The sequence below is a fragment of the Anser anser genome (genome assembly GCF_964211835.1).
Source record: "Anser anser genome assembly, chromosome: Z".
NCBI classification, from domain to species: Eukaryota; Metazoa; Chordata; class Aves; order Anseriformes; family Anatidae; genus Anser; species Anser anser.
The window spans coordinates 63,699,869-63,771,957 of NC_139723.1; the positions used below are offsets into that span (position 1 = coordinate 63,699,869).

Here is a 72,089-nt window from a genome sequence, read left to right on the forward strand (position 1 = left end):
CTGGTGTCAGTGGGTTGGTCAGGAGAACAGATTGCTTTTATACACACATACTGTTTAGGAAGTATTTTACATCAGGTGAATTTGACAGTAAAGTTTTAATTTAGCACTGCAGAGAGAGCTTGTACTTAGAAATACCTGCTTGGGTGTTTCTGTATTTATAGCACTAGGAAGAGTTCGCTGATTGCTTGACAATTGTCTTTTAAAACTAAAATTACTGAGATTAGAGTTGTGCTGGGTATACAAACATTGTATATACCTGAAATAATTTGGAAGTTCTTCATTTAGAATCTGAGCATAGATGCTTTCCTCTCCCTCTTTCATTTCATTTTGTTTTGTTTTGTTTATTTTATTTTTATTATTTTTTTTTTAAAGACTTTTTTTGGCTAGTGATTTGGAAATACTTCCATTTTGTTTGTGAAAAGCACTGCTTTCTGAGTGAAAATGCAGAATATTAAAGGACAAATGTGGCTTGACGTTAACTCTTCATGGTAATACAATTTGGTTTTGCTTTAAATTAATATTGGTTCTAGTCCACCGAAAAAAGATACTTGAGATGTCCTGGGATTTAATACATCAGTGGATTTCAGGGTTCAAACATATGCCCTACATGTCGTTAAAAACCAACAGTGTACCTGATACCTCTCAGAGCACAGCATTAGTTACTAAAGGTGCACTTCCAAGTCTCACCCCCTGGGTAATCTCCTGTGACCTCTCTAGCTCCAGGAGGTCTTGCCTTGAGCCACCACATGTCCCCAGCTGGGCTCCGTGCTGGAAATAGCATTTGGGCATGCTAAAAGCAGCTTTTCTGCAGGGGCACGAGAAAATACTCGCTCTGTTTGTGCCTCCCCCCCCCGCCCCCAGCTCTTTAATAAGACCCGCTTGGAGCAGCTTGGCTGGGGCTTGGGCCCCGTTCCCCAGCCCATGGCCTTTGCCTTTGGGGCAGCGTGCGGCAGCCGGCCGGCTGTCAGCCTCCGCCACGTGCCCTGGCACCCGGTTGGTGCTAGGACCCGGGGTGGGACCGGCAGCCAGTCGGTGCTGCAACTTCACTGCCTCTATTTAAAGACTGCCCTGAGTCAGGAGAAGTGAGAGCTGCTGGGGATGACAGTTGCTTCAGGCAACCCTGGGGAGGACAGGGTCGGGGGTAAAAATCACCGTCGAGGGCCTGAGCTAGAAAGGGAATGGAGGGGTACCGCGGCGCTGAGTGTGACCGGGCATCCGAGACCTCCTCCTTCATAGAGGATGAAGAAGAAGAGGAAGAGGAGGAGGAGGAGGAGGAAGAAGAGGAGGAGGAGGAGGAAGAGGCTGTGGACCCAGAGGAAGCAGAGGAGCTGACTAACAGGTACTGCCTCCCCCATGGCTGCGCAGCCTCGGGGCTGCTGGCGGCCTCGCCTGACAGCACTGCCCTGTGGGGGCGAAGGCTTGGGTGTAGGCCCGGTTCAGTCCCTCTTCCCCCTTCCAAGTTCTGCAGGGTCTTTTTGATTGCTGCAGATATGAGGTGGGGGGTGTTTTGGGTGGGGATGGCCGTAATTAGGTTTTGTGCAGCAAGTGCCGGCTCTGAGTTCCCTGAAAGCTTTTCTATTTAAAGAGCCTCTGGCATGCCAGCTCAAGTGGCATCTCCCTCTGCTCCTCCCTTTCTGGCTGACTCTTTGTCACATTTCGATCTGAGACGTGTTGGAGATTTGCCTGTCGGAGGAAAAATGGTCAAATATTATAATGGTGCGTTTAAATTTGTTCCTTTTTTCTGCCTTCACTCCCGTCCCTCCCTCATCAGTCCTTTCTTTTTTCAAAAAAGTAAAAACTTGTTCTACACACTCTCCACTAACAATCAGGATTTGTGAGGCTGATTTTTGGGTGGAATGAGGTGTCACTTTGACTTATTTATTTTTTTTATTTTTTAACTCTTGCACGGAAGCTATTTTTGTCCTAACACTGCATTTCTACCATGAGGAAAACAAGGCGAGGGAACTTGGCCCAGCACACAGTGCTTGGTGTTGGTCCCACAGTGGATGCGGGGGCGTCTGCAACTCGACTCACCCTAACATCTTCTTTGGCCATGCAAACACAGTTACTTTCATAAAGAGACAGAGAGGCCACCTCTTTGTACCAGGCTGCAAGGTTTCTTGAGCAAAGCCAACCAGTTTGGGGTGAATACTTTAGGAGGAACCGATAACATTATTGTTGACAGTTTAAGATATTTTCAGAAAGAACTTTTGTAAGAAATTTTGGTCATACAGGTCCTAAAACTGAAGTGCTGTGGAGCCATCCTGCATTTAGAAACTGCTCTGAGTATAACAGTGCAAAGCATTTCTCATTTTCACTGAGCTTCACTGGGACAGAAAGAGATGGACGAAGAGAGGTGGTGGGACAGCATCTGTGCAGCCTAAACCACCCTGAGTCCTGCAGAAGTGAAATTTAAACAGGGAAATGTAGCTCAGGAGAGTTGGAAAAGCTCTGTGCTCTGAGAATGAAGAGCTAGTTTTCCAAAAAGGGGGGGATGCCTCCTGTAGGTGACGTTGCTTTTCTCCCAGGGGAGACATTAACTCGGGTCCGCACTGGCAGTGAGAGGGGTTACATGACTATAAATGGTATTTACACCTGCGCGTAGCTGTAACCTGACAAGAAAACCAGCTGAAGCTGGAGCTACTCACTCCAGACAGCTAAAACACAACAGCCTGGATTCTTTTTTAATGCTATCTGCAATCAAATGGCTAATAATAAAACTCAAATTGTAGAACACAACATGAGTAGGAATGGCTAACTTTTCCATTAAAGGAATGGAAATACATGTCTGTATGTAGCACTGCAGTTATTTACTGCTCATGACGGGAGGACGACTTCTCCTCAGGTGCCTGTTTGCAGCTCCCCACAGCTGCGACTTGCTTCTGGCTAGCAGCCTCTGCAACCAAAGCTCAGGCGTTGCATTGCAAAGCTTAATTAAATCACAGAAATCATTCCCTTTAGCAGTCAGTTATATTACAAATTCCAGAGTTCATACCTACCTTTAACCATCTACTAATAAGAGAGAACAGAGTCTACCAGCGAGTTCTTTAACAGCTGTGCCCAGTGGTAACTGAGTATATAACTCCATTTGATTAGTTTAATTAGGCTAATTGAGATGCAAAATTTTGGTTTTGGCACAGATACAGTAACTGCACTGAGCACTCAGAAATAGCTTATTAAAGTTAAATAAAACGAATTCTTTAACAGCTTAAAATTTGATATTGCAAACGTCAGTGTGCTAGTAGAGTTTAAAGCCTTCTGCTATGCTTACTGCCCGGGCAAAATTCATGGGAAGTACTGGCTAAGCAAGAACAGCAGGGAGAAACCCCTTCCGTGTACTCACCAAGTCTGTACGATAGTTATTGGTTGACAAACATTTTTTGAAGCCCCGGATGCAGAACATAATTTTCTGGTGTTTTGAAAACGTAGCTGAGAGGATATGTAACCAATATGCAAACTTGGCCGAAGACAGCCTGTCCTGGCCCCTGTCGTCACTGATTTATTTTTAACAGCCCCAAGCTCTCTGCCGTTTTTGTGTTCCTCCTTTACATGCAGTTGAATGGCACCTGATTGTGCAACATCGCAGTCAGCAGGAAGTTCCCCATTGGCTCCTTCTATTTCCATCTTCCGAGCATGCATATTCTCATTCCTATTTTATAAAAGAATTATGCAACACAACAGCAGGCCCAAGGTCGGGAAGTGCTTCAGGGAGTGAAGCAGAAGAGTCTCAGTGTTCCCCTGCTCCCTTCACGTCACTGTACGAGCCCTGGCTGACCTGCACCACCTCCACATGTGTTCCTTTGCAGCAGTTATGGAGCCGGGCACATTTTTTGCTGCAGCTTTCTTCATGCGTGCCCCTTCCAGCAGAGAAGCCTGTCTTCTGCGTCTTGTTAATCTCCACCGGCTGCCTGAGCAATGAGCAGGTGCCTGTGTACAGCGCTCTGATGGCAGGTCAGGGTAAAGGTTTGGTTTTGTTTTCCCTTCCATAGCACAGGTAGAACGCCAGCCAGCTGTCAGACCCCTATGGGTTACTGAGAGCACTTCTGAGGATTAAGAAAATTATACTTCTCTGATAGAAAGTGCTTTCCTGTTGGAAATGCACCACTTAATTCATAAGTCTCTTTAGAGTGTTCAAAAAATGCATAAAGCTGCAGCAGAGCTTATGGCTTGCCCAAGAATTATGATGCCTGCACATAAAGCAGAAAAGTTCAGGTTTTACTATGCTTTTTAATGTAATCTGTAAACAATTTGGTTTCCTATCACAGTTTGTTATGCAAGTAGTGCGACTAACACATGACATCAGAACCCATATAAAGCTGGAGTAAGGCATCGCATCCTGGTCAGTATAAATAACCCATTGATCTTCAAAAGGTTCATGCGATATTTTCTTGCCTTTGGGCATTTTGCTGTCTGAGACTGATGGCTCTTGACAGATGTCTTTTTTTTTCTAGTTCCATGTACAATAGATCATTTAAATAGCAAAATATTTTCAAAGCACTTGTTTTATATTTTAAGGCAAACAGCAAACATGAGTAGATTTTAATTTTTGTGTTGATGACTGTGAGATTACAGTCTAGTTGTGGGAAGATAGCACCCAAGTGGTTTGTGTACCTGCTGGAATACCTGAGCCTCTAACTGTTACGTGACATTTGAGCAGCTGTGTCACAGTTCTGCCTCTCATAACTTTCCCAACTGATTTACTTTTGCAGCGGCAAAGTCTCAGCATGTGTCTGTAGACAAGGCTTACGTTATATGGACTCTGCAGTCAATTTATATGTGTTTCCAGGTAGCTGGAATGGGTGTGGGACTCTCTTTCTATTTAATGATGACCTAAAAAGGCCAGTTAATGAGGTAAAAGTCATGGAGTTCTGGAAATTCCTTCTTTTTTTTTCCCTTTTTTCCCTCCCCCCCCCTTCATTTTTAAACGAAGTAGTCATTCCACAGGAAGATATGAAGTTAACAGTAGGCTAATAAATGAAAGGCTGGGTTTAAAATAATGAATTTCTGTAGTGCCTAATTCTCTTACCCTGCAGAAGGAAATGGATGAGCTATAGCCCTAGGAAATGCAGAGCAATAGGGAGACACAGCTGAGCATACAGATTGCTGTAGGGTGAAAGGGGCAGCATAGTAAAAGCAGAGACCGCAGGAATGTGCAGAACAAAATCACAGAAAAAGAACATGTTTCTTTCAGCTAGGATGGGAAGTTGGCCCATGCAATTTTTTTCTCCCTGCACTATGCTGCAGGGTTGTGGTAGGAGCCTTTAGGAAATGAGAGACCTTGTCTGTGCAGGCCACTGCCACAGCCTGACGTCTCAGTCGTGTCATCCCAGTTGCTTTCGCTTTGCGAGGTGTCGTGCAGCACAACAACAAATAGTGAAGGTACCAGGAGTGACGAGGTCTGATGCGAAGAGGAGGATTGTAGAAAGCTGATGGACTGGCAGTGCTTCTCTGTAGTGTCAGTGGTGTAACAGAGATGGGCAGACTTCCCTGGGTCTGAACCCGACTGCTCTGGCATCCAGGGAGGTGAAAAGTCTTCCCCAGCATGATATGCAAGGGAGCACGTGCCCAGCCTGCCACACTGGGCTAGAAATCTGAAATCCTAGCAGGCACAGCATGGAAGTTGAGGTGAGAGGCAGGAGACTGCGAGAAGCAGAAGGAGAAGAGAAGAAATCTCTGGGGTTTGGGCTATTACAACAGGAAGCACGAAACAGATTGTCAGTGTCTTCAAGAACTATAGAAGGTTTGAGCCAATGGCCTAGCGTGGAAATAACAGACTGACTGATCTGCCAACAAGATTGGGTGTGAAATGTCTGTGTGGAAAAAAGCAGCATTGTCTTCTGTCCCTGGATGTCAGCACTTCCACATCTCTATTTATGCACTTGGAATATTGGGAATGTCGTTTTGCAATGGCAGACACTTCCAGTGACTAGAAGCCTACTGCTGTACAGCATACAAATTCTACAAAAAACTAGAGGAGCATTTGGAAGTACATTGGATGAAAATGCTTGAGCTGTATGTCTTTCATTCTGGCTTAAATATACAAATTGTGCTGTAGAGGAAGAGGGACTGCGACTGCAACTTTGGAAAAGAGAGGATGACTTGAATAATTGAAGCTCTTCGCATAGGCAGAGCCAGGGCAGCCTGTTCATAATGACTAATACCAGAAGAAGTGGGAGAGCTGCTCTATTCTGTGTGGGATTTTATTTAATAACACCAGTGCAGAAGAGAAGGGTAAAAAATATATGAGGGCTATTCAGAAGTTGAAAAATCTATAAAAAGATTAGGCTTCTGTTATTGTGGATTCAAGTAGGACCTGAATTACTTCCTTAGTACTAATGCTATGGATTTTATTTATTTATTTATTTGCTTATGCTATGCCCAAGTCAACCCAATGCCAAATCATGAAACTGGCAAAGGAAGTGGTACCAGCAAAATTGATGTAGATTTTGTCTGCTTTGTCTGTTCTTCCACACTATAAATCTTACCTTATGAAGCTAGCCTTGCTAGGGAGTACCACACCTAGCCAGGTAATCTGCTGTACATGCGGCATTTTTGTTTTGGTTTTGCTTTGGTTTGTGGGCTGGGCATTGCATTATGTTTTGGTTTGGTTTGGTTTTTTGTTTGTTTGTTTGTTTATGGCTAAGGTGATTATTTGTTATTGTACTGTCAGACTTGAACTTTGGGCATTACTCCAAGCTGTCCTGCTAAGCACAGCCTTCAGGCCAGCCCAGTCACCACAACTGGATTTAAGTCCTGTCACTGGATTTCAGCACTGTGTTGTCCCACCGCTGTCTGGTCAGGCTGTGTCCCGTGGGTGACTTCAGTCTTTGGGCAGCACCAAGCACATCAGAGATGGGATATAATCTGCGCGAACCTCAGTGTGGGCCAGCCCAGGACAGCTCCTGTGCTATGGTCTTAGGAGAAAATTCCCCCCGTTAGGGAAAGGTAACACTAGCAGTGCTAGAAGTATTAGCAGTATTAGAATTCTTTTTTTTCTTTTTTTTTTTTCCTTCTGGTAGGTAGTGGGCAGTTTTGCTGAGTGATCTTTACGAATTCTTTATGGTTTGCAAAGTTTGCTTGATGGAGAGATGATGTCTCTGCAGAATTTCCTTTTCTCCTCCCTCAGAGACCTTCGCCTCCTGGCATTTGCTCAGCACCATGCAGAGCAGCGCTGAGAGCTCCACGCCTGTGTTACCCTTGCCTTGGGCACCCTCATGGTCATAGCTGGGTCATCACTTGGGTCATCACTTCCAGCAGTCGGTGAGCCAGGTGCTGCAGCTCAGAGCCCATGTTCAGGAGCCAGACTTCTTCACGTTTGTTAAGCACTCTATCCTAATCACATACAAAGTGCCCCCATCCTCTGTTTAGTGGAAGCAGGGCTTTGGGTAACCAGAGGTTTGCACCCTTCTATGGGAGCGACTGAGTTCACCCCTTCTTCGCCAGCTTTGCTCTGCTGAAGCCTCTGCCTCTGCTAGCAGGCACCCTGCATTTCTTTCCCTTAGCTACTAACACAATTTCCCCCAGTGAACTTCTCAAGGAATATGGGGGTTGAGCGTTATGATCACTTTTTCTATGTTTTTTCGAAGTAACTATTGCAACCCTAGTAAGATATTTTTTTAAAATAGCACCATGTTTCAATGTCTTTTAATTGCTTTTGCTATTTTTTACGTTCTTCTTTCTAAGACTGTTTTTCCAAAGCTTCTCAGAAAACATTTCTCCGTTTTTTCTGAAACTAAGACTAGATTTAATTGCAGCATGTGACAGTGTACTGTCACATGCATATCATAAGGTTTCAAGTTAGCTTTATAAAACATTGTTATTTCAGAATATTTAGATTGTTGAACGTATTCTAAATTTGTTAGATATGTAGAGTGCTTAGACAATGAAACATAGGTGAAGACGGTAACAAGTTAGATTTGCTAGTCCTTTGCACATTATATCAAAGCAAATGTGGATGCTATTAAAATATTGACAGTATTTTATAAATGTTTAGTGCAAGGTTTAAATTATACTGTGAGATAATCAGGCACTAGAGAATAGCCCCAGAATCCATTCAGTCTCACACTGGCAAATCAAGGTCAGATCAAAGACTTTTTGCTGCATTGTCAAGAGCATTTAAACACCTCTCCTTCGGTGAACTAACCTTGCAACATGCACACTTAGAAAAATGTTTCTGAAGTACATTCATCAGATGAAATATGACTTTGCTTCTGCTTGTGTTTCAAAATATATGCACATGCAGTATTTTTACAAGTTTGAAAAACATTATTGTTTTAGTGCACTGGATTTCACAGCAGTAATTTGATGTTATGTGATTTTATGGCATTTTTTTTCTTTTTTTTTCTCTTTCTTTTTTCTCCAGTTTAAAAGATCTTATCCAAAGTGAAGATGTGAAACCCAAGCTGCAGTACATCATGACTAACCCCTCCTTTTCTATGGTAACAGTTCAAAGTGAAGATAGTGGAATAACCTGGGAAACCAGCTCGAGCAGATGTTCTACTCCCTGGACTTCGGAAACTAGCACAACTTCTGATCTTTACAGTATGGAAAGTTCACCAGTAGGTTCTCCTCCAGGAAAAGTTATCTTTATTATGGACGAAGGTAAAATTATTCGGAAAAGGAAGCGTAAACCTTCAAATAGGGTGCCACTGCCTACAACTCTGAAAGGAGGCCAGGGCAACAAAAAACGTGACTCTTCTGGAATGCAGAGACAAGAACCAAGAACTGTTCTAGGAGATGTGCAGGGCTCAGTGTTAAATGTTGAACAGATGGAAACACGAGATACAGATGAGGAAATGTTGGATGACAAAGAAGATCTGGAGAACATTGCAGAAGAACCAGTAAAACGTGCTCCGATAAGATCAATATTTAGAGAAAACAGACTGAGAAAAGTAGGGCCGATCCTTGGAGGACCAGTGAAAGCTAGAATCCAGATGTTCAACTCCATTTTTGGAGGAACTGGGCCAGCCCCTGAAACACTAGAGAAAACTAGTATCCAAAGAAAGAGCTCGGTTTCAGGAGATTCTGAACACTTCCTAGATACATCAGTAAAAGAAAGATTGCATCAGTTCAGTTCATTTTCGGAAGCAACACATCCAAAACCTTTCCAGAGGATAAACAGAAATCTTGAAACACCATCAGAAAGAAGAAGGAATCAAAGGCAACAATCTGCAACACATTCAAATCAAAGCTATTCTTCAGCAACACATCTTGAAAAACAACATACTAATAAAGATGATATTTCATTTCAAAATATTAAACCTACTAAAATGAAAGATACACCAAACAAATTTTCAAGCTCTGCTGAAAAAACAACTCTTCAGCATAAAGAAAGAAAAGACAAACAATCTCTACTGGAGACTCCAGATGAGGTATCAGGACAGTCACTGAAGTCCTGCCCTCCTGAAGAAGCAAGGAAGCAGCAAAGTTTCTCCTATTCACCGGTGGCCAAAATGGCAATAACAGAGCAGTCAACATCCATTGCATTAAAGCCTGATGACAAATCAGAGAAACAAGTGCCAATTCCTTCAGCTGAAACTGCAAACAAGAAAACAGACCAATCACTGCTGACAGCATCAGATCTTCTGGATGAACCAAAGGAGCAGGAAACTCAGGCCAGTTCAGCACCACAGCCTGCTTCAGAAGATTCTGTTAGTGAATTAGATAGACAAAGCACTGAACCTGTTTTGCCTACAGCATCTGCATCAGAACATCCTGAGAAGGAAATACAGAAGTCAGCAGTTCAGTCTTACTTACCTAGTGCTCTATCAGCTAAATTCAGATATTCCACTCCATCCGAAACAAGACAGGAGGATATTATGCCTCAGTCATCAGAAAATGCACAATCAGAGTCTGAACATGTGCTTTTACCACATTCTGTGGATGAAACAGAGAAGCAAGAAACTGAGGGTCACTCGTTAGCAACTGCACAGTCAAAAACTGATCTTTCAGGTCCATTGTATTCCGTTAAAAAAACGGAGAGTCAAAGGACCCCAATACCAGAAAAGCAAAATGTTCACTTACAGAAGCAAACAGAGTCAGAACAAGACTTCTCCACTCAGATAACAGAGGAGAAAGGAGTTAAATTAAATTCACGTATTCCTGAAAAGTTAGATTCCAAATATCTTGGCATTTCCTATGCTGTTTGCAGAGAAAAAGAAGAAACACAGAAAAGTTCAGTTGTAAATAAAGCAGTAGATATGGATCACCCTTCTGTTTCCACTGAAGAAAACAATCAAGCAGAGAGTGCACAAATGGAGATGGAGAATCCGGAGTTCTCATACTCCAGTGAAAAAATGTTGGAATCAGAGAGTGCAAAACTGGAAACAGAGCATCCAGACTTTTCTTATTCCAAGGAAGACACAGAAGAAGCAGAGAGTGAACTGCTGGAGATGGAGCAGCCAGACTTTTCTTTTTCCAGGGAAGACACAGAAGAATTGGAGCATGCACAACGTAAGATGGAGCAGCCAGATTTTTCATATTCCAGAGAAGAAATGGTGGAATCAGAGAGTGCAAAACTGGAGACAAAGCATCCAGATTTCTCATACTCCAGAGAAGAAATGTTGGAAAAAGAGAGTGCACAGCTGGAGATGGAGCAGCCAGACATCTCTTTTCCCAGGGAAGAAACAGAGGAAATGGAGAGTGCACAACATAAGTCGGAGCATCCAGATTTTTCATATTCCAGAGAAGAAATGGAGGAATCAGAGAGTGCACAGCTGGAGATGGAGCAGCCAGACTTTTCTTTTTCCGGGGAAGAAACAAAGGAATTGGAGAGTGCACAGCTGGAGATGGAGCAGCCAGACATCTCTTTTTCCAATGAAGAAACAAAGGAAGTGGAGAGTGCACAACATAAGATGGAGCAGCCAGATTTTTCATATTCCAGAGAAGAAATGTTGGAAAAAGAGAGTGCACAGCTGGAGATGGAGCAGCCAGACTTTTCTTTTTCCAGGGAAGAAACAAAGGAATTGGAGAGTGCACAGCTGGAGATGGAGCAGCCAGACATCTCTTTTTCCAATGAAGAAACAAAGGAAGTGGAGAGTGCACAACATAAGATGGAGCATCCAGATTTTTCATATTCCAGAGAAGAAATGGAGGAATCGGAGTGTGCACAGCTGGAGATGGAGGAGCCAGACATCTCTTTTTCCAATGAAGAAATAAAGGAAGTGGAGAGTGCACAACATAAGACAGAGCATCCAGATTTTTCATATTCCAGAGAAGAAATGGAGGAATCGGAGTGTGCACAGCTGGAGACGGAGCAGCCAGATTTTTCTTTTTTCAGGGAAGACACAGAAGAACCAGAGAGTGCACAGCATAAGATGGAGCATCCAGATTTTTCATATTCCAGAGAAGAAACTGAGGAGTTGGAAAGTACACAGCTAAAGATGGAGCAGCCAGACATCTCTCTTTCCAAGGAAGACACAGAAGAATCAGAGAGTGCACAACATAAGACAGACCATCCAGGTCTTTCATATTCCAGGGAAGAAATGCTGGAATCAGAGAGTACACAGCTGGAGACAGAGTATCCAGGTCTTTCTTATTCCAGGGAAGAAATGGTGGAATCAGAGAGTGCACAGCTGGAGATGGAGCAGCCAGACTTCTCTTTTTCCAGGGAAGAAACAGAGGAATTGGAGAATGCTCAATATAAGACGGAGCATCCAGACTTTTTATTTTCCAGGGAAGAAACAGAGGAATCAGAGAGTGCACAACTGGAGACAAAGCATCCAGACTTTTCATTTTCCAGGGAAGACACAGAGGAAATGCAGAGTGCACTGCTGGAGATGGAGCAGCCAGACGTCTCATATTCCAGAGAAGAAATGGTGGAATCAGAGCGTGCACAGCTGCAGCATCCAGACCTTTCATTTTCCAGGGAAGAAACAGAGGAATCAGAGAGTGCACAACTGGAGACAGAATATCAGGACTTTTCCTTTTACAAGGAAGAAACAGAAAGGCAAAACTCTATTCCTATTGAACTGGAACACCCAGAGTCTTACTCCCCTGAAGAAGCAGAGCAAGAAACAACAGCAAAACTTGAGTTGGAACCTTCAGATTTATCATGTTTGAGGAAGGAAGTAGAGAAAGAAAACACTACAGAACTTGACTCGGTACATCCAGATATATACGATTCCACTGGAAGAGATGAGATGCAGCAAATGGGGCATCTGAAAACAGGACATTCGGATTTACCATATCCCATGGATAAAACAAAGCAACGAACATTGGCACAAGTAGATTTGGACAGTTCTCTTTCATCATATTTTGGTGACAAAGGAGAACAGCTGCAGCCTGTACAGCAGGATCCACAACTTGGAGGTAAACTGTACTCACATGGCAAGGCAGTGCAAGGAGAAACTACTCAACTTGCTCAGTCTGAGCATCCAATTTTGTCATATTCTACTACAAAAGAACAGCAACATATAACTTCACAGCTGAGGGCAGAAGAGGCAGATACTTCATATTCCACTGACAAAACAAAACAGGAAATATTGCAACCAAAGTTGGAACATGCAGATGCCCCATATTCCCAGGGAGAAGCAACACAGGAAGCTGTCCACAAAGACTTAGAAGGTCCAGGATGGCCAAGTTTCATTAGTGAAGGAGAGCAAAATGAAAATGTACTACCCTCAGAAAACAGGGATCTGTCATTCACCACTGGAGAAATAGTGCAAGAAGGAATAGAGTCGGGATCATTATACTCACATTCAGTGGACAGACCAAATTCCAGGGAAATAGCACAGTTGGAGCAGGATTTATTTCCTTCCTATCCTACTTCTGACAGTAAGCAACAGGAAATATCACCACTGGGTTTGGCCCAGCCAGATACATCTTATTCATTTAGAAAAATGGAACAAGAAGAGAGAGAACACAGAGAGCTGGAAGAGCTGGAAGAAGCCCAACCAAAAGCTACACAAATGGAATTGCAGTATTCAGATTTGTCAGAAACCTGGGGGAAATCAGATTCACAAGACATAGACCAAATGGATTTGGCACAGCAAGAAACAGCTCAGCCAGAGTTAGCATGTCCTCTGCCATATTCTTTCAGTGAACAAATGCAAGAAGAAATGCAAATGAAGCCAGCATACCCAGAACAGACATTTTATGTAAGTACAGGCATGCAGGAGGAGGTGACACGATGCAAATCAAAGCAACCACTTCTTTCATGTTTTACTGGAAAAATGGAACAAGATGAAGTAACATGTCCAGAGCTGGAGCAAACATTGTTGCCCTCTTCCAGTGGAAAAGAGTCTCCACTGGAAATGGAAGTGAGTTCAGAATATCCAGATTTGTCATATTCCTCTCATGGACCTAAACAACAAGAAAAGTTTAAACATCCAACTTTGCCATTTAGTTCGAAGCAACAAGAAACTGCACCGCTGGTGATGGAACGTCCAGATTTGTCATGTACCACTGGTGAAGTGAAATCATATGATGCCATACAGCAGGAGTCAGAACATCCAGAAAAGTTACACTCCATGGGAGAAATGCAACAAGAATTAGAATATTTAGATTCATCAGAAACCCTGAGTGGAGCACAAGATGAAGCCATGGAGGTGGAATCTAAATACCCAAATTTGTCATGTTCTGTTGGTGAAGAAAAACAGCAAGAAACCTTACAATTGGACTCAAAACATCCAGATACATCATTTTCCTTTGGTAATTCTGCAGAACAATCAACTCAAGAGTTTGAGTCAAAATGTAAAGATTTGCCTAAAGTGGCCAGAAAAAGAGCTTTACCAGGAATTGCACAAATCGACTCGAAACATCCAGGTTTGACGTATTTTCTCAGTGAAGTTGAGAAGCCAGAAATTGCACAATCAGAAGTGAGACACACTGACTTGTCACATTTCACCAATGAGACAAACAAACCAGAAGCAATACCGTTGGATCAGAAACACAGAAAAATTTCTGTTGACAGAGAAAAGCATCAGCAAACCCCAAAACAGCAGTTAGAGCAAGAAAAGTTTTCATATTCTCCTGGCAACACAGAACAATTAAAATATGTCCAAGAGGACTTGGAACAATCAGGTTTATCATTTCCCACTGACAGGCCAGATGACAAAAGGACTTTGCCAGGGACAGAACATGCTGATGTGATACGTCCTCTGGATAAATCAGAGGTGCAACTAGAATCAGAGCAAATGGGTTTAACTTACTCCGTTGGAAAACCTGAACAGAAAATGGTTCAGCCAGAAGTGGAAATTCCACATTTGGCCCATTCTGTGGGCCAACAAGAATGTTCTGCAGAACAGGAAGAAATAGCAGAGCCAGGGCAGGGACATCCTGACTTGCCTTATTCAGTTTTCAAAGAAGGAGAACTGAAAACTACAGAGCTGAAACCCGAACATCCTAGTCTAGTATGCTCCCTCAACAAAGCAGAGGAAACAACACAATTGCAAGTGGAACCATTTGATGTGTTGCATGTCCATGACAAAACAGAGCAACACCCACCTGCTCAGCTGGAGCTGGGCCACAGAGTCTTGGCATCCCCTGCTGACAAAGTGGGATGGCGAGGTATGGCACATACAGACTTGGAACACCCTGATGAGGTGCAGTCTGTCGGCAGAACAGAGCATCCACCACCTGCAAAAGAGAAACAAGGAGTTCCAGGTGCATCTCCTCATAGTGGAAAAGAAAAACAAAAAGGAATGGCAAAACCAGAGCTGAAGCATCCTGATTTATCATATTCCATTGATAAAACACAGCCACAAAAAAATACACAACTGGGGCTAGGAAAACCAGACTTACCATATTGGCCTGGCAAAACAGAGAGAGCACAAGCTGCTCAAGAGGAGCAGTCAAGCTTCTTCCATTCTTCCAACAAAGCCAAACGAGGAGAGAAAGCACAGCCAGAACTGGGACATTCACAGTTATCTTATTCTGTTAGTGAGGCAGAACAAGAAACTGCACATCAGAAATCAATTCATTCAGATTTATCTGCTGGCATATTAGAACAACACGAAGTTATACAGCCAGAGACAGAAATAATGGATTTATCATGCTCAGCTGGTGAAACACAGCAACCTCAAATTGCCGAGCTGGATTTGGAATGTCCAGATTTATCACATTCCACTGGTGCTTTACAGCAACAAGGAGTTCAACCAGAGCTGGAAAAGCCAGGTGATTTTTCATCATCTCTCAGCAAAGAGCAATGGGAAAGTGCAGGAATGCAGGCAGAACACTCCGGGTTGCAGTACTCTGTTCAGAAAACAGAAGTACTGCAAAACTCACAAGCAGAATCAGAATATGCAGATTTGTCATTCTCTGTTGGCACAGCAGAACCTCATAAAGCAGTACAACCTGAGTTGGAAGAACTTGATTTGTTGCATTCTACTGTCAAAACAAAGCAATCATGGGCTGCTGCACTAGACCCTGAACATCCAAATGTCTCAGATGCCATGGCCAAAGTACTACAGCCTGATTTGTCCTCTTCCATTAGCAAAGAAAAGCAAAGTGCACAACTGGATTTCAAACAGGAGAGGGAAAGCCGTACATTACACCCAGAGGAAGCAGTACGACTGAAATTAGAACAGCCAACATTGTCAAGTACTCATAGAACAGTGGAGCAACCAGAAAGGGCCCCAGTGGAAGGGGAGCTCCTGGACGTCTTGCATTCCTCTAGCAAAAAAGAGCAACAAGAAATGGCAAAACAAGAGTTAGAGCATTCAGGCTTATCATATTCTACTGATAAAACACAGAGACAAGAAACGGCACATCTTGTGTTGGGACAAGCAGATTTATCATCTTGCCCTGGCAAGACAGAGCAAGCACAAACTGTTCAAGTGGAAACAGAACATCAGGACTTGCTACATTCACCTGGTAAAACACAGTGGCAAGGAACAGCACGAACAGAGGTTGAACATCCAGGTTTGTCATGTTCTGTTGCCAAAATAGAGCAGCCACAGGCTATGCAATGGGAATCAGAGCAGACTGTAACACCCCATCCCATTGTAAAAACAGAGCAACACGGAGTGACACATCCAGAGCAGGAACTTCCCAGTTTACCATATTCCATTTGCAAACCACTATCACAAGAAAGGACAAAACTAGACATAGGACAAAAAGATTTAACATATGCCCTTGGTGAAGAAGATGAAATACAAACTGTGCAAGGTGAACTGGAACATAGAGCTCTGCTGTATTCTTCTGGCAAAACAGAACAAGAAATGGTGTTGTCAGAGTTGCAACATAAACAGCTATCTTATCCAGTCAGAGAAATAGAAGAGGAAGCTATACATCAGAAATCAAACTATACAGATTTGTCATATTCCATTGGCCAAAAAGAGCACCATGAAATAGTACAACCAGAACTGGAAGAAATGGATTTATCCTATACAAGTGGCAAGTCAGAACACTCACAACCAGGCCAAGTAGTACTGCAACAGCCAGAGGTTTTGGATTCTTTTGGCAAACTAGAGGAAAAATCGATGACCCAGCCTTCCATTTTGCACTCACATGGTGAAGAAAAGCAGAAACTAGCTTCACAGTTAGACTCAACACTGCCAGGTTTATCACATCTGCTTGATAAAACAGAAATACAGGAAACTGCAGAAGAACGGTTTGTGCCTTCTGATTTTTCATATTCTATGGGAAAGGCAGACGAATTGCAAAAAGAACAAATGAAATTAAAATGTCCAGAATTGTCATATTCTCTTGGCAAACTAGAAACTCATGGAGTGAAACCATCGAGTTTAATGTACTCCTATGGCAAAGCAGAGCAGCCACAGGCTGCCCAGATGGAACATCCAGAGACACCATACTTCATGGGTGAAACAGAGCAGAAGGATGGGGCCCATCCTGAAGAGCAGTGTTTTAATTTGCAATATTCTGTTGTTGAAGCAGAGCAACCAGAAACACCTTCTGTATTTTATACCTTTGGCAGGACTGAGGAGCAGGAAACTGCACAACCAAAGTTTGAACAATCTTTTTCAACCTCCACTGAACAAGCAGAAAAGCATGAAACGGCTGTACTGAGAGCAGGACATTCAGAGAAGTGGGACACTGGGACTACTTCATCTCTAACTACTCAGTTAGAAACTGAGTGGGAAACTGAACAAGATTTATCCTTTTCCACTGAGGAAGCAGCAAGCCCAAAAATTCAGTCCTATTCATCTCTTACTGAAAAATCAGTGTCTGTACCTCTGGGTGTTTCACATTCTGTTTCTAAAACAAAAATGGAAAGAAGTCCAAAGTCTCCACCTGTAGCTGGAGGCATGTCCCCTGAGCACTTAGATTTATCTTACACCCATTATAAAACAGAGCAGTCAGAAACTGCACAGCCTGTGTCAAGTTTCTTCTCCGCAAGAGAAGAAGCAGAGAATACAAGAATTGATCCACATTTGCATATGGCTGCACATTCAGAAGCTGAACATATAATTACATCTGAAACAGAGGGAGAACAGATTCCACATTACTTCCACACAACTAAACAATTAGAATCTGAACAATTAAATACATCATATTCTATAGATAAAACAGAAACTGTACAAGGCCAAGAGTATTTAACTGTACCTTCAAAACTGGAGACTGAACCTTCAGTTCCATTTTATTCAGTTGATGAAACACGTCAGCAAGAAATTCCACCTTATTCAAAACCTACCTCTGAGTATTTGGGTGCCAATTGCTCCCTAGCTGAACACGAAAAGCAAAGCATGCTGCTAGTTACTCCCCAGTCTGCACAATCAGAGAGTAAATATGTAATTCCACCACATGATGAAATAGAATTGCAAAAAGATCAGCTATATTCACCTAAAACAGCAAGCTTGAATGTAGCACAGATGGGGGATAAGTCCCTGTTGCACACACAAGAACAAGACGAGCAAAACCTCACAGAATACTTGTCACCAGAGCAGCTAAGAAGTCACGCCGCATTCACGGCCAACCAGGATAAGCAAGAAGTACAACCTGATGTGCAGAAGGTGCCATCATTGAGGAGCACAGAGTCAAAGGTGACTGCTGTAGCAGACCAGCAACCAGTACCATCAGATTCATTTGTTCCTTTTCATACTTCATCTGAAAAGTCAGTATCTGTGTCTTTCACTGGTGATAAAGAGAAACAAAATACTTCATTATCTCTATCTAAAATAGTAGGTACATCTGGGAACCACAGAAACGTAGAAGAGGATAGACATGGAATGCAACCCTATTTTGCAGAGCAGAAGTATACATCCTTAGAGCAAATGGGAGCTGTTTCACCAGATCTTGTTTATGAAACTGTGACACACAAAACTCAGCATTATTCTGGTGAACAGGACAGACTTTCTTCAGCAGAGTCAAAGTCTGTCTGCTCTAGTTCTGATGAAAAGCCAAGTACAGACATTCCATCTTTTGATTTGGCTAGCTGGCTGGCAGAAGAGGTGAAAGCTCGTTCAATTAATCCTATACGAGCTACAGAAGTAGACAAGCAAAGAATTCAGCTTTCTCTAAAGGGAACTTCTGGTTTTGGATCAAAACAATACCCAGCTGCAAGTTGTGCAGAACTTAAAGTTCATGGCACTGCTGTCAATAAAGGAGATACATTTAGAGTTTCTGATTCAGTGTCAAGTGAAATTTCCCACGGAGTGCCCTCAGAAACTGGTTACAGAATGCAAAGACATGATTTACTATCTCCAAAAGCAGATAATCCAGGTCCAGACAAAGCTCCAAAGAGTGAAACTAAGTTTGTAAACCCTACAGGAAGGGAAGCAGTGCAACATCCAGAGGCAGACAAAATGTCTAAAGTGCCCGAACATTACGTAACAAGAGAAGAGGAAGAAATGGAGCAAGCAAGTGCTGTAGAAGATACTCAGCATGATCGAGAACCTACTGAACAAAAAGATCTATTTAATATAATTTCAGAAGGTTATGAAATACTCAATATTCATGCTCCTACACATATTTCTTCTGTTGATCAAGAAGAAAGTAAACACATGCCAGATAAACTAGAATACTTGGAAACAAATCCTTCATTTAAAAGGAAATTAGCTCATGATAGCCGTAGTGCCTTAGCTTCTGGAACAACCACAGAAATTTCAGATAGCTCAATGTTGGGAAAGCCAGAAACCCATGAACAAAAAGAATTGGTCAAGAATGATGACATTGAGGAAACTGAAGAAACACAAAAGGAAAATCCACTGTTGCCAGAAAGCAGTATTGATGTGATGTTGGATCCTGATAATGGTATGGCTGATATGGATTATTTTGAAAAGTACACCTTGATTGATGACAAATCCCCAGTTAAGCCACATTTTGAAAGACCAAGTTCATCATTTCCTGAGACAGAAGATCGTAATGAACCTGTGGAACAAGCTGCATCTTTTAAAGAAAGCACAGAGGTAGATACTTTGGAAGAGGAGTTTTCCCTACTTGAGGATCTGGATGAAGTCTTTTATGGTACTGCAAAAGGAGAAAGCAAAATGCAGGCCTATGCAGCAGCTCCAGAATCTTTACCTCTGCAGAAATCAATTGACATTAGCAGTAAAAGAGTTACAAATATAGAAGATGAACGGAAGTCACCAGGGACCCCACTATTTGATTCAGAAGAAGGAGTGCTAGAACGATCTCTATTTTTTCCAACATCGGTTGCTGCTGTTAACCCAGAGCTTCTAGAAGAGCCACCTGCTTTGTCATTTTTGTACAAGGATCTCTATGCAGAAGCAGTAGGAGAAAAGACAAAGGGTGAGACTCCATCTGATGAGGAGAGTGGAAATTCTAATGCATCTTTTCCTAGTAGAAATTCAGACACAGATGATGGAACAGGAATATATTTTGAAAAATACATTCTTAAAGATGAAATTCCAGGTAAGGTCTTAGAGCAACAGAGGGAAGAGATACCAGAGGATGAGTCTTTTAGTGGAGGAATTTCAGTTCAGAGTTACGAGGACAAATACAAGTATAGGTCTGCTGGTGTTTTAGGAACTGAGATTCTGCCAGAAAGGGGTGTTGTGGAGACAGAGAAAGTCCAGGTAGATAGTGACATTAAAGCAACAATTTGTAAACCAATGCATGCCATTCCTTTTGGAAGAGAAGCAATTCTTTCAGGTGCTAGAAGTGATACTACTGAACAAAGAGAAGAAGAAAATGTACCTGTAGAAACAACTGAGGAATTGCCAGAGCAAATGAGTCATCAAGAGTATAGACAAATAGTCGATTCTCAGGGAGCTGCACATCCAGACATTGGCAATAAGCGGGAAGAACGGCACAGAATAACAGCAGTTCCTCAAATGGAAAAATATGTCCCATATATCAGAACTCCTGTTGAAGACAGTGAAGATGATCAGTATACCCAGGAAAGTATCTCATGTGTTCCTACCATTCAGCAAAGAGAGAAGACAGACTTGCAAAGAGAGGAGCAGCAGCACCCTGATGCTTATGAAGATCTTGCTGAGTCAATGGACTATGATGTGATTACACAAGAAGAACTGTTACAAGATGAAATGTCATCTGAATTCACACATGAGGAGCTATTATTTGAAGACAGGGACTCTTTTGAGCATGTTGGGGATAGTTATGAATTTGTTAATGAACCAGAGCAAAGAACACCTGTTGAACTTGAAGATTCAGGCTTTGTGGTGATGTATCCTGAAAAATCAACTGCAAACATTCCTCAAGTTGAGAGTCCACAAAGAGAATTAAAGAAAGCGCAGACAGACACATATTGTTACCACTGCAAATGTCCAATATCTGCCATTGATAAGCTTTTTGGAGAACACAAAGATCATGAGGTCACAACACTAGATGCTGCTGCAACCAAGATGAAGGTAAGAATTAATCTGGATGGGGAAGGAGATACTGAACCTAATTTCTCTAGGCCTCTTGTGTAGTCAGCGGAAAGGCTCAGAGAGCAGTCCAGAGACTGTCACAGTATCTATAAAATAAAAATTATTCCTAAACACAGAGGTCTTGAAGGGAGAGTATCTTATCATTAAGGTATTCTGAAGAGTCCTGGGCTTTCTAAGCCGACCTTATTTGTTCAGCAGTTTGAATGACTATATTTATACATAACAGTTACCAGATTTTCCATCTTCTAGTCTTCTTATCTGTGCACATTCATCTGTTTTGTACATGTAGAGTAATAAATGAGAAGATATTTCTGTAAAGAGAATTTTAGTAACAGCAGCTCATTTCATTTGGCAAGGTACAGAAACCTCAATATGCAGGAACTACCATCATCATAAAATGTTCTCCATTCCAGTTACGTGTTGCTGTTTGGATATGTTAGACTAGTTACAGAGTTTATGCTGTAAATTGTTGAATCCCCATCCTCATTTTCCGTTCAGTTCATGTTCATCTGCCTCAATATCATTTTAGCTATACCACAGGTAAGTTTTGCAATTCCTACTTCTTCCCACTATTTCTACGCTGTACTACTGTAAAAGATAGATAGAAATGTGCCCCATTTCAAAATAGTACACCTTTGCTATCAACGCTAGTGAAAATTCTGTCATTTTTGTGGAAGCTCATTCATTACTTAATTGCAGTTCTGCTTGTGAAAACTGCATGCGTGTGATGTTTCACTTTTCCCATATCAGATTTTTATATACAAATATACAGATGTTCCTTTCTTGTTTAGCAGCTGTTTAATCTTACCCCAGTGTCTGAAAAGCGAAGTCTCTTTTCTAGCAAATGTTCGGTTGTCCATAATTCAGATTCAGTGAAATTTCCTTAAAATTTCAGAAGGGCTTATATTGCTGGTATTTGTGTTATTTTTATGTATATAAGAAAGAGCAATTAAAAGTAGAGGAGTAATGTGCCAGTTTCAAATATCAGCATTTGCAAACTGTCTCCATGGTATGTAGATGTATGACAGCAGAGTTACTTTTTATATATGGCCATTCATGCTTGACTTAGAAGTGATAATTAGCCACCAGTAAGTCAGCAATAAGTCACAGACCACAGCAATCCCTCGAATGTACCTGCATTGCAGCAAGTCAAGTTAAGCGTCAAATAAATGTCCCATGATATCACTCCCTGGCTGTGCAGCATGGACATGAAGCCAGTATTAATTCTGGCCACAAATCAGGCCCGGCTTCACATGATTTCTAGTACTCAGGGCTCAGGTTACTTTGAGATTGTGTTTGTATGTTTCTTGTTACTTCTGTATAATTACTGAGAAAACATTAAAATAGCAAAATGCTGGTTCCCTGAATTTTAGCTGTAGGGACATAACTTCACAATAAAAGAAATGAGCTATGGATGGCACCTGTCAGATTTTAGAAGTTATCTTGACAAATAGAACTTTGCCTCTGAATATTGGCGATTGGACCTAAATATTTATAAAGTTAGCTTTTGGTTTTACTGTCCAATGTGCATTTATAGTTAATTGCTGTTAACTAATATGCTAGTTTTCAAGCAGATGTTGCTGTAGAAGTTTGCCATAATAGGAAGCTGTTACCAAAGAATGTTAATTTTCCTTTTAAATCTATTCCAGCTAATTAAAATTACGTATTTCTAAAAATTATAAATTTTACCTGAGCACTCTTCCAGCTTGCTTTCATGAAAGGTCAGGAAGCACTAAGAAAAAAATTCTGAATTGTCTCTGGTACCTGTTGTTTCTTGGACTGCTTTCATTTGCACATATAATTCAATCAGTGATTTTGATGGATTCTGGTTAAGAGACAATATCTTCGAATTTCTAATTTTAAAAATATTGCAGTGTTAGCCTGTGTCTTAAAATCAATCTGTTAACCTCATAATTACCTGCCATATTTTCCTTCTTATGGGCTTTATCTTCTTGAGGACACTTAAGAAGCTCGGAGTGCCCTCTGTTTCTAGCAAAGCTACAGTAGAATTCGTAGTGCTCGACAACTTGTAGAGAACTGTGCACCTTGTTGAACTGAGATCACTTTTTTTTTTTTTTTTTCATTTGGAAACAGTTTTGTGGCTGTTCCAGTTGCTATATCTGTGCTTGTAGTCAGGGAGATGCCTGAACTTAATTTAGCCATTGTTCCATTATGGCAAAACAAAATATTCATCTCAAGTATGTTCTGCGTGAAAACAACATACTTAATCTCTGAAACTTTTTAAATTTCAGGATCAGTTAGGTGAATTGTTAAAAGCACTGGAAGAAAAGTCAATGAAGATTGAAGAGTTTGTGAGTGATATTGAATCCCTATTTAACTCTGTTGAGGTAAGTCCAGTGTTTTTTCGTACTAGTTCTTTCCCTCTACAAAATTGCTTCTAAATTATGTTTGCCTTTTTTGTTGTTGTTGTTGTGTCATTTTTTTTCTGCTAAAATGGGCTGTTTCTCCAGTCATCAAACTGACTTCTCCTGCAGAAAAGAGTTACCCTAAGGGAGACAAAATACTGCTTTTTTCATACATCATTGCAAAATGGAATATGTGACTATCAAGCACTGGAGGAAAAAGTTCCCTTAATTTTGGTTATGTGTTTAAAAAGCTCACACGGTGTCTATATTTAGAGTCCTGTGTTGAATACCTAAATGAGTTGCCCAGTGCCTGTAAGTTCTTAAGCCTTGAGGACTGTATTAATTTCAGTTAAAAATATGGATTTTTAGCTATTTTGTAATCAGACTACCCATCTCTATGCTTAAATATAAAAGTTTCATTTTAAACATTCACAGTAAAAAAAAAAAAAAAGAAGAAGATCTACAATTGTTTTAAGTGTATTTCTCTAGTATAATTTCTCCCAGATGAGCTTGCTTACAGAAATAAAGTTCTCTTACTGTCAGGATGCCAGAAGGAGTCTGGTGGATGGATTGTGTAATTCTGTGTATTCATTAACTGTTGTAATTTTAGTCTGATCTTTAGATCAATTTACATTTGTTTTCATTTTCCAGGAAAACTGTAAGAAAAATGCAGAGTTATTGGAAAAGCAGAATGAAGAGATGCTTAAGAAAGTGGTAGCACAATATGATGAGAAATCAGAGAACTTTGAAGAAGTGAAGAAGATGAAAATGGAATACCTGTATGAGCAGATGGTTAACTACCAGCAAACTGTTGATTCAGCAAAGGAAACTTTGGAGACAACAGTAAAGCAAATGGAAGAACTTGATGGATTTGTTTTCCTAAATGTAAGTAAAAATGGCATTCATACCATAGCTTTTATGATTGTAGTTAGGAAAACACTTACACAGTGCCTAGGCTGAGAATGAGTTATTTATCTTCCATTTTTCTAAGATCACTAAATCCTGCAAGCTCAGTTATTCCACTCTGAAACTGCCAGATCAGTTGTTTTTGTCATGTGAACACTCAGAGAGAATTGCAAAGATGATGCATAGGATGAAAACATGCCTTACACCATTAAAATAATTCTATCTATTTTGTTTTGTGAAGAGAAAGCTGAGAGACGTCTCAATAATTAATCTAGAATTATTCACTGAGGAATAATAAATGTCACAGTAAAAGATACTTTACTGTTGGAAAGAAAGGTGGAAAAAGAAAGCATAATTGAAAGTTACCCAACCTGGAAGTAGACTGGGTTCTTTTGGTGGTTTCGGTTTTGTTTGTGTTTTTATGAGGAGATGCTGGGAGTAGTTATGTACTCAGATTGGCTGTGATAAACATTTACTACTGAAAAAATTCAAAATGGGTTAGGTTTAGAAATGTGAATGTGACATTCATGTCTGTAATGGTCCTTTCTGGATTTTAAAAACTTTGTGAATCTGTATGACTTGAGTTACCTGGCTGATACAGTTATCAGCTGGTTTCAGAGAGTCTTGCAGGTTAATTGTTAATGGCCTGGGTCCTCCAAGACTGTTCTTGTGTTGCAAGAATTGCCCACAGGTCAGCTGTGGCATTTTCTCCTCTACAGAAGTGTATCAGGAGGGGATGGGATTTCTGGGACAACAGTCTTTAGCTGTTACAGAATTAGCCAATAGTTTGGAATTTGCAGAAGCTTTCCTGGGAAGCAAGAAAATGAAAAATTAAAATTACTGTTTGAAGACTGATCATTCATGCAAAATAAGACCGCTTCCTGTGTAGAAGCTCCCAATCCACACACCAGTTATAGAAATGGTGGAGCAATACTTGGCTTTCCCCATTCTGAGTTACCCAGTGACTTAATATCCTGTAACCAAGTCAATGCCTTGGAAAATAGGATACTTTGGGATGGGCGAGAAATGTATTTTAACTTCTTGAACTTTGCAAGGTACTGGATTAGTCCTCTGGCAAAAAGAAAACCTTGTAATCTGAAATTCTTTTGTAGAGTGTGTAACCATTTCCCAGAACCCTCAAGGTTTTAACTAGATAAAATCATAAAAGATCCCTTGGCCCTTACTGCTAGTGGTATAGGACAGGAACTTTTCTTTCTCTGAGACAGGAGATGTTGGCTAAGATTCATTAAATATGAGAGAAACTCTTCCTCTGTGGGTACAAATCAACTTCTGGCAATCAGAAGCAATGAAGGAGATTTCAGCCAGAATTCGTATTAAGTGTTATTAATGTAAAAATGATTTCCTTCTGCTATAGCCTTCATTTAGAAAAGTATTTGACTGTGCCCTGGTCTTTATAGCTAGATATTGAATACTGAGTCCTCAAGAGTTTTAAACCAGATACAGACTCCATCAGCCTGCTGAGCAAGAGCTTTGAAGTGAAATATTGTTAAGGAAACAAATTCTCTGCAGGTGTGAATGAGCAGCATCCCAGCCAATATCAAGTCAATAAAGCTGTGTGTATTTATCTCTGTGGAGAGTACCAGAACTGCTAGATGAGTGGCTCTGCAGCATTCTTAGGGTTTTGAAAACTGCTAATACATTTCTTCCTTTCTTTCCTTAGTTATCTAAAGAATTGAATAAAAGGTATATGAAGTATGGGTTAAGTGCACTGCAGTGAATACTAGGCTTCACCTGCTGGATGCTTCATTTACTAATTACATTGCTAATATCAGTAGTAACTTTTAGAAACCTTGCAAGTAATGAAATTAAGAGATGTTTTAAACTTATTGCTTTAATACACTGTTTTTGAGGTGTTTTGCACACGTTCTGTGATATATCAATTAAGTAGAATTTTAAAATATCAACTCAATTTTAAATCTCTACAGAGGCTTTTTTAAGCATGTTCATTGTAGTTATTACTATATACACATATAATAGAAACCGTTCTGTCTATGCTCACATCTCTTAGCATCATTATTACGTATTTTTGTTTACTGGTCTGGTTTGGTATTACATGATTTCTGAAAGGTTATAATGCAGATTATCACTCACATGTCTGGGGTCGATAGGCTGTATTTGTGAACAAAACTTCAGAAGAAAGAAAAAAAAAGTGACTAAGTAACTGTTTTATCCATTTTCCATCATTGCTCTTTCCAAAGCTTACCAGGAGACTACAGGGCAATCCTGTCCTGTCTCCTCATCGACGCTGTCTGATTCAGGATGTGTGTAAGGGCTCACACGTCATCGCAACTGCATCATGGCCCACCTGCAGAAAATAGTAAATACATACATTGCAAATAATTCTCTGCCATGTGCAATTTCCTCAAGGGAGTAATTTTGATGACACCCATCCTTCATGAAGGAAGTGTTCAATTATAGGTTCATATTCACCCAATAAATTTTCCAAGGTGAACTATGAATATTTAGACAGGCTGTCTCCAGGATTCTCCTGTGCAAGTCCACAAACCAAGGGAAATTCCTCTTTGCCTGTGCATTTTCAAAAACCACCACCAATGACTTTGCCCAAGGGGCTGGGGCATTGTGTGGTGCAAGCCTACCCTTGTCAGTGTTGCCTCAGTCATGACAGTGATACACATGCTGACGTGGGTTTTTGGACTGAGATGTAAAAATGACACAAGTGTTCCAGTTCATAGTCAAATTACAACCCCAGGAGAATGGTCTGATGAGTATCTGCCAAACATCCCTTCACAGTTTCCATTAATTTGCAGAATTAGGATTATTAATTTGGACTCACCTGCTGTATAGCAAAATGTGACAGTCTGCATGTAGGTTTTTTGTTCAAGGCTTTCTGTATACTTAGTTTCTATTTGTTAACTTACATGCTAAACCTAAAGTTGATTCTGTTTTGTGCATGGGTTTGGTTATTACTTTATCAGTTTATTTGATAATACCTGACTTGCTAAAAAGGTTAGGAACAATCCTGTATCACAATGCATGCTTTTCTAAAGAAAATATATTTTATGTTTGTTGTGCTTTGTGAAAATTATGCATAATTAACTACTTCAGTGACTGAAAAAAAAAAAAAGCAGGGAAAAAAGGTAAAATTCAGTTGCTTTGAAAAAATAATCTTTCATACCCTTCAAGCAGCTTCTGCCTCAAAGTTAAAAATATATAGTTTTTTGTTTGTTTGTTTGTTTGTTTTTTCCTATAATGAACTCAGCAAATACAGGATAATTAGGTGGAATTTGTATTTCTTCTTGTTGTGATTTTTTTTTTTATTTTTTCCCTTTTTTTCTGCTTGCCACAAGTGGCTGCTTTACATTACGTCTCTGGAGTCAGCTGTAGTTCAGTTCTGATGTTTGTAACCTTTAAAGGCAGTGTGTTACCAAGCCCAAACCCCTGTGTTCTTGGGATTCTTGCTGTGAACTTCAAATCCTCATGTTCTCACGGATCAAGTGTATACAGATTGTGTTTGCTCTCACCACACTCCTTATCTGAAATCTCAGTATGCTCTAAATGTTCAAAATCAGGAAAACAGCTTCTCCTTGCATGCTGTCCTCAAGTTCATGGGAAATATTTAGAGAAGCGCACGTTGCATGTGCTTTGCTTCTGGACCTTGCAAGTATTGTGACACCACAAGGGATTTACACAGCTATGTTTTCTTCCACATAGGTTACTTTCTGCAATGGATACTACTCTCTCTTTAGAAAAGGTGCCCAGTGCTTTTCCACTGTTTGAGCACTACGCGGACAGTCCAGGAAAAAGCAACCAGCACTCTTTAAAACATGTGGCTGGTAAGACTCTGGATATTATCTTAAAACTAACAAAAACTAACATTTTGGCAATGCTTTCTAAATTTTGGGAAGCTAAAAACAGTATCTATTTGAGAAGTATGAATTTGCAAACCATATAATTAGCAATCAGAGTTGAATATAAAATGAAGTCTAATTGTGCACAAGTGTTTGGCTTATAGCAGGGCATTAAGATGAGCAGAGGGAAAAGTGCTAAAAAGGGGGATTCTTGCATTCTTGCCTCGTTTAAAATATCAATATCTCAGACTAGCAGCAGATCTTTTATCTGTAAGTCTCCTGAGGCTAAAGAAGTTTCTGTTCCCTTGCAGGCAGGGACAGAAGACTCAATCAAATGGTCTCCCGAGCCTGCTTCCTCCAAGTGGGGGCAGACCCAGCAGTGCTAGTGGGGGGAGGAGATCAAGGGGCTGGCTGATGGCTGAGGTCCCTGGGTTTGTGCCACGTGCATGAAACCGCCTTGAAACCCCTCTGTATGGGTGTAGCTAGTGATAACTGTAGCTGCAAACAGCCTCTACTGAGGACAGTGGCAAAAACTGCATGTGATAAAGAGATTTATTTATCTCTGTCTCATATTGCATACACTGTGAAAAGCCTGCCTGTGTGGGCTTTCTGCTCTGTCTGTACGCACACCTATAGAAATTATCTGGTTCTGGTCAGCTGTCAAGGAAGATCCCTGCTCCTCATAATGGGGTCTCAGTCCGGTGTAGCCTTCTCAAGACAAGTTTTTTTTTCTGGGATCTCACACCTCACTGTCATGATTTTTGTGACCTCTCATACACTGTCACATGCGACGCTGCCGTCATAGTCACTCTCTGGCTACTCAGGTGATGCCTCTCTCTCATGTTTGGTCCCTGCGCAGTGCAGCTAGAGCACAAATTTCCATTAGGTGCTTTGTTCCCTTGCTGGATTATCAGGTGGGACGTTGGAGAAGTGCTGTCTTGTGCAGACTCCTGTGTCTATTATGAGCTGAGCGCACTCAGTCATGTTACTGTGGGAAGACTGTCTCTCTCCTGCAAGTGGTCACTTAGCTTTTATTAGATGTAGAGGTACTGAATATCTCTCGGACCTTCACTTCCCTGTAAAGTTTGTGAATTTGCCTAAGGTATTCCAGACTTCTCAGGTGAAGTCAGACAGGCATTTGTGCATGCAGTGTTATCTCAGCCTTATTTCTTTAGGAAATCATATGAAAAGATTTTTTTTTTTTTTTAATTTTTTAACCTGCACTTACCAAGTGTTCACTTAGTACTGCAAATGTGCTATCTATTGTAGTTTAGTTCCTAGACTCCCTATCAGTCCCCTGTGTGCAACCATGCTTTCCTCCTAGGTTGCTATCTAATGTCAAGGTCATACAGAACAGACCTAATTATTACACGCTGTATTTCCTTTTCCCACAAGTCACTCCAACATGTTTTTCCCCAGACTGCTGAGATCTGCTTTTCAGTTTTGTATGCATTAGCTACCATGTTTACTGAACACTAAATGGCTCCAGACCAAGTTTGCTTTTACAAACTGGAAATGACAGCTAGCAACCAGCCTTCAAGGCTCTTCATCTTATATGCTTTCTACTCCTTTTTTATTTCTTTTTTTCTAAAATACACGGTTTTCATTCTTCACTTCCACTTCTAAGTATTTCAGTGGCTATTGTGATTTTTGCTTTGGTGAGCAGTAGAGCAAATATATATATATAGTTTTTCAACACTATGCCCGTCCTGAAGGAAAATGAAGGTAAATGCCTACATGAAATCAGTTTTGAATTTAAAGCTCTGAGTACATCATTTATCAAATACTGAAGGCAAATGCCAGACACTCTCAGAATTTGTTTTGACTGAAGCCATTTGATAAAATAGATGTGAATTTGCTATGTTTCTCCAATCAACATATTTTTCCTTCAAAATAATAGTCTTTCACTGAACAATTTCACAGAACTTTATTTTCATTGCTTCAAAAACATCTTTCCTTCAAAACACCCTCTATTTCCAAATTTTCCACATCCACTAATGGAAAGTCCTTTTCTCTCAAATTCTTCCTACTTCCATGTAAACTACCCATTAACAAATGTGTAAGCATAAAGAAAACCTTGCAGTATGCCCTTGGTCACACTGGAACTTCTGCTCTGTCAGAAGAGGAGTTAAGTCATTTCAAAATGAGAAAATCATTATTTCCAAAGCCTACTGTGAGTGCTGCCCATTCATAGCAAAAGACAAGGACCTTTGTGATGGTAACAATCATTCATTAAAATCACAGAGGAATGTAAATGCTCTTTGTCTTGAAGTTCACGAAGCAAAGAAAATATTATTTACTATTACACCAGAAAGGTGTAAATATCCATAAAATATTTGGGATTATTTTTTTCTCACCTGGGGGCCATGGAGATAAGGTAGCATTAACAAAATGTTTCCTTACTTCAGTGAATCACTTCAGTGAAAACTGAACTGATCAGAAAATGTCCCACTTTTCTGTTGAAAAATATAACTTAGTCAAAATTGTGGTGCAAATAGTTCTTTTGTTTGACTAAAATTCATTTTAAAAGGACCAGCATTTTGATAACACAGAAGTGTTCTGTTTCCATAGAGAATAGTTCAACTTTTTTTGCTTTGAAATTACTTCCTTTCAAAAGTTTATTTCTTATTATGCAAAAGTAAATTAGAAATCAAATGCTTTTCATTGTTACTGAACTCAATTTTGATCCATAAGGTTTTTTGTTGTTGTTGTGTTTTGTTTTTTTTTTTTTCAGAAGTCACATTCATTAAGCTAGCTTCTCTTCAGATTTGGCATAAGAATAAATATTGTAATTGTGGGGTTTCTGTGATCATAAATGGCAGTTTCTAGGCAACTTCACAGAAAAAAAAAAAAAAAAGGCAAGCTGATTTTCCCACTGGGTCCACTAAAAGGAAGTCCTTTCCTAAAGGTGATCAATTTCTAGATTGACCAACTGTAGATGCAGTCAAAAGACAAAATATGTATTGTTTTTAGCAATGAAAAAGATATATTTTCTTCCAGTGGGAAACAGATGTAATCTTACTGTACCGGTAGCTCTCTGCATAGATCAACAGTCAGCATCTGCATTTGCCTTGTACATGCCACAGGGGATCATCATCATTACTATGAAGATAACGGAGAAAAAGTAAAAGCTTTCTGCTGAGATTCTAACAGAGTTCATGCAATATGGAAATTTACTAGATGAGGATAAAGACCCATGTATTTTTGTTCCCTGCATTTACTTTAACAATGAACATCTTTGGGGGCTTTTTGCTTGTTTCTTTTCCCTCCCTCTCTGTTAAGCCATAATCTTAGAGGGAAATAATATCTCAGCAGGGATGGATCTGTGCATATCAGCAGACAAAGTTTAAATTAAATCTGGGGAACTGTGGTGGTCTTTGAAGGACTCTTTGTGAGGGATGCTCCTGACTGTCTCTTGGAGTGTAGATGCTTTGGCTAAGGCAAAATTCAGGCTCACCAACCCACCAAGGATCCGGACCACGCTGGGTTTGCAGGGGACAGGACCATGCCAGCCAGGAGTACCCAGTTGTCTACCTGCAATATGAGTCCACTTCTGGGCAGATGGGATAGCAAGGATCCTCCTGCTCCTCAGGCTTAGAGTGCAGGAGGTCTGAGCCTTCCTTATCCTAAAAGCATAGGGCTGTTGTTGCCAGTCTATCGGTGGATTTGAGACTCTGCATGAATCCCACCCCAGTGTGGTAGCTCCGTTCCCCTGTCTGTGTTTCTGGTGTCAGTTATGTCCATCTCTGCAGGAGGCTGTCTGTTTTTGCAAGCTCCCTCTCCCCATCAGTGATCTATCCTGTTCTGCTTGCTGCAAACAAGTGCTTTCAGTCCCCACTTTCACAAGCATCCTTTCCATAGGATTTTCACTCCTCTGGTGAGGTCAGATAATGTAGAAGGCAGTCGCCCAAAGGAGCCTGCACTGAGGTCCAGGGTCTCCTGGCCCATCTGAGGAGACGGCCTGAAGGTAATAGGCGTCTCCTGGGGCTTCTTCAGCGCATGTGCCTGTAGAGTGCCTGTGAAGTGGAGCGCAGAGGTGGAAAGCTCTCTCTGTGATTGAAGGGAGCAGGTCTCCTGGGGAAAGGAGAGGGGTCCTTGATGCCACTGGGGTTTTGTGACAGTTCTGCATGTCCATGATTGCCACAGGCTTGGGAGGCGGTGTGCTGCTCCAGAAGGCAGCTTGCTGCTCCCCTCACCCTGCTGGAAGTCTGAAATGAGAAGAAATTACTCATCTGTGCAATGGTCCTGTAGGGAAGGACATTGAGATCTGCACAATGCATGAACACAAGCTTTGTGCTGGGTTCAAGTGGTCCCAGAACTGGATCTTAATTTGCTGGGACTGTGAGGGAAATGGGCCATCAGATTCTATTCTGAGCAATTAATTTATTTCCTCTCTAATTCAGACACACCTATTGCTCCAAAATTTCACCAGTATCGTCCATATTTCAAATATTTGATGTATTTGTTCTGTGAAAATAACAACCCTTGGGAAAATAAGCAACTTTGTTGCCTCTTGAGCATGTAGTAAATTCACCTGTATATACAGGGGTGTGAATAACAACTGAAGACTTTCCATTCAGTCCCACAGACACCTAGTGTAATACCTCAGGAGCAAAACTCAGCAACTAGCACCTCCATTGCCGTCTACTGGACTGTGAACGAAGGGGATGCCATTGACTGCTTCCAGGTGTATTGTATGGAGGAGCCACAAGCCAACAAAGATGAGGCAGGTGCGTAAAGTCTTGCCTTCATGACAGCAGCAGCCCTTTCTCCAATGATCTCAGGTCAGCAGAAGGGAGGCCGAGCTACAAGGGAAAGCCCAGGATGCAGTGAAGAAATCATACATAGGCCGGATAACAGTGGAGGAGAGCATGAGGTAGATGACATTTCTTCTCTCCTTCATGCCAAATACAAGTTAATATTGTGGTCTGCATAGTGCAGGGCAGTTGCTCATAGAGAAACAGCAACATCTGTATTTAGGTGCTTTTATGAAGCAAGCTGACCTTTAGAGAGGATGTGTCCCTGCTGCCCCATGGGTAGTAATGGGGACTGCAGACAGAGGTCCCAAAAGGATGGACCTGATTAGGTTTTTAGGGCCCTGCATGTACTTTGGAAATGTGTCCTAATAAAAAAAAAATACAGGAAAAGATGATCAGTATTTCCATAGTATTTCCACGTTCCAGATTTTTTTTTTTTCAAAATGACATTACATTATTTAAAGAGTAAATATGGAAATTGAGAAAAGAGGATTCAAATGCTCATTCATTAAAAAGCACAGGCTGATCACAGAGTCACTTAAAACACCTGGGTGCTACACATATCCATGTGTGCATGTGCATATGTGTGTGCACACTAAAGGATGCATGGGATATAAATTCCACTGTAAGAAATGGTTATTCTCTAAAGAAATGAAACCAGGGTTGATAATTGTTGATTTTATGTCCCAGTTTGCAGCTCAGTCCTCGGTAGGACTGAGAATGCACTCAACTCAAGAGCACGTCAAAAGATTTCTGTCAAAACTGAGCTGGAGTAAAATATTGAGATCTTGGCTAGTATCACATTCTGGACTTTAACACACTATTTTTTACATATGAGTTGAAAGTAGCAATTATAGGCCCCTACCAGTGAAATGCATAGGTGTAACAGCCTGTGTATGTTTCTTCTAGCTTTGGTGGAAGAATACAGAGTGACAGTGAAGGAAAGCCACTGCATTTTGGAGGACCTGGAGCCAGATCGCACTTACAGTGTGTGGGTCATGGCTGTGAACTGTACAGGATGTAGCTTGCCCAGTGAAAAAGCCATTTTTAAAACAGGTATGTACATAGTTTGGCATTTGATTACCGTAAGCTTCAGGTTCCTAGAGAAATTTTTGTCCATATTGTTACTAAAGCAGATAAAGCTGGTTTGTTTAGTCCATCTGGTGGATAGCCGGCAATTCACAGTCATTTTGCTAAAAGATGGCAACATAATTGCTCCTGAGAGGAAATTTGAAAGTATTCAGATCTGAAGCTGTTTCCGATCTCAGGTCCTGTGACTGGAGCATTGGGGCAGCACGTTATGAACTTCTCTTCTGAGTGGGCTGCAGTGCTCCAGTGCAGCTCTGGGCAATCCACCCTGCTGCTCTCTGCCTCTGCTTCTCCTGTGGAAAATGGAGGCAGCAGCTGCATGTTTTTGCCTCTCTGCTATCCTCCCAAGTACATCTATGTTGCATTGATTAAATGATTAGCTTTTCAGGGGGAGGCCTGCTCTGCAGAGGTTACATGCCACGTCTAGCTCTGTGGGACACAAATCTCAGGTGTGGCTGTGAGAGGCTCTGCAGCTGTTTAAGTGGTGTAAATTGCGATGAGTAATTAGACGAGTATTGTTTATGAGCTTCATTTGACTGATTCATTTTCCTGAGTTTTAATTTCGTAAATAATTCGTATTGACAAAACTGTTGCTTCTTAAATTACGAGCAAGATGAAGCATCTTGTGTTCTAGACTTTATCTGAGGCCCTCATGCCAGATGATTTTTCTAGTGCTGAGGATAAAAAAAAAAAATCATTCTACACTTGAATTTACAAAATAAAGACAAGGATACTCAACATTTTCATAATGTAATAACTTTGTACAACATTGAGTGTATTGTTGAAATCACTTGGCAACAACCACAACTTCAAGCCTTTTGCTTATTCCATTAGACATCAAATTTGTTAATTTTCCATGATATTCAATTTGCTGTTCATATTTTTAGCAAAGCTGATTTTCCAAAGAATTTAAAGTAGAAATTCAAATGTTATGACATCAACAATGTAGTTGTGAGCATGGTGCAGAAGTCCTTTGAAGTGGTCAAACAATAATGAATCATTGCTAGCTATGTCATTATTTATAAAGAGGTTCTCACCCACCTCACCCAAAACTTTGGTACTTCAGATAGCCCGCTTAGCCATATGAACTCAAAAGCAAGAATTTAGGGTGTTTATTTTCAGTGTTTCAGATGAAAAGTCTGTAGGAGAAAACCATTTGGTGGTATATACAGTTATGGGAACATTAATAGTGGATCAAAGCTGTGTCTCTTCCAGTTGTTGGGAACTCCCCCAGTGCATTGGGATTGCACTCTCAGACCCGTGGAAAAGGCAGGAGGAGCTTCCCCTGTCTCTGGCTCCTTCACCTCCCAAACTAGCAGCCTTTCCTCCTTGGGAACACGCTGTTTCCTAGAAATATTTTCAGTGAGGGAATGATGGTGAGGGCAGCAAATATCCACCTACGCCTCTTCTATCTGTCCACCCAGGAAAGTGGTAGAGTCACTGTCCCTGCAGGTGTTCAAGGAAAGATTGGACCTGGTGCTTAGGGACATGGTTTAGTGGGTGACATTGGTGGTAGGGGGACAGTTGGACCAGATGATCTTGGAGGTCTTTTCCAACCCTAATGACTCTATGATTCTATGATCTAAAGAGATATTTGGATGATAACTCTGCAATCCTAAACTCAAAACTTGTCTTTCAAAACTTATCTGATACTTATTCTGTATCTGAGAGACAGAGCAAGAATATAACCCATTCCACTCTTTGCATCTTGTAAGATCACTTATGAGCGTGCAGGAATATTACCAGGAAATCAAATGTGTGTTCTCATTAGAACAGCTTGAGTAACTACAGTTAATTTGCTAAAAAACTCAGAAGCACAGTAACAACTTTTTCTGGGTTTCTGACTCCATCTATTCTCTAGACAGATAATTTCAGATAAAAAAGTGTGTGAGATCTTGTGATGTATTGTTTGCATATCCATTAATGTGGGTATGTGTGTCCATTTCTGAATGCAGGCATTTGGAGATTTAGCTATTAATTTTTCATTTTCTAGAAATAGATACTTTTAAAAATAGACAGTAATCATGTATGTCAGAAGAGAATTAAAGGACTATTGCCAAGGGAACTGCACAGATTTATTAGTCGATAAGAATCTATCCCGCAGATTCTTTGCTCTGGTGAATACCTAGATTAGCTGTTCCTGTAGTAAAACATCAAAATTGCATCTTAACCTGGAACCTGATTTTCACTAAACCAGGAAATCAATATGTACTTCTGTTGTTTTGTTTGTTTGTTTGTTTGTTTGTTTCCTTTTCTGATAATAAGAAATTATTTTTGTTACAAAACAGAGTGCATCTTGAACGTTCACTGCAGCTCTATAAGATTATCTTGTCACAAAATTGTCCTTTTTCCATCTTTTACCTAGTAGGCCTTCTATTTGAAACTTAATTACTTCAAAAGCAAGACAACTTCCTATGACATCTTTAAACTAAAAACTTTTATTTTAATGATTAGTGTTAAGGCTGTTTATCTGAGAGTCAACAACAGACTGCAATGTTCATATGTTGCTGTTCCCTGGAAAGAGAGAGAGTAAGTGAATACAACTAAACAATTTTCAGCCTGTGATGTTGGGTGTGCTATTTTACACAATAGCTTTTGATTACTTGCATTCAGTGCACTGCTTTACATTCAGTTTTCTGTCTTGCAGTAGGGCTTGCAGTTCTTAAACTGAGGCTCTAAAAATGAGAAATTACAGGACCAATTTTTAGAATCCGCATTGCAAAAATAAACAGGACATAATTAAGCAGAAACTCATCATTACCCCTCAGTTCTGCCGTAGTACATTTCTTTCTGATGCAGTTCATACAGAAACTGCTGAGGACAGGATTGAGGTAACCTGGGCAGGGCTATACGTAGCAGAGTCTTGATGCTCTGCTCCATAAAGAACGGAGGAAATGGTAAAAATGTGCTTGAGTAAAGGCATAAAAATCTCCTTGGACATTCTAAGGATGTGAAGGTATGCACATATATTCACAGTGACTTTCCCAGCGTGTTTCTTTCCCCTGTAATGTAACCCTCTGCTGTTGAAACACAAATAAGCAAAAGATCATTGCTGGACAGGTAAAGCTAACTGTCGTTTGGGTGTTCTGGGGGGAGATGAGTCTTCCTTTCCCTTGACAGCATGTAAGCAGCAGCTGGTGCCCGCCTTGCAGTGCAGCTAATGTGTTCCCGTGTCCGCAGCACCCGCCATCCCCACCATCAAGGCTGAAGACTGCATGGTGTGTTGGGATACAGCCACCATACGCTGGCATGATGGCTCAGCAGCAGCAGAGTCCTTCACCCTGGAGTACTGCCGACAGCACTCGCCGGAAGGAGAGGGTCTCAGGTCAGTGCTGCGGTTGCAAATGTTGCTCAATCGGATTAGGCAGATGTTAATGAGCGCTCCCCAGACTGCAGGTCATTACGCAAGAGATTATTCTGTCTTCAGCTGTGCAAGAAAGAAATCAGCTTCTGCATGCTGAAGAACTTAGTGGCTGGATACTAATCTATGAGATTAGGCTGAGAGATATAAAAATAATTCCTTTTTATTCTGCTTAACCAGACAATCCCTTTCATTTGGGGTCAAAACCCTGGAGATGTTGCACTGTCTGCAATCAACCAGAAGTTGCAGGGCTGTGCTGGCTGGGGAAGCAATCACTCCCCCACAGCTGTGATGGCCCCAGCCAGGGCAGGAGAGGGCAGTTGAGCTCTGTGAGAGAGAGTGGGATGGAGGAGTCCAGCCCAGTGTGCTGTCTGCTTTGTGGGGAACAAGATAGGAACCAGCTGGGGAACACAGCAAGGACAATACTGGTATCTCAGTAATGTTGGTGACCCATCTGTGCATGTGCAGATCCCTCTCAGAGCACAACAGATCCCAGTGCTGTCCTACTCTGCATGTGTGTGCCTGCACCACTCTTTGCAAAAATACCACAGGAGTCTGCAGCAGCTCAAAGAACAGCTTTGAAATTCAGCGTGGCATGTTCTTATGTGAGACCCTCTCTGGTTTCCCCTACACTAAGTGTGAGTGGCATACAGGAGAAGCCAAGAAGGTACAAAGATACCATTAAGCAGTGAAACCATTGGCTGTGTTGAAATGCAGAAAAAATTATATGGTAGTCTGTATGTCCTTATTTTGTATTTTGTTGTTGTTGCTGTTTGTTTGTTTAAAAAAAAACAACAACAACAAAATTCCCCCTGCAATAAAAATTAGTTAAGTGGATTAAAGAGTTCACAGGTTTCTAGTAGACAAGTAAGTGCATTTGTGTGTATCTTTTTCCTTAGAAAAGTAGGCTAAAAACTGAAAGAGGAAGCTTCTGCAGGGTTGGGAGACCTTGTTTCACCCAGTACCAGCATGCTGTGTTAATGCAAACAAGAGGAGGAGGAGGCATCTTGCCCAGATTTCCTGCTCTCTGAGAGGGCAGCCATGACCTCCTCTGTTTTATACATATTTCATGAGGCCATCAGGTTGCTGTCAAACTGCCAAAGTCACTGTCGGTCAGGGATAATGTAGCTGCTCCCCAAATCTGGGCTGTGTACTTGTCCTTAAATTTCTTTGCTGTTAACTGCAATTGCCTCTTTTTCTCAAAACTGAACTAGCAAGTGTGTCCATTTCTGTAATCTGTGAGAGAAGTGCTGTTAACACCAAGCCATTTGCTAGTGTGGAGATAACTGTTGCAACAAGCTGCCAGAACTGACCCATTCCCTTTTTCGAGTAAGCTTGTGTAAAATCTAAAATGTTTATAATTATATGGAGTCACATTTGACTTTTTGGCCTTTATGTGGGCAGCAGCTGTCCTTTTACTGTGACAACTATGAAAAATTCACAGAGGACAAAATCACGACTTTTCTCAGAATTGCTTCAGCTGAAAATCTCTGTGTTTGTGGAAGGGTTCTGACATCTTTTTACAGTGTCAAAGACCACCTTTTACCACTTATTTTCCCTCTTATTTGCCTCTCTTTACTATTCCAAAAGCAACCCCCCTAAGATTAACCTGGAAAGCTTAGTCCATAATGGCACCGGCTATTTCTAGGATGGAGAATTTCTATTTTTTTTAAAATTTCTGTTTATTTTTTTGTGTAAAAAATAGAAAGTTTGTGGTATTGCTCCCAACACCATTGATGTGCAAGTTAGAACTAGAAATCAATTCCTCATGTAGCTGATCAGTGAGACACATAGCTCCAGGTGGTAAGTCAGGTCTTAGATGGGCTGAGTTGCCTTTTGGAAGTACGTGTGAGGAGCTTTGAGTTACTCTGTCAAGTACCTATAGTAGGTGGAATAAAATAGTGTTTATACCCACCTAGGAGCATTTGAGCCTTGAAATGCTATCGTTTCTATTGGCTACTTTCCTTGAAAGCTCGGAGTATGTCCTTCCCCCATTTCCTGAGCAACATTCATCTTGGGGAACTGCCAAACACACAGCCTTCTGACAAGCAACCTGTGCCTCTCGTGCTTGCCCCGGTCCCTTAGCTGAGCAATTCCCCCATCACTGGGTGGGAGTCCAAACACATTTCCCAGCAGCCCTGTAAAGTTCATACAGCTGTTCTCAGGGGCACAGCAGGTAAGCAGCAGTGAGGGAAGGCCACCTAGAGAACTTGTGGGCATTAATGTTCAGTTATCTCACAAACTTCACTTGGAGAAAGTGACTCAGTCTCAGCTTGCATGGCTGTTTTCATGCATGCTGTTCTGGCAGCTCACATGAAGCAAGGGACACTGCCAAGGGAGCACGCAGGGTGAAATGCCCCCATCAAACAGCTGGAGCCGTGTGTGGAGCCCCTGGATGGGACCAGCCCACTGTAGCCTTCAGCATGTCCTTGAGCAATCCCAGCTCCCCAGAGAGAAAACTTGAGGAACCTCTAGAAATAAATGCTCATTAAAAGTTTTCTTCTACATACCATCAGAAAATCTAGATTTTCCTTTCTGGGTTCTCTTTGCCAACTTGGCATGGTTTTGTATAAAACGGTGTTAAACCTTCTACAACCGCAAGCCCCTGGCCTGCTGCTGTGGTTTTAAAGCTCCTCATTGGGTTGATTCTTTTTCCAGAATCTTTATGAAGCTTTGAAATGTTTCTTTCAGTTACCAGAGCTCTGCTATTTTCTTGCTCTTCAGACTCTTTCTGTTGAGAAGTCAATGGAACTGTGGGTGGAAGATGGAAAACTGTGAGAAGTGTAGTCCAGGGATTAGGTGTGTGGGCTGTTCAGATGGAAGCCATGTATCACATCATGAGAAATATGTAAGACTCAAGGAGACAGAAATTAGTACATTATGCGGTGAGTTCATAGAAGTGGAAGCGACTGAATGTTATCCTCTCCACTAATGGGAGACTGACACCACTAGCGACTGAAGTTTTCTGTCTACTCCAAGAACAGGTCTAACACAGGAAACAGGAGAGCAAACCTCCCTCCTGTTGTTTTGCCCGTCACTCTCCAGCCAGCTCAGGAAGCAATGTGTAGAAAACAGGGTATCTTCCTCCTCTCTGACTGTTCTGAGTTTGACATCTTAGATAGAGACGAAGACCATTGCAGATGGTGCTTTGTTGATCTAACACTGTAACAGTCAGAGCCAGGACAGAGGAGAGGAAATGAACCATGCAGCACAGCTGGAAGGGAACTCAGAGAAATTTGCTCTTTCTATTTAGCTTCTAGGGCTTTTTTTGCACTCATGGTGTACCCCTTTTGTGTGCTTCTGCATCTGTTTTCGGAAGCCTGCATGCCTTCAGCTATGACTTGGTATCAATGGTACCTGCACAGGTCTGGAGGTGTTGTTTCCGTGTGATATTGGGGGTGGGAATTACAATGACAACACAGAAGGTGTTATGAATCACTATGAGGCATATCATTTGCTGGGATTATGCAATATTAAGAAATACCCTCTAGATGCTGCTTTCTTGAAATAAATGAGGATGCTGATGAGAGAAACATGCATCAAAACACAGCATCAGGTTTTCCTAAAAACAGGGAAATCACAAATGTAGGAGACAGTTGCTGCTTGTCAATTTAAAGGTGAAGAAGCATGTAACTCCTTTCTGCTCTGCTTTGAATACCTGAAATCTGGACCCTGCATTTTGAAACTTACAGATTATTCTTGGGAAGATAAAGAGGAGATACATAAAGTATTTAAATTCAATGTTTCTTGAATTTCTGTGCTCTGAAATTTTTACGATGATACCAAGATGCTGTGGGGAAAGAGTAAATGTGATAATCTTTATGCTAAAGGCCAGAATACATCATGCTTTGACAATAACATTATTACATTTCCAATCACCTATGAAGTAGTCAGGTATATTTTACGTAGAAAATAGGTGCCACAAAAAAAAAAAAAAAAAAAAGGTTGCAGTTGCATTTCTTTTTCTTTCATGGCCAAAATTACATGCTTCAATACTTTAGGCGAGTTTGAGAAAGACCTAGCTGCAATGCTTGTTACAAGAACTCAGAAATGAAACAGGCTTTTATCCAAAACAATCAGGATATTAGAAATGCATTTTCCCTTCCCTTCTCCCGTGCTTGTCCTCTATTGCTGTAAGCTGGGCAGTAATCATACCTTCTTTTCCTCTTTACTTTTTCATTACTGATTACATGGTTAACCTGAAGCATGACAAAGAACAGTAATTGCTAAGAGCCTGAGAAGCCCTCAGTATTCACTTTCCTCCCTCACCCTATCCTCTAGACAGAAAGGCAATAGCAAAACCTATTTCTTCTTTGCACTCAGCTTTTCATGAGCTTGGAGCTGGCTCAGTGTTGCAAGTGAAATTCCTTCTTGTTGGTATATACAGTTTCATTAGTTGGCAGCAGCAGTACTGTTTTTTAAGCTTTAATCATAGCTAAAAATGATGGACTCTTACTCTTAGGCAGCTTAGAGATGGCTAAAAAAGATTGCCAAGCAGAGAACACTATTTGAAAACCCGATCACTGTTTTACTGACCAGACCTGCTTAAAGTTCAGGTATTTCCTTCTCACTATTACAGCTGAAAAGAGGTATGTTATTGCTCTCGTATCTAAACATGCAACCAAATTCTTCTTTGAAGAATTTCAGGTTTGAAAGAAACACAACACTGAACTTTGATGGCTGACCCTGTTTTCGATCAGCTGGACCCCAAATCTTTTCTGAATATCCAGGCTCTGGTATCCACACTTCAGAATATTAATATCCCAGCTCTGCTTCTTGCACTAAAATGTACATGCCTACTTAGAATAAAAAGCATTTTTTTGTTTTACTAAGTATCCATCAGTTAACTAGCTAATAGTGAAAAAGAAAATATTTCCTAATTTCTTAGCTTAGTGTATCTTCATCTCATCTCACCTGCAACTACTTGCTCAAACTTCTTTCTGGTTATTTGTGCTTCAGATCCACACCAAGATGTCAAGATGGTGCTCTTAAAGAGCAGATTGGACTAGACTTATCTAGGAAGCATGGAAACTTTCTTCAAAGCCTGGGTGTCCACTTCTTTTCCAATACCTCAGCTTCCACCCCCATTTTCCTTTCTATTGCTTCCTCTATATTTGCCTCCTTGCTCAGTTCCTATGTTGTATTTTTGTTCGACTCATCTTTCCATTTTCTCATGTTCCCTGTACACAAACAAAGCCTTTTTCCTGTTTCATGTGTGAAGTTCACTCATGAGGGTTGCGCCTCTTCCCTGAACCTTCCAGGAAGAAGTGATCATCCTGCCTAACTCCCAGTGCCTTGCTGAAGTGCTGTCATGGTTAGGGCTTTGGTTAATTACAGGGGTGAAGCGAGAGTGCAATTGCTTCCATGTTTGGGCAACCCACTTCTTTTGTTTACTGCATTAGTTCTAGCACTAATGTAACACATTCCCCAAGGCAGCAAGGCCTAGTGCTGATCGTGCAAGAGCTCCAAACTGTCTGAAATTCTTTCAAATCGGAAAGATCACAGAGGCACCCAGCACTTTTTCTCAATGTATTCAATCACTTTTAATGTCAGCTCTCAGTTCAAAATACATGTTACAGACTAATAAGGATGAGGCACCAGCCTTTCCCCAGGATGCTGTCCTCCTAGACACAGAGCTCTACGTGGTGTTAACAGGAATATGCTGTGTGTAGGACTGTATGTGAGATTTTAGCTTTGTCTGATAAATGCAGCAGAGGGAGGCGTGTTAAAAATCCTAATGGATGAGCACTGATTATTTTTCAGATTGTGCTGCTCTCTGGTGGGACATACGGGGAAAAACGTTCACAACAAATGAATAGCAATGATCTTACTTCACAGCTGACTTGCCTGCCTTACCTCCTCTGGGGTCACAGTAATTAGTGGTGGTAAAGGTGATTTGTTTAATCTGGCTCCCCGTGGAGACATTACCTGCAGGAGGCAGACAATCCTGAGCTCCGCTCTCAAACCCTGGTTGGAAAGGGAGGTGCCTTGCATGCTCACTAGAGGCAAATCTCCTGCTTGTGAATTTGCTGGAGCGCAGAGCAACACTCCTGCATTCAGCTCTCCCTCTTACCACTGAGGTTACTGTCTTTCAGCCTGGAGGACAGGGGGGTTATCTCAAAAGACATGTATTATGCTTGAAAATTAAATACGTGCCTTGAAGACTTCCATAAGCATTTGTTGGAGGAAATTGCCTAATCTCTACAAATACACAGTCTTTACCAACAGGCATACAGTGCACTGGGTATACACCGTCTGGCTTTGCCATGTGATGCAAAAATGAGGAAAAGCAGGACCCATTGTGTGAGAATTTGTTAAGCCAATCTTTCAGTTTCCCAACAATATATAAAATAAAATTGGCACTTTTCTAGCCATCCAAAGTACTTTCACTGGTGCTTCAAAGTGCCTGTGAAGCAGATTGAGTGGGTGCTGACTCTCATTTCCCTGCCGTGTGTCAATACTTCAGTGGCTGAGGATGCGAGGGCTTGAGCTTTTCAGACACCTCAAAGAGGAGGCAAAGCAGGGCACTGTGCAAAGGCAGGTCTCCTGCTGCTGCCTTTTTCAAAACTAGCCTGTTAGAGCGCATGTCACAGCGAGGGAGACAGAGCTAAAACTTTGTTGATGAACAGTTGGTGAGCAAGGCATTCATAACAAGAACTGCAAGGTTTCTATGTGGTCTTAGAAAAGGGTATCCCTTTTGGACCTAGAGCGTGTGCCCAGACAGTACAAACACAACGAGAGTGTTCATAATCATGCAGCTGAATTAATTACAAGCTTTTTTTCTTCATAAGCTTCTTCATTTTGTAATGCAGACTTTGTACAGGAGGTTGATGAGAATTTGATGCTGTGCTGCTAGCATTTTATGTGATGACTTGTGCTGCAAAATAAACATAAAGTCAGTGTTGCACCAAATGACTACACTGAGTGCAAAGGAGTTAAGGAACAAAGGTCTGAAAATTTATCAGACAAAGTAGTCAGGATACCTCAAGTAAAATTGCAAAGCTCCTGCAGAACTTGTTTGTTTTAGAAAACAGTGATCACCTTTCTTTTTTGGAGTTTCTCTATGGTGCCCGCTTCAGTAGTCAAAAATAGGTTTAGGTGGCTTAGATTAGTCTTTCCTTTTCTGTGTATCTGCATGCATTTTCATGTATGAAAATCTTCAATATTTGCAGATCTTTTTCTGGTATAAAGAGAAATGAATTGAAAGTATCCCTGGAGCCCAATGTGAACTATTTCTTCTACTTGAGGGCTGTCAACACATTTGGGACAAGTGAACAGAGTGAAGCTGCTCTCATCTCAACTAAAGGTATATCACCATTTTTTGATGTCAAAACATTGGGGTAAGTGGGCAAAGCAGTCATATAGAGTATATAATTTTATATAATTTTTTTAATATAATTTTCCTCCAGAAATCATAACTGAACTTTCCGTTATGGGAGCAAGAAAGCTATTGAGATAAAAGGCACCATAATTTATCTCCTTAAAATTAGCACAATCTGAGACTGCTTTACTTGAAGTTGGTAGTTGTCTGTCAATTTAAAAGTGTTTTGACCTCAGAAGCAAAACTGTTGAATTCTCTAATTCTGTCAGAGATTGAAATGATTAAATCATCCATCGTTCTTCCAAACCAGCCTCAAAATACAAATTTGCTATTCTGAAAAAGCAGTTCGTTGAAAATTCAACCATCTTTAACACAAAAGACTTCTTTGTCAGCTAACTAATTATTTTTTTGGATAGTATAACTTGTTACAATCCTTGGGCCTGGTTTGCAGAAGAGTCCTTGCATTGTTGCAGTTTTCTGTTACTCCTACCTGCCAGCAGGCACAACTCTGTCCAGCTAAGGTGACAGTAGTTGTTATTTAATATATTATGGTTCATCTCATGCTAATGTTGGTAGCCTCTCTGAACTGGCATTTCTTTGTTGTGAATTATACCAGGAACTCGATTTCACATACTGAGTGGCACAGCCCATCCCGCTTTGCAAATCTCCCCTGATGCAACTGTGATCTGCCTTCCCGAGAAAGCCAAATTCACTGGGTGAGTAGCAGCATGCTGAGCACAGCCAGCCTGGGGGATTCTGGATGGTCAAAACTCTTGCTTTTCTTTATAGGCAGCTTTCACACATCACTAACTAATTTTGTAGAAGCACTGAATTTTTCAGTCATGCAGCCCCTGTACATTATGTGACAGACCTCCTTTCAAACATTGCAATCCTTCAATAACGCTGGTAGCAGCAGTGATTTAGGTGCTGGGCAGAGTTCAATGTTGAACTGAGGAATCTCCACAGAAAGTCAAAGGCAATGGTCAGAGAGAAATTACCTACTGGGACAGCTGAGTTTGCCTGGGTCTTTGGTCACTGCTTAATCCTTGAGTGCACTATAGTCTCAAAGAAACTTGTTCCTGCACTGAAAAGATGAGATTTGTTGGTTTATTTTTGAATATGTTGTGGCTAGAAGTAATCTCTCCTTTCACTTTGTTCCTCATTTTGTAATCCATTAGTAATTTTAGGTGATGCTTCATGATGTAACTATAACAAATATCACAATATGGTTGGTCTATCACCACACTCACTTTACCCTATGCCTTTTCCACAAATAGGTTTCCATCAGTCCTGGGTGAACCGCTGCCTGCTCGGGGACGTCATTACTGGGAAACTGCTGTCTCTGCCTGCAGAAGCTACAGGATTGGGATTTGCTATGAGACAACACCTCAGAGCAGTGTCCTGGGACTGAGTGATACTTCCTGGTGCATGCACTGCTGTCCTACACAAACCAGGTAAGCCTGAGTGAGTCTGGCTGCTTGGGAAGTTACTTGTCTGTCCTGTAAACAAAATTGGCGAGCTTCAAGAATGTCAAGAGCAGAAAGGACCTGTCTGCTTTCTTTCTGAAAATTTTGTAGCAAGAAAAGGACAACTACAAAGTATCTTAAAACCTCCTTCTCTTAATAAAAAATCTTATAGTGCACCTTCAAAAAAATCTCAACCAGGCCAATTTACCTCCCTTTACCCAGCCAATGAATTGAAATCCCTTTTATTACTGCTTTGTCTTTCCAGGATCATATCCTGAACCATTTCACAAAATGTTGCCATAGTCCTTAAGCACAGTCTTTATAGAGTCTATTTCCAGCTTCACGCCTCTATAGGGAATGCCTTCTGGTGCCTTGCCCTTCACAGCAACACAGACCCACCTGCTACTGAGGCAGGACTGCAGGGTAGTCTTCAGTAGGCCAGTGTCAGGAGGCCAGTGGAAGTTTGTGAGTCATAACCCTCTTAATGATGTGAAGGTACTCTTGATGTAAACAAGTGTGTTTTTTTGGTGTGAGATCATGTGAATGCATGAACATAACCAGCTAAACGAAACACCTGAGATATGAAGGGCTTTGCCATAGCATTGCTCATGCTTAAATCCCCACAAAGACATGTAATAAGAAAAATACAGATGAATACAATTTTAGCAAGTCAGATTTCAGCATGAGAGTTTGAAGATGCTGAATGAAAAGACTCATCAGCATGCTGGACAGGGCTTTGAAGCAATGCCATATTTGCTTAGGTAGGCAGGTTATACACTGAGCAAAATTCTGTTGCCATGTGATACGCTGCTGTATCCCGCTGTTAATACGTCGGAATTAAGTGGTACATTATTTCTGTTAAATCACAATGAGGAGGCTCACTGTATTTAATTTCCATTTTTCTGCAGCTTTCTTTACAGATTTTTTCACACGGGCATGATGAGCGATGTCCATGTGACAGAACAGCCAGCCAGGATCGGCATCCTGTTGGATTACAGTGGTGGCAGACTGTTATTCTTCAATGCAGAGAGAGGACTGGTGCTGTTTGCCATCAGGCACAAATTTACTGATGCTGCTCACCCGGCCTTTGCCCTGGAGCAGGCTGGAGTGCTTACCCTGCACACAGGAATGGAGCTGCCAGAGTTTGTGAAGCATAGTTAATTCCCTGCTTCACACTCTCAGGAATACTAACAGTTACAGTGCTAGGGTCAGGGAGGGAAAGGGGATAGTCAGGGAGGGATGTCAAGTTTTCTCTGATGAATGCTATGTGCATGGCTCTCCCTCACATCGTCAGTAATTGTAGTTAGTGCTCAGCCACATAATCACCTTGAGCCTGGAGAGAAAACAGCACCTTTGGTGGAATGTACACCTAGTGATATACACAGCAGTATTTTGGAGGAGGAAAAAATGATTTGTTAGATATGAGCTTTAAAAGGGGGAAAATGTACTTTTCCTGTGAAGATAATGACAGTGCTTGCTGTCTTTTTAAAGTTGATGATGAGCCTGTGTATGAAATAAATGCATCTCTCACTGCAATACATGACTTCTTTTGTCAGAAAAAGCCATCATTTCATCATTTGCCGGGACAATCAGAGCCGAATCCAAGATGATGTGTTTGAAAAATGTGCAAAACTTTCAATAACTGCAACATCTTGCAGGTTAATATATCGTGTGTTATTATTGACCAACTCTTTTCTTTAAATACACAAGAAAACTTGGAAACTTAGAAATCTGTATGTTTGCAAAACAAGTGAATCCCAAAGTAGTCTCCACATCAGTCGTGTGAAGTTTGAGTATACAACACGTGCCTACCCTGCTCACAGCAGACTAACAGAAGCAACCAAACTGTGTTTCAGTAAATATCTGTACCTGTAAACAGGTACTCGTGAAAAACATGTATGAGGAAACATAACATCAGTGTTGAAATCTTTCCCCATGTTTTTCATCCTCAATTTGTTGAGTGAATGGTTTCAGTGGTGAAGGGGAGGTTGCCACCTGGGACCTTAGAGAACAGTCAAATTACCAGCAACCTTCTTGTGGATTACCCTTTTTCCATCACTGCTTCTTGCCTTTGCACTTGCAGATTTGATGCTTCTAATTTCAGGCTTGTGGACATTTCTGTGAGCCTGCTGTGCTCTGCCCAGTAATCCACACCAGCACCAGAACCACATCAGCAAGATGCAGTGTTTCAGGGGGATTGAACAAGGCAGGCTGAGTATGGTTGATGCCAGCAGAGGAACAGAATGCTGATTTTTCCCCTTGGCTTGTTCAAACCAAATTTCAAAGCACTACACAAATCAGTGGTACTGCTTTCTTCCTGCCTGCCCGAAAGGTGGAACACATGAGGGCCAGTGGTGCCAAACTCCAGTGAGTGCTGGTCAGAAATTAATCTTAGGGGACGTGGGTGATGGTTTTAATGCTGTGCCTGCTCTGGCAGTTTCTGCCATAGGGGACTGCTTTGCCAGACTCACTTCTGCGCTCAGCTGAAGAGCCATACTCCCTGAAGAAAAGCAGATTTCAAGAGCCTAATGGAAAGGGTTTGCTTCTGAAGAGAGAACTTCAATGGGTTACAATAAGGCTTCTGCTTTTTGTGCTCAGAGGAGGTGCCTGCTGTTGCTGTTTAATTTATGGTATAACACCACCTAGACGAGTGTTTTAACCCTCTTAATGAGACATGCTCAGTGTCCCAGAGAAGCCACACTCTTTAAGTGTCACAGCAGGCTAGGGTGGGATGTTTGAAGCAAGATAAACAAGATCCTGTGACCATTTATCTTAAGCCAGAGTTCTTTTTGGCATTTCAATTAAAGAGTGCCACTTCCGAGTTCTTGCTGGGGAGAGAAGGGAATGAAAAAGCAGGGTAGTGTCTTATTGGCTCAAAAGGGTGTTTTGTAGCAGTGTGGAGGATGGTGAGAAAAAGGTCCAGGATTAATCAGAAAAGAAAGACAGCAAGGGTATTGGGGGCAATGCTATCATGAAGCCTGAGGAGGTGGAGGCAGAAGGCAGGACGGAAGCTCACACGGAGCAGATGGTAACAAACTAAGTGTCAGGTCAGTGGTGTCAGCAGCATGTGTTCCTCAGGCTCCCACCACCACTGAGCTCACCAGAGGTTTGGCTATCTCAGGAGCTTAACAAGGGGCTTTGAATCAAATCTGAAAAATCCCAGCATCGGGGCAGTCGTATCTGTGTTCTCCCCTCCCTGATTGCTGCTGTCCCAAGGGTGGGATTGCTTCACCAACACGAACATGACATATTGCCAAGGGGGCAGAGAGCAAGGAGAACAAAATGACATGAAACTATTTGGGTAGATTTTCAATTAAGGCAAGAAGCAATTGCCTTGTCAAACGCAACTGTGTATTAGTAAACAGTGGTTTTAACACAAAAAGCTAAGGCTTTATCTATTGCCACACATTGCTACTCAGGAACTACCAGGACATTTCAGCTTGGCAAAATTCGTTTTTGAAAGCAATTCATTGTTAGAAATATTTATTTCATTCTGAAAAACAAACAAACAAGCAACAACAATAACAACAAAAGCCATACCACCATCAGCAACAAAAAAAATACCTGCTTTGTTTTCTTCCCAATTTTTATTTAAGACTCAGATTTTTGGTTGGATAATATCAAAAACTGTAGTTACTGTTTATGTGAAAGCTGGATAAATGATTTGGAGTTTAAAATGTCACTGAAGGCAACTCTAAAAAAGGTAATTTGACTTTCTAAATCTGGTCTGCACTAAGCCATGTCAAGCGAAGAAATGCCTGGAGACAGGATCCTGGTTTGGAGAGAAGGAAGACAGTGTACAGTAAACAAAAAAACACTATGCGAGACTTAAGATTTGGTTTAGGCAGAAAAATCATACTAGTGAGGAAAGCAGATCCTGAAAGCCAAAATCAAGCTGCTAGTTGTCATAATCTATGGCGCAAACTCTTACTACCCTTGGAAAACCTAGAGGTACATCTGCTCTTATTTTTTATTTACCTGATGGGCATGAAGTGGCACCATTCAGGAACTCACTTTCCAGAGGGTATCTATCCCTGAACGTTTGAATATAACAGTGCAGTCCGTCTGACTTTCCGTTCAGATGAGCTGAGATTTTGAGACTTGTTGCATCCATTTTTCCTGGACATTTTAGTTTGTAACCACATACCAGAGAAAAAAGGGCAAAAAACTCCTGGTGACTGTATTTTTCCTGCACTTCATGAATTTAACACTAGAAATATATTAAAAATTGTGTGACTTACTTTCCAGCAAAGGACGTTAGCTTGGTTAACAGTAGCTAAGCCTTTGTATAAATGCTGGCAGGGTTATGTAGTGTGTGTATGCCGTCTGATCATCAGTCCATGCTTAGAAATACATAGGATTATATTTTGAGAGATAGAGAAAGAACCATAAATGAGTACCAATATTTGGGGGGTTATTTTCATTCTGAAAGCACAGAAGTAGATACCTAACACTGCAATTATTATTAATAAATATTTGGAAGGATCTGGAACATATTACATTAAAAGGAAAGATTTCGTTTCAGTGGGTTTTAGATTAGGCTCATAAACCATCAAGCTCTGAAATGAGAATATAGGCCTGACTGTAAGAGGGAAACATTGATTTCTACTGTCAAAACAGTGCCAGGCTGGAATATTGCTAGTATCTGTAGTATTGATCCACAAATCCTGCTTAGGTCTTTCTGCTCCAGAAAGATTTTAATGCTTCCCTGCAACATCAGGCAGAGGAGCTTGGCCATATATCTGTAAACCACAGAGCACGTGCTGTGCCTGCATACAGGGACAACTTTGCTCTCATGTGAGCCCTTTTTACAAAGGGATGTGTCACTAAAATTTAAACATGTTTGTACTGAAAGTGGTCCACTGATGCCTTATTTTAGAAGTTAAGAACATCCTCCCCCTTCCCAATACTACTATTGTGGAGCTTAATTACATGTTATCACTGAAGCTGTTGTAAGACATATACCCAGTAGGGCACAGTACCAATAAATTGTTGCTAAATTCACGGTACTGTGATACTGTCTGTGATGCACATGTGAATTACAATTTCTATCAGCAGCAGTTTGAATAGGTATGTAGCAATGGGTGTTAGAGTAATACAAAGTTATGATCTTTTTGAACTGTTCTCATTGCAGAATAATAAATAGGACCTCTGCTGTATTGAGGTTTAAATTGGATTTGGAAAACTACATTCTGTGCTAGAATCGCTACTGCATTATTGTCATTTTGCTGAAGGATTTGCTAGCTCTCAAAAAGCTAATATGCTCAGATAGTTACACAGCCAGCGAGGAAGTGAGAGTGTCTCTTCTGCTTCCAGCCATGTGCTGTGGCAGGGAGATGGGAGTAGAAAAGTATCTTCATTTTTTCATGTAGAGTTTGGCGATTTTCTGCCATAGTGGAAAGCAGCATTTGTTGGTCAGGGACCACTCTGCAGGGCATCTCCTGGAGCACAAGCATAGCCTGGAAGGAGGTGGAGGAGATCTTCACTACAATGATTTTATCAACGGTTAAGATATGTGTATTTTCAAGTGCAGTTCCACTCTGGAAAATGTCTGTGTAGAAAGACACCTTCCTTTTCAGGGCTTGTATTACAAAGGCACTGTATTTCTGAAACATGTTTTTCTCAGCCTTGAAGAAGCACTGCTGCAAGCAGAGAGGGAAAGAGCCCATAGCTTATCATACACTGCGAAGACAGTGGTCAGCTGAATTTCAACCTGCCAAAACATTACCAAAATACCAAGGAGTGAGGGATGGAGAGCTGGACCCCTGGCCACAGCAGCTACAGGAGAGAACTGGCTTCTGCTGAACAAATAAACCAGTATGACTTTCAATGCTGGGGCTGGCAAAAGGAGACCTTCATCTGAGCGTTATTTTGTGTGGACCAACCTTGTGATGTTGTGAAAACCTATCTCACACCATGTCATGAGCCTGGCTCAGGATGCACAGCGCACGTGTAGTCCCACAACTCTTATTTGCGTATCAACGGCAAAGAAGAGAACTACATTTTGAGGTGAATTTAAGAGATAACATAGTCTGTGATTGTATTTTAGATATGTGTCTGTCTGCTTTTCTGAAAAAAAAAGTACTGAAAAATGATACTTATAGAATGAATTATAACCTTTGGAACATGACTGAATACAAGTGAGCTCTGAATACTTGCTGACAAGAGAGAGAGCTATGCATGCTGCTCCAACAGCATCCACTGGTGTTGGCGTCCCACATTGGCTATCTAGTAGCTACCAGTATCATTATCTTAACCATGAAGGTTTTTTTTTTTTTTTGCTGTTGTTGTCATTGTTTTTGTTTGGTTTGTTGTTTGTTTTTTGTTTGGTTATGTTTTTGTTTTTTGTTTGTTTTTCTTAAACAAATATTTATAAAAATACTATGTGCAAAATGTGCAACTAGATTTGCAAATAACTTAAATGATTGGTAGTGCTTAGGAAATAATCTGTATCAGTATTTAAAGTACAAAGTGAAGACTTCCCTTTCGAAGCAAAGAACGTATTCAGAAAGGTAAAGAATTTTCTGAGGTTCAATCATAGCAGAATTACATAGGAATACATAAATAGTCTACCCTAAGTACGAAAGGGCATTACTCTCTAGGGTATGAAAGCGGATTTGGGGGCTTAAATAATAGCATTTTGGGGAGACAGGGGTAGTGGGGGAGTAGGAGAAAAAAAAAAAAAACACGTCACTAAGCCCAAGTTCAAGTTTGCATCTTAGCTTAGGGCCATATATTTCTATTATATGCTTCTCAAGCAGAAACTGATACTATGTTCTGTGATCGCAATGTAGCAAGACTCAGCTTTTCTGTGTGGGTCTGCAGTTATTTTTGCACAGATTTGATAAGTTCGGTGGAGCCTGAATAGACTGGGCTTGCTGGTCACATGTGGATCACCTGGGCAATTAAAGAGCAATAAATCAGGCATTTCCTCAAAGCGTGGGATTCCCAGGACACCTGCATATCTGTGGTGGGAAAATGGTATGCTTTTCTTCCAGACACTCTTCCAGGGCTCCTGGACCCTGGAGATCCCAAGAAAGAAGCACAGCATCTGAACAGTACTTCCACTGCATGAAATATTCGTGTTGGAAGAGCATACTTTGTGCCTTACTCACCCCTGAAGTATCTCTTCTGCTTGAGCCAACAGGGCAGGCAGGTTTGCACATCGCTGTTTTTGTTTAAAAATTACTGCATGAGAATTTAAACTCAGTCCCTTGAAGACGGCATTCAATTAACCAGTCAAAGAAAGAAAGTCCTCATTCCCAGTTACTCCACTGAGCACTGTGGGGCTGTGTGCCCCTGTAGGGCAGGGTTTGTTGTACTGCTACTTGCTCAGCAGAAGGAAAAATTGAGTACTTGTTCTCCAAGCACTTTATAGGATACTCCTATCTTTAAAAAAGCAAGATCCCTCCTAACAGAAAAATGAGTTACAAGAAATCCCAAGCAGTTATACAGAGCTCTGTCTTCATCACTGTTACATTGCTGTTTTCCAAGCAAGAATAGAATTAAAGACATGCACATTAGTGAAATTCTTCTCTTGCTTAAGATAGTATTGATCTTGAGTTAAACATGTTGGCTTTAACATTTCAAGCATAAAACAGTTATCTGCCTTCTCTTGGCAGGTATCCATGTTTTAAGGTGGTGCACATGGTCTACCCATACTCCCTCTTGAAACTGCATGGCTACTGTATTATCTGCACTGCAGTGGCTGTGCAGTACACTAAAGGTGATGAAGGAATAGGCTAAAGGAAAAGACACTGTGCCCTCACCCTCCAGAGGATGCTAATAAAGCAGCAAATCCAAGAACATGGCCAGCACCACTCTTGTGTAGAAAGCAGGATGTTAGCACAGGGAATCAAAAGCTTGGAGCTGTTACTGCCATGACCCAAGGAACAAGAGAATGCTGACTTCTACTCTATATAAAAAGGGACAAATAGGCAAGAGAGATATAAAAAGGGACAAATAGGCAAGAGAGATGTTCTGAATGCTAGGGCCAGATTTTTATTTTTGCCAGCCTGTAACAGATGTGTAACAGCATGTCTAGCTCCTCTTTTTAAAGTACAATTAATTAGACTTTTTATGAACCCAATGGATCACATACATACACATTGGAAAGCAAACCTATCAGACTCATGGCACTGAAATGAATGCAGAGCAACACTTCCCAAATTACTGGTTGATGTAATCCTTGGATACTCCCTAGATTCACGGCTTGCTTCAGCTGAGTCTTCCAGTCTGGCATGAAGACAAAGCAGAATAAAACTGCAGAAGTGAGGCTGACAGTGAGAACAAAGACTGATGCTGCCAGCAGGGACACCTTTCTCAGGACTGCTGCTGAGGGGGCATCACTGAAAAGAACAACGATGCTGTAGTGCTGTTGTGCTTCCTTAGCTCTGCAGGGAAAAAAAAAAAAAAAAAAAAAGACATAAACCATGTATCCATGTATTGTGTTTATGTGGCAAGGTTTGGATAGCGGTCAGCTTCAGGGGTGGCCACTGTGAGCAGAATCCAGCAGCTGCCCCATGTCAGAGCAGCATCAGCTCCAGCTGGCTCCAATGGGACCCGCTACTGGCCAGAGCCAGGGAGAGACACCGGTTGGGCCTCTCGGAGAGCAGATTGAAGAAAAGGGGAAAAAAACCTGCTGTGCTACAGCAGCCTGGAGAGAGGAGTGAGAAGCAGCCCTGCAGACCCCAGGTGAGTGCAGCAGGAGGGCAGGAGGTGCTCCAGGCAGGCAGCAGCAGTTCCCCTGCGGCCTGTGGAGAGGCCCCTGGTGGAGCAGGCTGTCCCCCTGCAGCCCACGGGTCCCACACGGAGCAGATCTCCACGCTGCAGCCCGTGGAGGAGCCCCCGGTGGAGCAGGTGGATGTGGCCTGGAGGAGGCTGCGGCCCATGGAGAGCCCCCGCAGGAGCAGGCCCCGGGCCGGAGCTGCAGCCCGTGGAGAGGAGCCCCCGCAGGAGCAGGGGGCCTGGGGGGAGCTGCCGCCCGTGGGGGACCCGTGCTGGAGCAGTTTGCTCCTGGGGGATGGACCCCGTGGTACGGAGCCGTGTGGGAGCAGGTCTTGGAGAGCTGCTGGGAGTGACCCCACGTGGAGCAGGGGCAGAGAGTGACCGTGAAAGAGCAGTGGAGACAAAGCATCAGGGGCTGACCGCAACCCCCATTCCCTGTTCCCCTGCGCTGCTCGGGGGGAGGAGGTGGAAGAGGGTGGATGGGGGGAAGGTGTTTTTGGTTTTTTGGTTGTTTGTTTTGTTTTGTTTGTTCTCACTTCTCTAGCTTGCTAGTAATAGGTAATAAATTTTATTAATCTTCCTATGCTGAGTCTGTTTTGCCTGTGACGGTAATCGCTGAATGATCTCCCTGTCCTTACCTCAGCCCTTGAGCCCTTTGCATCATGTTTTCTCCCCCTTTCCCTTTGAGGAGGGGGAGAGAGAGCTGTTGTGGTGGATCTCAGCTGCCCACCCGAGTAAAACCACCACAGAGCTGCAGCAGAGTAAACTGTCAAATCACCCCTTTCAGCCCCTTGCTTCCACACTTACAGGAACAAGAACCGGGAGTGATAGAACGGCAGGTCTCAAGTGAGGTGGCAGAAAGAACACAGAAGGTGTTTGCACACAAAACAGGCGGTCTCCTCAGAGCTGAGCAACAACTCCAGGCCTGTGATGCCGTTTGCTCCCCCCCACGTTGGGTGCACACCCAGCAGGAAATGAGGGGGAGCAAAGCCTGCGTCCTCTGCCTCGTCAGAGGTTCCTGGGGCATCTTGAGGTGCACCCAAGGGCATTGCCTGCTGCGGCCAGCTCACGCTGGTGCCTGGAAAAGCCAGAGCCCCCTGGGAAAGCCTAAGCTGCAAACACCACATTTGCGAAAGGCAGCAGCGCAAAACACATCGGCCTTCCCTCAGGAGAGAAGACAAAGCAAAGGAAAAGCTGTGCAAGTGGCAAGATAAAGAAATCCGTAATGTCTTCTCCAGTGCTGAAAACAAGCAGCAGAAGCCACAATGGCCTCCAGCTTTGGAGGACACCCCCCCTCTCCTATCCTCCCCCAGGGCAGGTCAGTGGCTCCCACCTGCCGCAGGCAGCCCCAGCAGCAGAGGCAGCCACTCTGGGTACACGGTGCAGTGGGAAGTGTTTACATTTTTTTCTCTTCCTAGCCTCCCAAATGCCCCCTTCCCAGGGTTTTGCTCGGTGCCCAGGCATGCCCGCAACAATCTCAACAGACATGAACCAGAGCAGGTGTTTTGTGCTCCAGGGGAAAGAATGTAAAAACATTCCTGGAAGGCCCACTACTTCTTCACTGGGGTGATCCATGCCAGGATGGGGACACCTATTTCTGGTTGGGGCAATGAACCACGAGGGATCTGCAGCCCCTTTGGATGTCCTCCCCTCCAATGTGGTCTCTCTGAATCCTCCCAGGCAACAAGGAGACCTGGAAGAAGGCAATGGAGTGGTTGATGCTGTTTTGTGCAGTTTATGCTGCTGGCACAACTTTCCCTTCTGGCTGGGCTCCTCCTGCTGCTCTCTGCCATTGCCTAGGTTGATTGCTTTGCTCCTACCTGCATCAGCAACTCAACCTTCTGACTGCTACCATCAAAGGTGTCCCTGCAGGTACTGTCTTAGTACCCACTGCAGAGTCTTTTTCTTTCCTGGGGAGCAGGAAGGCTTTACTGTACATCCTTCAAGTGCATTTCCTAAGGGTTACTTTTAATCTTTCTTTTTCTTTCTTTCTTTCTTTTCTTTCTTTCTTTCTTTCTTTCTTTCTTTCTTTCTTTCTTTCTTTCTTTCTTTCTTTCTTTCTTTCTTTCTTTCTTTCTTTCTTTCCTTCTTTCCTTCTTTCTTTCTTTCTTTTTCTTTCTTTCCTTCTTTCCTTCTTTCCTTCTTTCCTTCTTTCCTTCTTTCCTTCTCTCCTTCTTTCCTTCTTTCCTTCTTTCCTTCTTTCCTTCTTTCCTTCTTTCCTTCTTTCCTTCTTTCTTTTTCTTTGTACAAAGCTAGTCCTCACCTGCAAGGCTGTGGATAAATTCAGTTCCTCACTGTGCACCCCGCGAAGATTAAAACCAGCTCTCTGGATGGATTCTGGAATAACTACATGTTTCTTTCCAAAGAGGACAGGCCTTTCCAGTGCAGCCCAGCAGCTCCCCGAGCCCAGTTTCTCCTCCCAACCAGCTGTGTTCAGACACCACTCTGCTTGCAAATGCTCTCTGGTTCCCTGCCTGGGAAACTCTTCATCTCCAGTTTGAAATGGTCAGTGTTCAACATTGTCATCAAAAATGGTGGCTAAGTGTCATGTGCCATTGACTTACACAGGATTTTCACATCTGCATGTCTCTTGCCATAATTCTGGTAGAGTGGAATTATTGTTCTGCAAGTCTCATTTCTGTACAGCCCAGTTTTGACAAATAGGCATTTTTTTAAATGAAAAACTGCTTTATAAGGAAATTCTTGACCTCATGAAGTTCAGCAAGGCCAAGTGCAAGGTCCTGCATCTTGGCCGGAGTAATCCCAAGCACCAGTACAGGCTGGGCAGTGAATGTATTGAGAGCAGCCCTAAGAAGGACCTGGGTGTATTGGTTGACAAGAAGCTCAATATGAGCTGGCAATGTGAGCTTGCAGCCCAAAAAGCCAGCCGTGTCCTGGGCTGCACCAAAAGCAGCGTGGCCAGCAGGGTGAGGGAGGTGATTCTGCCCCTCTGCTCTGCTCTTGTGAGACCCCACCTGGATCCCTGCGTTCACCTCTGGATCCTTCCACACAGGGATGACATGGACCTATTGCAACAAGTCCAAAGGAAAAGTCAAAGAGATAATCAGAGGGCTGGAGCACCTCTCCTGTGAGGACAGGCTGAGGGAGTTGGGGTTGTTCAGCCTGGAGAAGAGAAGGCTCCGGGGAGACCTTACGGTGGCCTTCCAGTACCTAAAGAGGGTCTACAGGAAAGCTGGGGAGGGACTCTTGGTCAGGGAGTGTAGGGATAGGAGGAATGGCTTTAAACTAAAAGAGATCAGATGTAAGGAAGAAATTCTTCACTCAGGGTGGTTGCCCAGAGAAGCTGTGGGTGCCCCATCCCTGGAAGTGCTCAAGAACAGGCTGAACACTGGGGGTCTTTAAGCAACCTGGTCTGGTGGGAGGTGTCCCACCCGTGGCAGGAGTGTTAGAACAGCACGATCTTTAAAGTCTCTTCAAAACCAAACCATTCTAGGATTCTGTGATCCTGTGGTTCTGTGATTCTGTGAACTAGCAGTCTGTAATCCCTTCTATGACCTTTCCCTTTCTCTCCAGGTAGGGAGAGACACTTGTACCAGGAATCATGGACAGCTCTGCTATATCACCAGAGTGTATGATGTATCAGTCCTCCTGGCTGGTGCTTGCTTGGCTAGCCAAGCCTCTTAGGTTGGCTAGTCAGGGTGGTGAGCATACTCATATTTGCCTAATAGTTAGTTCTGATCTAACTACCTTTTGTACATTAGCCAATACGATTGCTTTATATTAAAAAATGTGTATATCACACACATAGTGTCCTTGCACTAACAAAAGGTAACATCTACAACCCATAGCATCTACAAGTAAGCAAACTAGCAGCCACAGCAAGTAGCACATTTTCTCTCTCATTTCTCCTGCAGCCTGTAGTGACAGCACCGTTTTCTGTTTTTGCAAGTGTCTAATCCAGTGACTGCACTTACTGTGAGATGCTCTCTCACTTTATCCTACTTTTGTCTACAGAGTCAAAGTATGCATGTGTGGGAGTACATCATGCAAGTATTGCTTCACAAGAAGGACCGACAAATTTTTAAAACATTTTTCTCTGATCTCACTTCTGGAGTGACCCCTCTGCCTTCAAAGAGAACTTCAGCAGTTTTATGCCAGCACACTAGCTTTTACTGCTGATGCTGAGGGGAGAGGAAGTGTTTCACTTTCAGAGAGTTTGTCTGTGTGGATCTTCCTGGGATACAGCAGAAGGCAAGGTATATTTTTTGAGACATTATTCTGCATTACTCAGGTGGGATGTGTCCATCTCTCTCATTCTACCTGGCTGCTGTAGAAAATAGTGCCATTTCTTCTTCAGTCCCAAAAATCTATGAGTCTAAATGCCCTTCAGTTGAATCAAAATGTCTGAGGTTGTCCAGGACCTATGGAGGCCCTCTGGTCCAACCCCTACTCAAGCAGGGACACCAAGAGCAGCGTGCCCAGGGCCGTGTCCAGGTGGCTTTTGAAGATCTCCAAGGAGTAGACTCCACAACCTCTCTGGGCAAACTGTGCCAGTGCTCCATCACCCACGCAGTACAGAAGTGCTCCCTGGTGTTTAGATGCAACATCTTGTGTTCCAGTTTGTGCCCGTTCTGTCACTGGGCACCACTGGAAAGAGCCTGGCTCCAGCCTCTTTGCAGCCTCCCTGCTGGTATTTATGGAGTCTGGTAAGATTTCCCTTTGAGCCTCCTCTTCTCCAGGCTGAGCAGTCCCAGATCTCGCAGCCTCTCCTCATTGCAGAGGTGCTCTGGTCCCTCCATCATCTCTGTGGCCCTTTGCTGGACTCTCTGCGTCTCTTTCTTGCACTGTGGGCCCCAGAACTGGACACAGCACTTCGGGTGTGGCCTTCCCAGTGCTGAGTATTGGGGAAGGATCACCTCCCTTTTACCTGCTAGCGACACTCCTTCTAATGCAGCCCAGCATACCACTAACCTTCTCAGCTGCCAGGGCACCTTGCTGGCTCACGTTCAGCTTGGTGACCACCAAGACCCACAGGCCCTTTTCTGCAGAGCTGCTTTCCAGCTGGGTGGCCCCCAGCCTGTTCTGGTGCCTGGGGTTGTCTCTCCCCAGGTGCAGGACTCCGCACTTCTCCTGGATGACCTTCATAAAGCTCCTGCAGCCCACCTCTCCAGCCTGTCAAGGTCCCTCTGGTTGTCTGCAAGACCCCCTGGTGACTCTGCCACTCCCCCCAGTTTTATGCCATCTGTGAATTTACTGAGCGTGCACATTCCCCATGATCCGTATCGTTAATGAAGATGTTGAACAATATTGGATCCAATATTGACACCCGGGTTACACAGCTAGCTTCTGGACACCAGCTAGGCTTCATACCATTGACCACCACACTGAATCCACCTACCCAAGCTCTCAACAAAAATGTCCACCCTGATCACTTAAAAATAAAAATAATAAGAACTCCACAACACAGAAATATTTTAAGCTGCTGCAGTAAAATTAGCTCTTTATAATGGAAACTTTGTGTGTAATCACATCTCAGTGGGACGTCTGAGCTTCACCATGACATTCTGGTGAAGCCGATCCCCAAGATTTTGTGGAGGTCCAATGCCCACATAGTTACTGCTTAGCAACCAAGTGCTTCTTCAGGGGAAAGCGAACCCTTTTCAGCTGGGGAGTTGGTTGCTGTGACTGCCATCCAGGAAGGAGGAGGAGAGCTGAAACTGTGAAGTGAGTGGCTGTCAGCATGTTCATCTCCACGAAAATACCAATGGCTTTATTCCTCACACCATGATCTCCATTAATAGTTGTACCCAGGGCAGCTTAGAGCCAGCCACTGCCTTGCAGAGCTACCTGGTGCTCTGGGGACGTACACAGGGCTCCTGGTTTCCTCTGGAAGGATATTGCTTACAGGTCTGTGGCAGGAGTGCTTCTGCCAGAACCCAGGCTGTTCTGCACGTCCCTCCTTCATACAGTCACACCAGAGATCTTTTATATGCTTCAACAAATTTTAATCAGTCCAGATAGCCTTAGTCCAGCTTGAGAAACACTCCCCATGCAGCCAGTGGGGAGATGGAGCCAGCTGAGGTTCAGTACTTTCTTGGTGTGGTGGACATCTATCCTGCCACCCTTAAAATTATCACGGGAGACCTTCCCTTTATGGTGTAGCATCTATGATCTTCTTCCAGAGCTCTTGAGTCTTGTTGAGAATCAGATGAAGGGAAGGAGCAGTTGCTAAGAGAGGCTGGGAACAATGGTTGTTCCCAGTGAGCATGGGCCCCTCCATAGATGTCTGATCCAGTCCACTCAGAGTATGTTCCCGCTGCAGGATCACTAGCAAACAGATGCTTGGATGCCTGGATTATCAAACCTGCCTGAAGTTGGACTCAAGTCGATATTTTGCTCCTTTTCTGAAGCATTTGTGCTCTCTTTCCCCCTTATTACAACCTTCTGCATCTTTCCCTGCCAAAAATAAAACGACACTGTGTATGGAGAGGAGACAAAAAGGAAAAAAAAAAAAGTGTTTCTCAAATGTGTTTCAGCTGTTGTCTGTGTTAAAACTGACTCAGTCTTTAATAGCACACTACCTAACTTATCTCACACTCTCAGTTTTTCTTTCGTTTTCATTATCTTTTAGTAAGTCCTTTCTGATGTGTGATTTACATTGTTCGGCCACTTCTTAGGGTCCTTTCTGTAAATTTTAGGAAGTTACCTTGGAGTTCTTTCTATAAATATTAAGGCATTCTTAACCAGCATCCTATATGGTCTCTGTGGCAACATTTCAGAGCTATTTTTAGGCCCACAGTCTTGAAGATTAGTGTGCAGAATTCATCATCACTTTGCTCTGGGAGGTTCTCTTGTCCAATAGGATTTTAAATTCTGCAACCATTCTGACAAGCAATCTAGTACTTGATGTTCCTTGTGGCTCCAGATTTTTAATTTGTGCCAAATGTAAATGTTCCTTGCTATGATATAAGCAGTGACCTTTCTCACAAGTGACATGCAGAAAGATCTATCTTCTTCTAGTTTGCAGATATTTTTTATATTACCGTGCTTCTGCTCAGTCTTTTCTTTGCTTAAGTCCAGTTTTTATTCTATTTTCTCAAAAGTCATATTTTCCATACCTCTGAATAGTCTTCTATGCCTTTTCTGGGTGCTCTCCATGCTCTGTAACTAGTCTGTTCATTTTTTTTTTTATTTTTTATTTTTTAACCTGACATCTATGGCCTAATACAAGAAATTAAGACCATCTAGCATTAAGTCAAGAAGCCTTTTTTTTTTTTTTCCCCCCTTAGGTCTTGCTTCTGTTTATGTACTTCCAGAAAATATCTGCCTTTTCTGCAAAAGTGCAAACCTTCTCTGCTTACGATTCAGTAAAACCTACAGAGCCATTCTTGAAACACAGCTGCAAAAACAATTTTTCCAACCTTATGTGTAACTTTATTCTTGCCTAATTTCAGAGTATTTGTACTTATTCTTCAGAGTTGCACCCTCTTCCTATTGTCAAGGTCATTTTAGGCTCTAATTCTATCTTCGAATAGCCTTGTGTCACTTCTGACTTAGTGTCATCAGGCTCTTGAGTAATTCCCGTTCCAGCACCCAAGACATTGAAGTTGCTCTGGAATAGCCATGAACTCATGAGTCTCCTGGCCTCCACGTCCTGGTTATTACAGGACTTCATCTTCCATCTAGGTACTATATAATATATTTATATAATAATAATAATAATAATAATAATAATAATAATAACAACGTGAGAATTTTTTTGAGAATCCCTTTTGTTGTCATTTCTGGTCACCTATTGTCCATAAGGGGGCAATATATGGCAAGAAGAACAGAACCGCTGAACTGTGGGAGGGCTTCTCAGGACCCCAGATTACGCCTATCTTTGCTTTTCCTGCTGGAGCAGCTCCACTTCACTTCACCTAGAAGATACGTGAAGGACCCCAACCCTGTAGTGCTATTGTTTTTAAAACCAACATTCTTTCTGCTGGCTGTTGAGAAGCTTGTTTCATTTTGCACAAATATGGCCTTTGATTAGGATGGCTGTGCTATTTTTAACATTTTCTTTCCTGTAGAGGATGAGAAAAAAAAATACTTTGAAGCAAACAGAGGGCAACAGATCCTTCCATTCTGATATGCCACATCAAGAACCATTACATGATAGCTGCAGAAGGAAAGATCATGCAAAGCAGGTCTGTGCAGTCTCACTCTCTTTCCTGTTAGGCACAGACCTAAAGCTGTGAGGAATCAGTCCATACCTAGAGGGGTCACTGAGGTGAGGTCAAGGGCAGTGAACTGGAGGTCAGGAATTGCACTTATTAAGAAAATCTCTCAGACTTTTTGGTTAGCTCCATCTGCTGCCATCTGAAAGTCCACTCTGAGCAAATTGTACTTGTTAAGTATTTTGGTGGTATGGTAATGTTTCTGAACACATGCCAGGAACAACAGCAAAAAATACCTTCACAATGCTAGTGACTAAAATCATTAGCTTTTATAGAGGCCAGCTTCCCAATATCATTCAAATGCCAGGCAGAGTCAGCCCTGAGCATCTCTTTCGGAAAATGAATCTGCTTGCTGAAAAATACACAAGAAAGGAGAGTAAACTCGCAATTATTCTGCCTTTCCATGGAGCTGGGGGTCATGGTGTGGGTTATAGCACATATTCCTTAGGCTTGGGATGGGTCATCCAGCAGTGGTTGGGTTTATGCCCTGGTGCTACAGGAATGTAAAAAAAAAAAAAGTTTTAGTCTCTGCGATGGTGACCTTTCTGCTCTGCACTGCCTCAACCTCTTCTTCTTCTGTGCCTGGCTTCCTCTCTAGGTAGCAGCAGTCACCACCAGCGGAGCTCAGACTTATTTCTCTGTTTGACTTTTCTGTTATTGCGCTTAACATTGAGTGACCCAAGAAAAGCAAATTTTAGTCAGGGCAGGTTCTGTGCTGACAGAAATTGAGCCCTGTAGTGTTTTTGGCTGAGATGGAGTTAATTTTCTTGATAGTAGCTTTTATGGTGCTGTGTTTTAGGTTTGTAATGTAAGTAGTGGTGATAACACACCTATGTTTCAGTTGTTGCAGAGCAGTGCTTGCACAGAGCCAAGGCCTTTTCTGCTCCTCATGCTGCCCTGCCAGCAAGGAGGCTGGGGGTGTGCAAGGAGCTGGGAGGGGACACAGCCAGGACAGCTGGCCCAAGGGGGCCAGACGGGTGTCCCGTAACATATGGGGTCACGATCAGCAATAACAGCTGGGTAAAGAAGGAGGGAAGGGGGGACATATGGAGTGATGGCTTTTTTTTTTTCCCAGCCCTTATGCAGTACAAGCCATGATTTCCTGGAAGTGGCTGAACACCTGCCTGCCGATGGGAGGTGGCAAATGGATTCCTCGTTTTGTTGTGCTTGCACACGCAGCCTTTGTTTTACCTGCTAAAGTACCTGTATCTAATCCCATGAGTTTTCACAGTTTTGTCTTTCTGATTCCAGTCTTTCTGATTCTCTGCCATGTCCTGCTGTGGGGGGGAGCGAGTGGCTGAATGGTGCTGAGCTACCTGATGGGTTAAAGCACAACCAGCCCTCAGGAAGAGGTGGTATTAATGCTTGTGTGCCCAGCCCGAGCCATTAGCCCCAGTAAAATGCTGTGCAGGTGGCTGCTGCTTCTTGTCTGGTTTCACATCTGTCCGTACCTCCAAGCAGGCCCCGAGGCAGCAGGCCCCACTCGGCCTCTGTGTAGGGTTTTGTGTAGGGTTTTGTGAACTGCCCCCAGCACCCAGCCTCTGCTATGCCCAAAGCAAGACAAAGCAGAGCAAGAACAAAAGGACTCAGCTGTGAATGTGTGTCCTCAAACTCTAATTGAAGTGTGTATGGTCCCCTAACTGGCTGTGCAACTCCTCATTTCAACATACTCTCTGACATTCAGGGTCAAGTGTAGGCTCTAAAATTAGAGCTAACAAGAAGATGAAGAACAGGGAGGAAGGACTAGAAGTGATTTAAAATTCTAAAACTGAAAAGATAAAATTTTTCCTTCATGAATTTGATATGAACAACAGATGGTCCTCAAAAAAAAAAAATCCGTCAGAAGAAAGGAGTCTAGGATGAGTCTGCATCCTGCTTCTGCTGCAATGGGACCATGAGCAGCTGAGAGGATAATGCAATTGATTGTTCTGTTGAATGGAAATGTCCATCCTATAGTGGTTCTGTCTGCAGAAAAAGCTCTGTTTTTTAATTCAGAGTTCCTTCCTTTTTTTTTTTTTCTCTGTAACTAGTGTGGCACACATTGCAGCCCTCCTTGTACCACTCACATTATGTGATACTGAAAAACCCAGCCAGTTTGAAACCTTGGGTTGACTTCTTAGGGAACATCTTCATTAATAATCTATTTGTGCAAGAGCTAGACAATTTCTCTGTAATGATGTTTTTAACAGGATTGTTCTTCAAATAAAGCAGTGAAGAAGAAAAGGCAAATAGCAAGATCTTTTATTTTGTTGACCCTAAAATATATTATATTTCCAGCCCTCCAGACATTTGCTTAGGCATACAGTGTGCTGTTAAACAGATGAATTGTTCTTCTACAGAGGTGTCTCTGTAAAGTTTAGCTGTTGTTAATGAAAATCTTAGCCTCCTAAATGTTAAACACATTGAAACCAATTGCATTTGACCTGTGAGAAATTATTTATCTGCTTAAAAAAAATAATATTTCTCTCTCCTGCTCTCTGACAATACACAAGTGACATCTGATACAGTTTTTCCTTGAACTCTCTGCTAAACTTTTATTGAAGTCAGTGTTTTACCTGCTTTGGTGGGTACCCCAAAATTTGTCAACAATGAAAAACATCTTCTCCACTTTTTCTTTTGTATTTATAGTCCTCTTAAGCTGCTTCCTAATCACCTGTGAATCATTTTGAAAGTGGAAGCCAAGCAAGTGGTTCTCTTGTGGTACATTTTTATATCGAGTAATAGGGTTATTAGCAATTTATGCCTCCTTTGATCTTTCTACATCCTTCTATGGCAGGTCTGTGACACTGTTTATATGGAAGGTTACTTCTAGATCTAACATACAAAACCTATGTCAGACTGGACTGGTTAAAAGCTTAATGTTTACCAGATGCCAAATGGAGAATATTTTGAGGCATTTCCTCCTAAATAAAGGTTTGGCCCCTCCATCCTGCAAATCAGAGTATGCTTCCTCAAAGCAAATGCTTTCTACTCTGGATTTGATATTGTGTTTCGTATTCTCCCTTCAATTTGTTTCACTTGGCAGTACTGAAATTACAGGCCAGCCATGAACATGTGTTCAACTGAGACAAAGCACACAGAGTGCAAGAGTCTTGTTGAATTTCATGAAGCATTTTTTGTGAATGATCATCCTGGTCTCTGGGCCTTGAAACTCAGTGAAATGACAAGGCTCTGCTTTTTCCCATTGCTTCTGAGCCACTTGGACAGATCACTGTCATTTTGAGGGGAACAAAAGAGAACAAGTTAATTTCAAGCACGTGGGAAACAAGAGAAAGACCTCACAGTTTCATCCAGAGGTGCATGTGTCAAATTCAGACTGAAGCCATTAGAGAAATACTATTCAGAGACTGTTCCCTCTCCTGCAGAATCAGTCCTCTAATTGCTCGAATCTCCTTTATGCCATAGTAAGATCTTGACACTTATACATTAGCTCCTGTTTTACCTCGCTGTCAACAGTAGACACTATATTCCCACATTTTCAGGCATCCAATGTAGTGGGAACAGCAGGCAGTACAATAATACTAAACTAAGAACAACAATTAGGAAATATTCTATTAGCTAGAGCATTTCCCCAGAGGTAGAGGAATCTGGCTTTGATGAATAATAGCTTCTGCATGTTCTGTGGTTTTCACCCATTAGCTGCTCCAAGTACATGTGTGAAAAAGGGTCTTTGTGCTGGAAATGAAGTATTCAGAAACTGTACTTCAAAATGTTATCAGAAAATGTTTCTGTATACTATAAAAGTTTCCACCCTGTATACGTACTTGCTGCTGTTCCTGCTTTGTGGTAACTTCTGCATGAGGAAAGACCATTTTTGTAATTAAATAAAAATAACACTTGAATGTGAAAGATATTTGCTGTTTTTTAGAACATTTTGATTTCTGGAAACAGACCACCTGCTGCGTAGGACCCTCAAGTCTCCTAGCTAATAATCTCCTCTCCACTTGGGCTTATTTTAGCTATTGCCACTTGAAACTTTTAATGGTTTCAGACACCTACTGCCTTAACGCAAGTTTTCCAGCCCCTCTCTACCACTTTGCCTGTTCATATATCCGAGGATTATAAATAGTTTTATTTGTAAAATGGTCACTGGAGATGGAGGTGGAGAGACAGGAATCATCTGAGAGTAAATAGATTGTTAATTCTCTTCTGAGCACTGAGCTGCTGATTCACTCCCAATCAGTTCCCACACAGCCCAGGCTGAGTCAGCCCAGAGGGTGTTGAATAGTCAAGAGCAAAGACGATTCAGAGGATAATGGTTCTGCAAAGACCAAAACAGAAAAGTGATTCAGAAGAGGGAACTAAAAGAAGAAAAACATATACTGGAGGGAGGGGGAAAAAAAATCAAAGGGGAAATAAAAATAGACAAGCAGCCCCTGCACTGCCACCCCTGTGTGGGAAACAAAGGTGTTCATGGAGCTCAGAGAAGAAACAGAGGTGAATGAAAGGAAAGAAGTGGATGGAAGAGAAGATATTAAAAAAAAAAAAAAAAAAAAAAAAAAAAACAGAAATAGTATCAGAATGAAATCATCAGGGGAGAACCAAAAAGGAAAAGGAGAGTAGGCAGAAAATGGGCTCAGAGCAGGGAAAACTTCCAGGTGTCCTCAGCCAAGCCACTGACTTCCCATCCATGTAAGCATTCACACAAAAGCTTGCAGACAAAAATGTCATACTATGCATGTCCATGGAGAGGAAACAGCAGGTATGTGGCCCCTACGGTCAAGGACTTTCCATTCTTTGCCAATTAGAGAACATGAGATAGAAAAACAAAACAAAAGAAAAAAACAAGGTTTGTGTGAGAAATGGGCACTCCTGAAGCACACTCACCCGGATTAACATTAGGCTTCCCTCTGCATTTCCTGGGAATTCAAAGAGGAGTGCGAAGCTCCTGACTTGGATGCTCTGAATCAACCCCGTGGGACATTGCCACAACCTTTGGTGGCTGTGTGACTTCTCTCCCTCCTCACACTTTGTTCATGTGAAAAGCAAGTAGCTGCTGCAGTGCTGTGCCTCCCACAGCAGTGAGCTCGCAGCTTGCATGGAGCACATCTCAAATACATTCTGCCACAGTAACACAGCCTCAAATTTCCTTCTCCCTTAAGCTTCCTGTTTTAAAATAGTCTTTGCATATTTAATCTGTGCTAGTTTAAGGAGACCATAGGGAAGGCTTGTCAACAAGAAGACAGAAGCAGAGTGTTAGTGAGAGAATATATTGCCTTTCACCTGGCATATTTAACACACAGTAATGGCTAAGATTTAGGCACAAACTAGTGGTGCTGATGCCATAGCTGGAGGACAAGCACTTAAAGTCACATCCCTGGATACATGACTCTTGTCTGTGCAGAGCTATATGGATGATGCAAGGCCCACTTGACCAAGGTGCCTAAGTTAGAAGCATGTTTGCCCTCAGATACATGTGGGGTGAGTGGAGGGAGGAGGTAACCAAGAGGATAATTCAGCTTTCAGCTGGCCTGTTTTGTCTGCATGTTCCCCTCAGTCTCTTCAGTGAGTCTGCAAGGAGACAAGAGCACTCTTCCCCAGCCTTATCTCCTCAGCCAGATGATTAAAGGTAGGAGGGGTTGGGCCCAAGTCTACAAACCCAATTTAAGCACCAAAACAGGTGTTCAGGTTAGGTTGCCTAAGTTCCTCCAAGAGTATATTGACCATTTATGAAAGAACACAAGTGGTAATTTCAAGTAATGGTGATGTGAATTCTTGAGTAAAAATTAATCTCACCTCATTGCTCTAGGGAGCTGGGATAGACTCAGCATCCACTTGAGCCTGCTGTGGACTGATTTAACACGCAAATGCTTTCCAAAGCTGATGGAAAATAAAATTAACAGTTCTGGAATATTGTTCATACCATCACCCTCTCTGCCAAAGGGACAGACTTGTATGATTGTGGTTTATTTTCTGGCAAGCTCTCTAGGCTTGTTTAGGGGAGGCTGTTTTACTTTATTTTTGATGTGTATTCCCATCAGATAAGGAAAACTCTGAGAAACACTCATCACACTTCGAGTGAAGAGCCTTGATCTTTGAGATACCCTCTCTCTCCTCACGGACGAGGAGCAGTTTCCAGGGTCTCAGAGCAGCTCTCTGAGAAAATCTTGTGGAATGGAGGTAGTTGTTATATCTCTGAGACTCCAAAAGAGGCATCCAGAGGATATATTGTGACGGGTGACTGGGAGAGTTTACCATAAGGTGGCTGTAGCCACAGAGAATATGACTGTAATGAAGGACCCCAGAATGTCAATGCCCATCAGCCTCACAAAGCCTCTGACCAGCTGTAGATTTCATAAGCATTTAATCTATTTCTGATTTTGTTGCCACAGAAGCAATCAATCTGGAACAAGCAAACATGGGACACCTATGAAAAGTTCTGTCATAGTAGTGGGAGAGGAAAATGGCGAGTTCTCCTGTGCCACCAGTACAGGCAATGGGCACTGCACCTGCCCTCACATGCCTCTGCATTTCTGCAACATGCTACTCAGTGGAGGGAGTCAGCAGCAGGAACAAAGAAACACAACTCTTCTGAGAAGATCTTTGTGCTAATGCTTGCATACTCATTTCACGGGACAGTCACACCAAAACAGTCCTCTGAAGAGAATTTTTGTTTGTTCTGCAAAAACAGAGGGTGCTGGTGACAGAAGAACAAAACCCAAACATTCTAAATAATGCGTCGCAGGTATGGCTGAGTTGAGGTGTGCTTTCATTGAAATATCGACATTGTCAATGGCATTTCTGGAGAGTGAGCGTTGGTGCAAAGAGATGAAATTGCATCATTTGGCAGACACAAGGTGACCATCAGCATCTCCACAACTCCTACATGACGTAGGTTCTCAGGAACTGTGTGAAGAGCTTCCTCCACCCAACACCACCTCCCATGCCCGAGGAAGCCCACACCTATACATGCTGCTGTTACTGTTCAGAAACTGCAGCCACAAGCCACTGCAGATCTGCAGCCAACCAGTCTGGGATCAGAAGGATGTATCTGAGGTGAGAGATAGTGGAGCTGCACCATGAAGCTCATCCACCTGTGGGTTATGGATAGGAAGACTGAAATTGAAGTTGAGTTTGAGAGAATGTGGCATCCTGTGACTACTTCTGGCACACGTATGCCCATTGCTAACCCTACCATTGGAGGCACTGAGTGTGTTAACTGCAGGGAGCATTCCCCCTGTTCCAGCAGAGCTAAGGAACCATGGTGGAGAAGGTCTCCAGATATTAGACACCGAGGTCCTGGGGGGCACAGGGACCTGCACGCTTCAGCCACTTTATGTCCATGAAAAGCAGCATTATGCTCGAGTGCCTTCAGGGACTTCACAGCCCACCAAGGGGGAAATGCACAATTAACTTGGTGTTCTCATGTTTTACTGAGTAAGTGGGGAAAAGAATGCCCACAGAATAAAGGGGACCAGGAGGTTTCTTCCTCTCCTCCCTCTTCTGAAAATGAGTGAGACAATAAAGAGTGCCTTCGGCGGCTCCACAGAGGAAATCGCTTTTGATTTTAGACATCCTATTTTTACCTCATCGTGAAAACACCAGCTAGGTCGCAAATTCTCCAAGGGATACAGTAGTGGAGACAAATTCTCCCACCCCACAAATATCAAGGTGAGGAAATGGAGCTGACACAGACAAGACACAGAGAAAGTGCAGGTGCAGTGCAGACGTGCAACAATTTTTTTGTTCTCTGATAGGTACTACCTTCCACTGGCACATGAAAAACATGTTTAAAATGAGTTATTTGGTTATTCTGCTCACATGAGGATTTCTGGCAAGTTTGGGGCTTTTAAAGCAGTGAATTTACTGTACTTCATTAATCTGGTACCATTTACTAGGTCATTGATTGGTACAATAAAAGACAGCGCCAAGAAACAAAGGCAGGCAGTAAAAATCTAATAAAGCAAATGTTACCTATTTTTACATGACTGCTATTGCACACAGTCTGAAACCTGCCAGAATGAATCACTTCAGGGAGAAGATGAAATCTTTTGGCTCTTCTTTTTTGGAATAAAGTACCAGTTGCTCGCTTCAGTCAGTTTTCAAATGGAAAAGGCACACGCAAATTGTGCTGTCCTCCTCAGCTCTGGACCCCTGGCTGCTGGTGTGGTGGCACAGAAAACCTTCAGGCCATCATGCTGCCTGTGCCCACACGGACTAGGCTGCATGCCATGATAGCAGGTATGTTGCTTGTCTCCAAATTCAGGTGGAGCTCTGCCAGCTCTCTACAAGGTACCCTATTCACACCTCACCATGCTACAGGCCCCAGGCAGTCCTTGCTCAGCTTGTACTCATACATGGGCAGCTCAGAGCCACCAGGGCAGAGCAAGGGGCTCCAGTTGTGCCTGGGCACCTCTCTCTCACCATCATGTTGGGTGCTTTGCTGTGCTACTTAACCCCTGCACTAAGACCTGTAGCAATTTTCTTTGCTGCTCTCCTCACAAAGCTGTTCTGCGTTGACTTACCATCAAATCACAACTTCGTAGTAGGGACAGGAAGAGAAATGGAGGTATACACACCTTTTGAACAATGCTACAGCAATAGGAAACATGTCAGTTTTATTTTTTCTCTCTCTTTTCAGAGGTTTTATAGCTCTTAACCTGAATATGACATACATTTTATAATTTATATGCATGAACACATGCCTAACTTCAGTGGACTGTTCCCATTGGAGTTTAGTCTGTGCTTTAGTCAGTTGCTTAATCAGTGACTGAAGGTTAATACAGAAACATTGATTCATTATATAAAAAGAATTACTAACACCTTAGCACACTAATAAACTGCTAATTGGTTTCTGCTTATTGCACTGATAGGATTTAAGACAAAATCAGTATATTTGCAAAACATTTTGGGATCCTTATTAAGCAGAAATGAGTGGACTTTCTCTGACTTATTATGTTTGACTGCAAAAATGATGTTTGCTCTTACTGATAGTGTAATTAATTGTGTCCAGGTTAGTTGGAAAGTTTTTTCTGTCAGCTAATGAGTTAACGCACTGAGAAAGTCATACAAGCATGTTTTTTCAGTAGCTCACTGTTTGGTGACATAGTTCTGGTTTGTGTGTATGCTTGACAGATGTGGACCTGGAATCTTATTGGAGTCTTCTTTTGAAAAAAAAAAAACTTAAGAAGGAATAATGATAAGCAGATTTTTATATATATATATTCTGCCTAGAAGGCAAAAAGATTTTGTCTGCTAAAAGCATTCATTTTCTGCTCAAAATGGGCCATCTCAAGAGAATGCAGATACCACGCGCAACTTGCGAAGCTTGCACCTTAACATGAAGACCAGTGGAGATCCAAGAAGACTGAGGGGAGAAAAAGACCCCTCTGG

General features: G+C 42.2%; 1 protein-coding gene across 3 annotated transcripts; it reads left to right on the forward strand.

Annotated features, from left to right (window-relative positions):
• Positions 1 to 1,034: 1,034 nt before the first annotated feature.
• On the forward strand, positions 1,035 to 47,385 carry CMYA5 (cardiomyopathy associated 5). 3 transcript variants are annotated; one of them, XM_083819066.1, is made up of 13 exons: positions 1,035 to 1,339; positions 8,363 to 20,732; positions 23,006 to 23,101; positions 23,771 to 24,004; positions 25,707 to 25,729; positions 27,719 to 27,840; positions 32,436 to 32,585; positions 33,522 to 33,668; positions 36,882 to 37,026; positions 44,235 to 44,368; positions 45,000 to 45,099; positions 45,661 to 45,837; positions 46,758 to 47,385. In XM_083819066.1, exons 1-13 carry the CDS (start codon positions 1,179 to 1,181, stop codon positions 47,008 to 47,010), a joined length of 14,112 nt encoding a protein of 4,703 aa, XP_083675192.1. In that variant the 5' UTR covers positions 1,035 to 1,178; the 3' UTR covers positions 47,011 to 47,385. The 3 variants fall into 3 exon arrangements, 1 of the variants encoding a protein (XP_083675192.1); XR_014577137.1 differs by lacking the exon at positions 25,707 to 25,729; XR_014577138.1 differs by lacking the exons at positions 25,707 to 25,729; positions 27,719 to 27,840.
• The last annotated feature ends 24,704 nt before the right edge of the window (positions 47,386 to 72,089 follow it).

Bases quoted from the DNA above. Each gene is read 5' to 3' on its own strand.
- CMYA5 (XM_083819066.1), top strand. From the start codon at position 1,179: ATGGAGGGGTACCGCGGCGCTGAGTGTGACCGGGCATCCGAGACCTCC. The intron at 25,730-27,718 runs GTATATGAAGTA...TCTTCCACATAG, and splicing joins TCTAAAGAATTGAATAAAAG to GTTACTTTCTGCAATGGATA. The intron at 33,669-36,881 runs GTATGTACATAG...CCGTGTCCGCAG, and splicing joins AAAAGCCATTTTTAAAACAG to CACCCGCCATCCCCACCATC.